General features: G+C 45.3%; 1 protein-coding gene across 1 annotated transcript; it reads right to left on the reverse strand.

The window, feature by feature from the left end:
* Window positions 1-17222: 17222 nt before the first annotated feature.
* On the reverse strand, window positions 17223-28858 carry LOC308153970 (mitoguardin 1-like; the record flags this gene model as incomplete). The annotated part of the gene is made up of 10 exons (XM_080527151.1): window positions 17223-17441; window positions 17696-17812; window positions 17900-17953; window positions 18086-18220; window positions 18771-18869; window positions 18989-19075; window positions 19295-19367; window positions 19580-19603; window positions 28235-28332; window positions 28853-28858. The coding sequence occupies 10 exons, from the start codon at window positions 28856-28858 to the stop codon at window positions 17223-17225; spliced, it is 912 nt and encodes a 303-aa protein (XP_080383277.1).
* Between the last annotated feature and the right edge of the window lie 43231 nt (window positions 28859-72089).

Genomic DNA, 72089 nt, shown 5'->3' on the forward strand with positions numbered 1-72089 from the left:
CAACGTCTAGGAGAGATTACTGTGATTTGCAATTGAATTTCCCCAATTAATTTAAATGTTCTTTGTGGTTTTATTTAAGGGCCAAGGAAAGGTCAGAAAGCTCTCTGAGGGAGGCGGAATTAACCAAAAGGAGGCGCACCATCCAGAGCTTGACAGTGACGAGGGGTACAAATGTTTTTACATCGTTTTGAGAATAAACTCAGAAATATGGCTGCATTATATGCAGCATGATGTAATTAGATCTGAATTGTTTAAACATGTGTGGGTTTAGGCACAATGGGTTGAGAGAGGACACACAGGACACATAAACTTCTCTGGTGGCAGACTTGTTAAAAAATCTGAATCGGGTCAGGTAAGATATTGACTTTTAGTTTTGTAATAGCTCCAAAGAGAGTCAAGTTAATTCCTACTTTTTCTTAACAGATTCCTGACGTTTCTGAATCCTGCTTCGAGTGCTCAAAGGCCGGTTCCTAATGTGAGTGTGGCTGTTTTTAGTTTTCTAAACTTGCAGTATATTTCACATCCCCTAATGTCTCATTCCTACATATTGGTGATTCATCATCCAAATCCAGGAAGTATACAGTTAGGTCCATATGTGATGGCAGCTGATGAAAGGTGCAACCAGTTGTCAACTGTGAAACCTTGGGAATCCTAAACATAGCTTTCTTTTGAACAAAATGTGATTTTAGTTTTTCATAATACGCAACTTGAAGTACCCACGCGATATAACAAGCAACTGTTTTACGATCACTAAATACGCTTCATTTGTCAGCAAAGTGAGCTTGTTTTTCTATCGGCTAACAGTAGGGTTTGGGGGTGGGGGGCATGTTTTGTTTTCAAGAAACCAAAGTGACAAAGGGGCGGGATAAACAAAAATGTCACAACAAGAAGTTCAGCCGCGAAGTTGTTGCACTGTTGTCCTATATCAGTGCAGACTGGCAGGGTAGGAGCACAGGTTGCATACAGGTTAGAGCACCGTTATTCTGTCATGGTCTGATAATGAAGCATTGTTATTGCTATTATTCGGCCGAATACATTCGGTGGCCGAACCTTCGGTGCATCCCTAGTATCGGCAGATATTGCTCATAGATGACTGTCTTCACTTTTCAGAAAGGCAAACTCAATGTAGAAAGATACCGCACGAGTGAGAGCCGCAGCAGCTCCGCGACACACGTGCTGCTGAGGTAGAGGTAGCCCTGCTGAGGTAGAGGTAGAGGTAGCCCTGCTGAGGTACAGGTAGCCCTGCTGAGGTACAGGTAGAGGTAGCCCTGCTGAGGTAGAGGTAGTCCTGCTGAGGTAGAGGTAGCTGCTGAGGTAGAGGTAGTCCTGCTGAGGTAGAGGTAGCGCTGCTGAGGTAGAGGTAGCGCTGCTGAGGTAGAGGTAGCCCTGCTGAGGTAGAGGTAGCCCTGCTGAGGTAGAGGTAGCCCTGCTGAGGTAGAGGTAGCGCTGCTGAGGTAGAGGTAGCGCTGCTGAGGTAGAGGTAGCGCTGCTGAGGTAGAGGTAGCCCTGCTGAGGTAGAGGTAGCCCTGCTGAGGTAGAGGTAGAGGTAGCCCTGCTAAGGTAGAGGTAGCCCTGCTGAGGTAGAGGTAGCCCTGCTGAGGTAGAGGTAGCGCTGCTGAGGTAGAGGTAGAGGTAGCCCTGCTGAGGTAGAGGTAGTGCTGCTGAGGTAGAGGTAGCGCTGCTGAGGTAGAGGTAGCGCTGCTGAGGTAGAGGTAGCCCTGCTGAGATAGAGGTAGCCCTGCTGAGGTAGAGGTAGCCAGTGTGGCCCTAGTGCAGCGGTTCCCAACCTTTTAGGACTCACGGCCCACTTTACAGATATGTCCAGTATTCGCGGCCCACTCAGCGATTTTTTTTCCGCGTGCACGCGCATGAAACGCGCACGAACGCTCAAAACAACGACGTAATTTGACCAAAAACTAGAGGGAGCGTGGCAAAAAAATTACAAATAAATAGCGGTTAACACTGGAGGCGCGACGTTTTTTTACCTACTAAAGCGCGACGAGGTGTGGAATCACACGACCACTAATCACAATGGGGGGGTGTGTACTGACCCACAAAAATCGCTGGATGGCGATGTCACGCAAGAAGCGTGAACACGCAACAGAAACACACCGCGGGGGACCATCAACCCTCTCCCCACTGCCCGCAGCGCAGAGCGCATGTCTTAGTTGTTATGCATGTTATATATATATATATATATAATAACGTATGCATGTATGTAACGTAAGTGGAGAGGAGATTGATCTAGGAGATTGATCGAGACTGCGGGAGTTTTCATTACTAACGAATGAAAGTTGATTAGCATTATTAAAAAATAACTGTAATATATATTGCAATGTTGTCCCTTTCACACATAGTTCCAAGTAATTTCCTTGGAATCTGAAGCTGTGTGGACCAGGTATCTGTATTTTCACACAATGACAAACATGTGATGCGTTTTATATTATATTCTTTGAACAACAGAACGGGACAGGCGCCAGAAACTACCATAATATACCATACATATATCTGCCATATATTGTACCTCCGTTTTATATTGAGAAATATGATGATAAATACATATAGGGCGGAGCTATGATATGTGGTGTGTGGCTAGATATTTTCATGTAGCACTGTGACTGTGCCTATCTGTGGATTATTATTTATAAATAGTGGTCTCCTGAGAGGAGCGACTTGAAGGAGGAGAAAATGGTTACAGAAACACACCGTTGGGACGTGGTGGAGCGGGGGAAACCCGATGTCTTTGTTCATTGATCGGAAACGATCGAGAGCTATCAACCCTCCCCCCATCAACATCAAGTGATTGTAACTCAGAAGTTTTGTAACTTAGAAACGAGTTGTCGAGCGGACATGCCACATATCATCCCCGTACCTCCATCCCACATGTATTCATCATCATATTTTTCAATATATGTTGTATTGTCTGAACGAACATTTATTTCACCATATTACGTGACTTATGCACCTTAGGTTTTTGTGAACGGGACGATCAGAAAGAGATTAGTTTACCACGAAACAAGGAATGCAAAATCAAAAAAACAACGCATTACATTGGCCGTCCTATTGAGATGATAACTGTTTACAGATTGAACTCATTATCACTATTAGGCTACCGAGTCTCGATCTCAAATGGCATTCAATTGTCAGGATTCATCTTTGATAAACAATGGCCTACTAATCAATCGTTGATGATTACATAATCAAATGTAGCCCGCAGCACAGAGCGCATGTCTTATTGAGTACACATTTCACGGCAAGAGAATTCCGATTTGTGGCAAACACCCAACAATTGTTCGTTCACTAAACATTATAACATGAACACAGTGAGGATTCAAACAAACAAAATAATTAATACACATCATTTCATTTATAATGTGCAGTAAACAAACAAAAATAATGTATACTCTCTGCAATTGGCTAATGGTGCCAAAATCAACTATCCAAATATGAATCTGCGTATATCTATGTACAACCTTGTTGTAGCCTATTATTATCATGGTCGACATGAGAATTGTTGGCTACTTCATATCACAACTGAACATTCATATATATAGCCTATTGCATTATTTGAAAATTGACAGCGCTGTACATAGTGTCATTCAATGCACAAGCACGTAATTTCAAACGATTTTGGTCGACAGCGAAATACATTATCAATATCTTATTATCAATTGTCAATATACTCTCTCCCTTCTTCTCCTTACTTTCCTGTCTGTCTTCACTATATCTGGGACTCTACCTCTACCCCACTCAGAAATATCCGTTCGTTATATCGTTGATTCTGGTGGGGGATGGTTTGAAGGGCTTGTTGGAGGCATCCTTTGTGTGGTGATCGGAAACGATCAGAAAGAGATCATTGAGAATAAGATGACCCTCCCCCATGCATCAACCATCAATTGTCAGGATTCATCTGTGATAAACAATTGCCTACTAAACCAAGTCTTGCATGGCATTGTTGCATCCTCTCAAATACAGTGCATAGGCCTGTAGTGACTTTCCATCTTCAGCCTTTATGCTTGGCCAGTTCAAGGCTTTTTCCATGTAGGCACTGGTTATCTTGATTTCATTTCCAAAGTTCTTTTCAAGTAGCTTCTTAGCTTCAGCATAGCCTCTGTCTGGTTGCATATGCATGCAGCTACGCACCAAGTCTCGTGACTGTCCAGTGGTGTACTGTTCCAGGAAATAAAGCCTGTCTGGATTGCTACTTGTCTTGTCCTACAATGTTCAAAAGCACGCATAAAGGGTAGGAAATTCATTGGGTCTCCATCAAATGTATTCATTTCCCTCACAGGAAGTAAAGCAAGTTTCTGCTGAGTAAGAAGGATATCAGCGATGTCATGTTTTTGCTCTACATTGGACATGGTGTCTTGATTGATAAGATTATCCATTGTTGACTGATTATTCATTGTTGACATTTGATCATGTTCTCTTTTACTGTGCAATGTGTTAGTAGGCTTTGGATGCTGCCTTTGAATAACAACCTTTTGAAGTGGGGTTTTAGGCACTGTTCCTATATTAGCATATTCAACCGGTGATTGTTCAAGATTCATAGACACAGATTGTCCCTTTTGCATATCATCATAATAGGCATTCGTGTCATCATGTTCTTTACACATTACATAACCAAGATTTATTTTGCAATCACAACAATGTCAACACAATCACAACAGAATCTTATTTAATCCAATCAGGTTGTATATATAATCTATATATTGGTTTCAATATACCTCCATAGCAGTCTACAGTCTAATTTAGCTATATCTATAATTACATTATGAGAACATCAGTATTTTTACGCCTTTGGTTGTATTGTCTGAACGAACATTGATTGGGAGACATACTGTACAGTTTATCATTTTCATAACTGTCTGCACATATACATATCTTATTTTGATTGTTATTGTAGCCTATATATAAACACAAATATCAGTCTTATGCACTGTGTCTCATTCAGCACTGAAGCCTGAATTTGAGCACAGTGTGTGCCCCCTTGCTACCTCTGCTGATATAAAAGAGAATTGCAGGCTTGGAGAAAAAGATAGCAGCCACAAATACACAGACACACACAGAAATACTGCTAAAACGCTTTATACTAACTCGATTTTGAAAATGTAAAAATGCTGGGTGGTAGAACGCACATATCTAGGAAAAGTCATGAAAGGAGGGTCCTGAAATGTGATCGAGTGCAATGGTAGAATTTTTTTTGTACTCACTGGTGCTGTTTAACACCTCACGGCTGATTAAGTGTTAAACCATTAAAGCCGAGCGGCGATGTTTTATATAGCAGGTGATCAAATACCAAGATCGTAAATGTTGTATGTGTTCAATATTTACGACCAAACATCCTTATGTGTGTGGGCAACTCCCGACTCCAGACTAGGGTTGCCAGGTGGGCTCTGTTTTTTTGGGTGGAATTAGCGGTTTTAGACTGTGGTTAGGGTGGAAAATGTCGATCCCATCTGACAACCCTGTTCGCGAGTCTGGGATGGAATGTAGCCAATCAAGAAGCGAGCTGACTTCTTCTTATCGGATGGAAATATCGGCGCACACCACACACAATACGATCAAGGCTGTTCAATCCAAGATTTTTTATCTTTTTAAAATTAAAACGTTTTTGTAACAAAAAAACGTCAATAAAACAATTTTTTTGCCCATGATTTGGCGGCCCGGCCCACAGGTTGGGAACCGCTGCCCTAGTGTAACTGTTAGCCTGTGCTGCGGTAGCAAAGTAGAATCTTTCACTACTGGCTTTTAATTAAAATTTGTTTTTCAGATTTTTATCCCTTTTTCACCCAATTTGGTAGCCAATTGAACCCAACCTAGCATCCAATTATCCCCTGCCTATTGCGAAGGATCCGCCGCACGACCCCGTGGCCGGCAGTCCCAGAAGAGGCCGCCAGGCAGACTAGCTGACTGGCTCCTCGAGCCCAGCACCTGTTATTCCGGCACCCCGGGGGCGCTGTTGCGCGACGGATCCTTGTCCGGAAATACTCCTATACCGCCCTCGGGAGCGGCCGCCCAATATGCCGCTCCCCGTGTGTGCCCCAGCCATATCCGGATCTGGCGAGCTGGGATACGATCCCATTCCCCGGTGGGCAGCTTGCACTAGTGGCCAGTGCTTAGACCGCTACACCACCGCGGGGCACCACTACTGGCTTTTGAGGACAACAAGATGATATTTCACCTGAGCATGAAAATAAGCCGAACCGTCCCGTACTGTGGATGTTTTGATGTTTAGACTGATCTTGAGGAAGAGAATGAAGAAGATGATGTTCATGGGATCTCTGGGGCTAAAGATGAAGAGGAGCTGGTTGGTGCAACCCAGCAGGCCGTAGATGAAACAGCAGGATGGTATGAATGCACGTTACACAACTGCTACTACTACCACCCCTAAGTAATTGTTAGATTTTAAATTCCAAATTGTTGGAGTATATAGCTAGAAGTATAGAGCTAAAAGAAGACAAAATACTTCCTCTTTCCAATACTTAATAATAATTTAAAAATGACACTGTATTCTATTGACGTGATGATGACCTGTTGTAATAGTCCAGATCTCTATGTTCTTGCAGTAACGGTGGATGTGAAACTGATGATCCTATTGAACAGCAGGGCACTGAACCAAGGTGTGCCAGTCCTTCTCTATCTGATGTTCTACTTCATGTCTGTCTTCAGCGTGAAGTCCATGTTACTGTTTGAAAAAATACAATTTTAAACATTTGATCGTACTTTATCATATTAAACGCCAAGGAAAGTGATTTGTACATTCTCTGTGTGGTTAACAATGTCGTTCAGTTGGTCATTGGTTTGAAAGGCTCCTATACTGTGTTGTACCTGTGTAAAGGCTCCTATACTGGGTTGTACCTCTCTAATGACAGTACTCCCAGTGACCCACCTGGAGCTCTTACACAGGAGGCTTTTGCTGAGCAGCCAACCATTGAGGACGAGCTAGCCTGTGCACGGTATGGTCATCCTGCCCTGTGCTGCTCTCTTTGGAGTCTTTTAATGCTGCGCTCACTAGAAATTGAAATACACATGTGCTGACAATTCATAACCGTGGCATTGGGCTATGGTGGGAGTTTCAGTGCGTTGAGAATCATACCAGTGACCCGAGCTGCCGCTGTGTCTCTGCAGGTTGTTGCAGTTGCTGAACCCGGACCCTCTGAACCCGGACCCTCTGCACCAAATTAATGCAGAGCATCTCTCTCTCTCTCTCTCTCTCTCTCTCTCTCTCTCTCTCTCTCTCTCTCTCTCTCTCTCTCTCTCTCTCTCTCTCCACACGCACACACACACACACACACACACACCCCTTACAAGACCAATTCAGCAGTGTCCCAAACTATGCAGCAGACACATAAAGAAAAGCCCCATAGCTACTCCATCAACACTCAAGTAGCAAGTCCCTCTCCCCAAACACACACACACACACACACACACACACACACACACAACAATGTGACCAAACATTAGTTACATATGGTAGTCTCTCTACCCCTCTATGTGGATGCAGCAGTCTCTCTACCCCTCTATGTGGATGCAGCAGTCTCTCTAACCCTCTATGTGGATGCAGCAGTCTCTCTAACCCTCTATGTGGATGCAGCAGTCTCACTAACACTCTGGATGCAGCAGTCTCACTAACACTCTGGATGCAGCAGTCTCACTAACACTCTGGATGCAGCAGTCTCACTAACACTCTGGATGCAGCAGTCTCACTACCCCTCTATGTGGATGCAGCAGTCTCACTACCCCTCTATGTGGAAGCAGCAGTCTCACTAACCCAGTCACGGCTTTTCACCGCCCAGGCACTCCGCTGGTGGAACGAGCTTTCACCTTTCACTCCCTGTCTTGCGCCGTACACTGAAGACCCGTCTCTTCAGGCTACACCTTAACTGTGCCTCCTGTGATCTCTCCATCCCCTCTACAATTTCTCTACTGTATATTAAAAATAAAATAAAATAAATAATAATAACTTCATTCTTCTTTGTTCTACAAATGCATACATAGGCGAGTGGCTGAATGTCAGAGAACAGAAGGGTGCGACGAGACTGACTGACAATCGCTAATTTAGTTGTTGAGTCGACAGGTGAGTTTCGACATCCTTTCATCAGCATTTACCGTTTGTACTTCGAAGGCGAGATGTTGTAATTAGCAGAATTATGTCATACGATTTTACATACAAGTATAGTTATGCAGCAATTATAGTTATATAATTATAGTCATGCAAGGGAAACGTCCAGGCTTTCTTTATTATTATTATTGTTTAAACAGACTACACCGATGGCCCATACGAAGCCGCTTGTGCCACAGACGTCTAGAATGAGCGTGCAAGGCTATTTTATCATTTATTTATCCAAAATGGTTAAGTTGGGTCGCATGAGGAGTGATAAGACCGCCCACGCTTTCAAGAAACCGTTGATGATAAATGGTCAACCAGTAAAAAAACATATATAATAATAATTATATATATATATATACAGTATATCAGGGAGACCACAGGGAGACCTGTTGAAACCCCACCACTGGGTCAAAGCCCTCCACTAGGCCATTCCCCCTGCCCTCACCCCCACCCCCGCCCTCACCCTCACCCCCACCCACAGGTGAAGGTGTGGTTACCTAGGAGATGAGCCTTGTCACATCTCAGTGTTATCCACTCATCCCCCCACACACTCATCTCCTCCTCCCTCGCTTTCTACCTCTGGAAGTGAGACGTCACTCACAACCTCACAACATGTCTGCACTCCCTCCCCCTCTCTGCTCTGGAGTAATTCCCCTGTCTCCTCTTCAACACAAACAACATGAGGTATTCATCACTACTACACTACTATCATCACTACTACACTACTACACTACTACACTACTATCATCACTACTACACTACTACACTACTACACTACTAGGAGATACTGGTGACCTTCTACCGCGGCGCAGTGGAGAGCATCCTCACCTACGGCATCTGCAACTGGTTCTCCAGCTGCACAACCGCGGAGAGAAATGCGCTACAGAGAGTCGTGAGAACAGCTCAGAAGATCACCGGCGCCCCCCTCCCCTCTCTGGAAGAGCTGTACAACACACGCTGTCTCAGGAAGGCCTCCAAGATCTCCAGGGACCCAACCCACCCTGGGTACGAACACTTTACCCGGCTGCCCTCGAAAAGGCGGTTCAGGACCATGGCCGCAAGGACAAACAGACTGAAGAACAGCTTCTACCACAGGGCCGTCCAGGCCCTGAACGCAGCAAAGACCTAGGTTCTGGGCCCTGGACAGTCTGGACGGATTGTATGGCAGCTGCTGGACTGAAAAAAAATCAGGTGTAGTGCTGAGGCACAAATATGTACATTTCAAGCCTGCAAACTGCGACACTTTAAATAAATGTGCAATAACACTATGTGCAATATGACAACCCTAGTCGTCTATCTGTACAGTATAGTATAGTGGATAGTGTACATAGCCTTTATTTATGTAAACCAGCTCCTTCCCTTCTTGTGTTTTTTTTTTTTTTTCCCTAACACCAGCGGAGCCACCCCTCCTAAATTTCGTTGTTTGGTACCTGTACTGTAGCAATGACAATAAAGACCATTCATTCATTCATTCATACTACACTACTACACTACTACACTACTACACTACTATCATCACTACTACACTACTACACTACTATCATCACTACTACACTACTACACTACTATCATCACTACTACACTACTACACTACTATCATCACTACTACACTACTATCATCACTACTACACTACTATCATCACTACTACACTACTACACTACTACACTACTATCATCACTACTACACTACTATCATCACTACTACACTACTACACTACTACACTACTATCATCACTACTACACTACTATCATCACTACTACACTACTATCATCACTACTACACTACTACACTACTATCATCACTACTCTTTCTTGTAAATGAACAGTTTGTTTTTAGTGAGGTAATAACACGTATGGTCATTCCAGCCCTGTATCTTCATGCTTTGTGGTCTAAAGCTCATGTTTATTAACTGTAGTCATTACCATGTAAATCATCTCAGTTTTAAAATGATATGCCTGTTGTTTTGCAATAAAACAAAATGAAAACTTCTGTTTTGGTAAGTCGAGGTGGCAGATAAATTGGGGAATGAAATTAAAAATCATGTATGTTTTTGTTTTACTATGGTATATTGAAAGCATAAAAATGCAGACCTCTTCTTTGACTGTCCAAATTTCCTGACTGAAAGTTCCGCTGTCCTGTCTTTGTCTCTCTCCAACTGTCTACACGGCTCCTGGTTATGCTATAGATATGTGCGTGCAATGACTTCAGTGGTCCAAACCAATTGAATATCCTTGTTTTAGACTTTGTTTTTATACTTCCCTCTTATTGATTATTGCCCTGACCTGTAGTGGTAGACAGATATTTCTTATGAGAAGACAGTTAGTACTGGCAAAACGTATGTGACAAATGCATTAACCGCAGTGTGGTGGCATCTCAGGGTACTTGCCTGGTTTGCTGACTTTGCAGAAGTAGTGTGCACTGTTTTTATAATGTGAGAAACTTCCTCCCTCACAGGCAAGTTTAGAAAAGCGGTAAGCAAGTCTTTTTTTAAACCAAAAATGTTCGTCAGTAAATGTGGCTGCAAAATGTTGCATACGTTTTTAGTGTATTTTTGCTGCTCTTTTTCAGGACAGGTAATGTGTTCTGCTGTATCGAATATTCATTGCATTCAAAAGTTTGTTTTCTCCCCCCATTACAAAGTGTTTGAAAGCAATCCCTAAAATGTATTACTTTGCTGGCCTTTATATAAAAAAAGAAAAACTTTTATACCATAAAAACGTGATTGGCAAAAGTCGTTTTTTTGCTCTGCCCATCATTTGTTAGCATTTATCCAGTATAAGAACATAGTGTAGCAACCCTGTTACTGTGTTGTGTGCCAATGCACCCCTGTGATTGGTGGAGGTGGGCGCATGCGTGTTGTGGTTGTTGTTGAGACCATGGAGAGAGGAAGAACTCCGGTGAATTGAGAAAGTTGGTATGCGAGTTAAACAATTAAACGATCAGTTACATGAGAGAAGCTATCTGTTGTTATTCCACCACTGTCCAAGTTGGGACGTTACAATTTGTAGGGCCGGGAGTGGCTAACCAGTCCTTCGTCCGTGAGTTGAGCCCTCCTATACTGTAAGTACAATACTGTAACTGAGAAACCAAGCAAGTTTCTGTTCCTCTGTCAATGTATTGCTTTGACCGATTGCAAAAAAACAAAACTGTAGTGTTTCTCTCAAATTGCAGCTTTTTCCTTTAAAACATTTGGGTAAGTATCCAAGTTCTGAAAAAGAGAAGCACTGTATTTCTCTGGAATAGTTTGTGATTTCTGAACTATAAACTTGCCGTTGACAATTTGGACTGTTACATTCTCCCCTTGTTTTGCCATGACCCCATAACTGCATTTAGATTGTTGAACCCTTCAGTACGTTAAACATTGCATTGTAGCTTGTTATTCTAGACTTTGTGTAGATAGGATCTTGATGCCAGTTGGACTGTTCTGCTTTGAACTCTGAACTGAGGGGTTGTGATATGCTAGAATTCTGTGTGAAACTCTAGTACATGCATTCTTGGTAGATGTTTTGTTACTGAAAGGCAGTTGTACTATACTGATGAGCTGAGTATCTTTGAACTGCGTATGTGCCATTTGCTTAGCTAGAATACAGTGATTTTATTGATTAATTGCTTTACACAAATGCCATTTATAGCCAGAAACAGTTGCCCGTAGTAAAATATGTTTTACTGCAGTAATACCGTGACTTAAGCACTGAAATGTGATCTTTTTGCACAGCATGTGAAGAGGTGTGTGCTGTTTATTGATGTCTATTATCATTAGCATGCGGATGTATCAGTAGTATGTTAAAGTGCTTCTGATTGGTTGAAAAGTGATGCAGAAATTGCCTTTCTTTAACCTCTGACATGCCATTCAAACGAGCACTGTTGTACCAAAGGCTGTTGAACTGAGTCAAATGAATCAAATGAGTCAAATGAATGAGTGAAGTGTTCACTGATGGCACACAGTGCAATTATCTTTGCAGTGTCATCCAAGACCTTGCACCTTAGGTTCTGCTGCAAAAACACAGGTACGCCAAACCTAAGGAAACCAGTGTTTGACCTGTGACCCAGATATGATCAACAATACACAATGCTCAGCTTACCTGATTTACAGCATCTATCTGTGTAGTTACCTGTTAATTGTAGCTGTGCTCAGAATTTCTCCAGTGATATCAACAGCTCGGCTTGTTTTAGATGTAATAATATGCTCATCGTAACTGACTTGAATGAATGGTCTTTATTGTCATTGCTACAGTACAGGTACCAAACAACGAAATGTAGGAGTTGGACTTGCATGGTTATGAGTTGTATGACTTAGGAGAAACGTTTGATTCTTTAGCCAATGCAATGTGTTTTTTTTAGCTTCCCATCTGACCTTTTAATAGTACAATTTGCAAAAGATTCTACTACATGTTGTTTAGTTTAATTTCTTCTGAGGTGATTTGTCATTCAAATGTGCTGCTTAGTATTTCCCACAAACAACTATTTATGCCTTCGGGTAAGTTGCAGTGTGACAATAAATGCATAGAGCTTTAGTCTTAATTTTAACCTGAGTTAAAAACGTACTGCATGCAGTGCAATCCTGTTGTCAGAAGTCAGCAACAATGTGCGTACTAATTGGTCTCAACAGAAGTGAAGTACATGCATATGATGCTCATGCTGTGACATTTGGTGTGAAACCTGTGAAAATGCCCCAATGCAGTGCTAATACCCTTTTCAAAAACTGCTGCCTTCACTTCTCACTCACAGTGTTGGAAGATGCTGCAAGCGTAGGTCATAGAATCAGGCCCTGTGGTAGTTTGTCCCATAAGGCGGAATCCTTTGTCTATCCCACTGCTGAACCTAGACCAACCGAGGGCTCCAGTGATAAGGTAACAAACAAAACAAAAAAAGCAATGCAATGAAATACAGTATATGTGATTGCAAAGTACATGCTGTTAGCTTAGGGGCATGTCTTTTGAGCTTAGGTTTCTCTTATTTCTAAAACCGTAACCTAGTCTGTTTGAACGTGCAATAGTTTTGCTTGTTGTCTGATGGCTTTTCCATATTTCATGATTCCCTGGAATGCCTTTGCCACTTACTGTTATGAATAGGGATTGTGCATAGTTGAACCAATGCTTTAGATAGTTGGATGAAGACCAGGAACTGTTGTATGTTGTGACTTTCGATGTCAGGCTCGTTCAACTCTTTTGGCAGTTAATTGGAGAGTATAGTGTTTTGTTCATAGAACCCAATTTGTCCCTGATAGTGAACTGTTGCATATTGTTTTAAGCTGCATATATTTCTCTATGCGTATGAGATGCTCTTTCCCTCTGGAGAGCCTTTTAAAGTTCAGTGTGTGTGTGTCCCAAAAAAGAAAGAGCTGTATACTGATTTGCATAGCATTTTGTTTGCTTGTGTTTTACCTGAATGAGTGGCGCTGTGATGTTGACGGGTCTGTTCTCTGCCCCCCCCAGCAAGCCAAAGACATGGTGATGGAACTGATCAGAGAACAGGGCTTTAGGGAGCAGAGGGGAGAGTATGGATCCAGAATGGGGGGAGGCGGAGGAGGTGGTGGTGGTGGTGGTGGTGGTGGTGGCGGTGGTGGTGGTGGTGGCGGCGGCGGTGGCGGCGGTGGAGGCGGCTGCAATGGCAATGGAGGAGAAAGCTTAGACGTAAGTCAACATTTGTTACATCATAGTTTGGGCTAGGAATCTTTCTGACGTTCAAAACCGTGGGCTCGATTAATCGATGTTTATATCCTGACCTTGCTCTTTAAACTCCTTCCTCAGGTCCCTGTCCCCAGGTTTGCAGTGGGAATTGTGATATGGAGAAATGATCAAGAAAATTCAAAGTGACACAGGTGTCAGGATCCAGTTTAAACCAGGTAGGTGTTCGTTATCCGTCGTTGCGTACACCGCAGGTAGTAATGATTGTTAACATATTCTGATGACCAAGTCTAGTTATATTGGTTTCTTCAGCTGCTTGTTAGAAGCACATGGACACATGCAGCTTATTAGGACTAAGATTTCTCACCGTGGTCATGTTTAACCCCTCCCCCCCATGTCTCTGAAGACGATGGCAGCACACCAGAGAGGATAGCCCAGATCATGGGTCCTCCTGACCAGTCCCAGCATGCAGCAGAGATCATCTCAGACCTGCTGAGGAGCGTCCAGGCGGGGGGACCACCTGGTCACGGAGGCGGCGGCGGCAGGGGCAGGGCCGCGGGCAGGGCAACTGGAACATGGGAGGCCCTCCTGGAGGCCTGCAAGAGTTCACCTTCACCGTCCCAACCATGAAGACCGGCCTCATCATTGGAAAAGGTGCAAGGCTTCAGATGACCTCTGACCCATGTTAAAGGCTTTACAACGCCATTTCTGCATCTTTCTCAGTTCTTTTCCAATCTTAGTGGTAAAAATACAGCCCATCTTATATTTCGCTCCTCACATCTTCCTCAGTGATGTAGAGCTGACAGTAAGTGTGTGTATACCTTTGGGATGATGGTGAATACTTATTGTCCTCCTCCAACCCCTACAGGTGGTGAGACCATTAAAGGTATAAGCCAACAGTCGGGGGCCAGGATCGAGCTCCAGAGGAACCCTCCACCCAACGCCGAACCCAACATCAAGATGTTCACCGTCCGGGGGTCCCACCAACAGATTGACTACGCCAGGCAGCTTGTTGAGGAGAAGATTGGGGTGAGGCACAGGGCTGTGTTGGTGTTAATGAGTGGGTGGTTGCTAGCCTTGTTACCCCAGATCTGCTTGACCGTAGGCCAATGACGATGACCGTAGAATTTTGCTAAACAACACAGACATGGGACAACAGGGCTAGGTGGTTTCCTAGTAAAGCTGTTTACCTAGCCTCATTGCTTTGTGCTCATGTGAATTTTTTAAATGTGTGTAGAATGATTAGACTTATCACAGCCTGGAGCTAAGTGTTTCAAGACAGAGTTCGTGGGGGTCTAGAAGACAAAAACAGAAGTGAGAAATTTGGAGCATGCCTTAGAGAGGTAAACAAAAAGGTTTCATGTGCAGTGTATATTATCGAATGTACTTTTTTGATTTGTTTGGAGATCAGTTTTTTGACTGTAATGCGTTGTCGCCATGTCCAAGAATAAAGTTGTTATACATTGATTGTCTCCTTTCTTTTTTGTACTCTTACAAATGCATCACAGTCAAAGAATCAGACTGAGGTTGAGGAAATGACAGATGGCAGAGGTCTCATCCTGATTATAGACTGGTTGTGTGTATGTAGTGCTGTCCTGTTAGTGGTCCAGTTGTTCTTTATTCAGGCAGATTGCATGCACAAGAAAACACACAATGTATCACCACTTTTTGACAGTCCCTTTTTTCGTTGTTGCTTATTGTGCGTAGACACCAGTGTACTGTAGAAATACTTTTCAGCTCTGTACACACATGGTGTAATGCAAGTATGTTTGCTAAAAGCACATGTCTGATGTCTGAATAAGACTACCATATATTGCTCATACAGTTCATAATATACAGTTACTGCTCATAGCATGTCACAGCCATACAATCAGAGTGTATGGTATTGGTCATGTTCACAGATCATGAAAGACAGCTACTGGGCAACACAAACCTGGAGGGAAACTAGGTTTTTACATTGACTGACTACAGATGTTGCTTGCACATTGTTGACAGTAAGGCTTTATATATTTATTAGTTCAATATGAAGAAAATGGTGCATCCACAACAGCCCAGCATGACTACAATGCCACTGTCGACTGACAGTATGTGGAGGTGTTACATAAGTGTTTGGTTCTTTCTAGGCCGAAGGTCAGATATCTGGAGAACTGCAATTCACTGTGACAGGAATATCATTAGGCTATTCAGTCTTACTCTGTTATAACAGTTGTATTGGAAACTTCATTCTGAGTCATTAGTGTTTGAATTGTTTCCATTTCTCAATGCATTGTAGACAGCTGCAGAATATGGTTCCATGGACCCTGCGGTTGGTACATTATTAAGTCGGCTGATACGAGAGTTCTCCAATACCATGTTAACTGATCCCCCGACCCCCCAACACGAGTTGCGCTTTGTGTTTGTTGTTTTAAGGTCAGTAGAGGGGATAACTTTGACAAGGCATGTTAGCAGCAAGGTGTATACAGTAGCCATAGACCAAAGGTGCTCCCGGTACTCCTTGACTTGTTGACTCAGGCGAGCTAGCGCTTGGCTAGAACACAGATGTGCAGCCTGAGGGAGGTCGAAAGACAGGAACTAGAATACACTGAACCAGAGCGATCGCTTATGGCAGATATTTTCAAACTCTGGTATTTCAGTCCAATTAAACCACAAACATCGCCTCGACCCATGATCTGACTACAGTATACTCCTTCTGTTGTACTTTCCCATCACTTGTAGAGGACACCTAGCAAGATAATCCACAATATGCAGTACAACAGTTGCAAACCATAACACTATTATGTAAAGGGAAAATGTATAACCTCAAAAAATATATATAGATGTCACATATACCTTTCCAGTACAATAAAATAAATACTAGGAGGATACAACAGTAGTGTTTTAACTGCTCTAAACGGCACTGAAACTAATCTTGTGTTGTGTGCATCGTCCTTTTCAAGTTCTATCTGTATTTACAATGCATACTTTTAGCCCCCTAAAAATATTTTGTCCAAACATCACTGCAAAGGTACATAACTTAATCTCATATGGTGGTGAAAAAAGAACATCCATATAAACGTGCACTGACACGGCACCGTGGTAATAAGGGAATAATGTGAAGATGAATGAAACATCTCCTCTGAGTAGCAGGAAGGTCTTCAGCAGAGCAGCTAGTCACCCTCAGAGCAGGACAGGGCTTCATAAGAGTCAACTAGTCTTTCCAAATGGAAGAACGGATTAGTCTGGACTGGAGTCCATGAAGAGGTCTAGGAGTATCGGGGGAGTCATGATGGGTGTCCATGGGAGGAGTCCTAGTATGTGGTGGGGCTTTCAGAGGGTGAGTGGGACTTCGAATGAAGTTTGGGAGTCACCAATATGCTCTGGATAGTAGTTATGATGACTGTCCTGGTGGGAGTCCCGAGAGGAGTCCCAAATAGAGGGTGAGTAGGACTGCCAATGAATGAAATGAGTGGGTTTGAGGCGGTCAGTCAGGTTCTAGTCTCTCCTACTGCACCCGGGCCTCCAGGAGGGCGTTGGGCACCAGGTGCACCTGCGTGGTGACACAGCCGTTGAGGTGGCGGAGGGAGTCGACGCCCAGGTAGGCTAGCAGGAGCTCAGAGCGCCGGTGGAGCAGGTGAAGCATGTCCTCAGCCAGGGTCTCCCCCGTGGAGTACCTCACCTTCTCCAGGTCAAAGATGTCCTTCAGGAAGAACAACACCTGGTCCTGGGGGGGCGGGTTGAGATTAGGAGACACAATCACACTTATTACATGAAAATAAGGAACATTCAGTGAAAGTCTTTGTGGCGGATAATAACACAGAGATCCTTATATAATTCTATTTTGAATCGGTTTTTGACCCACTGAAACAGATTTCAAGAGAGAGACATTAGAAATACCCATAAACAAAAAAACACACAAAACATCTTCTCCTCCCCCCTGCCCCCATCTAAAGTACATTAGTGAGAGTTGCTTATTACCTTGAAGAAGCAGCAGAAGTCATGCAGGGTGCTCTTAGGTCCCAGGAAGCCCCAGGCGAGGACAGGACTGATCTGCTCACACACCGCGTAGAAGTGGGCAATGAAACCGTCAGACACCTGTGGCCAACGGAGGACAGAGGTGAATAACAGGCCTATGTATGAAAGAGTTCTGTTAAGGGATAGATGACATTAACAGCACTGTACCTTCATGTGCTGCCTCTTCTGCTTCAGCACAGACCAACAACTTGACGCGACCGCCTGTGAATCCAAAACAGACCTGTCATCAAACATGGAGCCACTAACCAAATCAGATATGACATCGTCAGAGTTAAGTGAACACTTGTTGGGGGCTAGTGTAGGACAGACAGGAGGGTCTACTCATAAGCTCACCGTCTCCTTGAAGGAGCTGTTGAGCCAGCGGTTGTTCACCATGTTCTGGATGGAGACGGGAGGGTTCTCCAGGTCCTCAAAGGAGTCCATGAGGATAAAGTCCAATACAATGTCATAGAAGTTCAAATGCTTGACCTGGGTCGAGAGGAACATTCGAGATACGCATGTTAGGAAAACAGCAGTCGTGTCTTTGAGTGACGATGTACTGTAGGATGACATACTTTCAGCTCCATTGAATCTTTGCAAGTGTCATGGATGTATGGTTGTTCTTGAAAGGCAGCGTGTCAGTTAACAATTTGGTGCAGACAGTATAACTATGTTCTCCATTATGTTTGTATATGTAGATAGGTAGGTAGGTAGTGTGGTAACCTTTAAACGTAATAAAGCCACATGACGCTTGATGTCCTTTCGGTTTGTACTTTATATAGAACGGGAGCATGGAGTCATACATACATGTCTGTGCGTCTTACACTGCGCACCTATAATGCTATACCTGAATACCGGATACGGAAACACATCCTGCCTACATCTCTGTAGTCCTAGAAATAATATCCCTTAACCCATAACTCCCCCTGGTGGGAAAACATAGATATTGCATCTCAATATAAATCCTAGGTATAATGCTCACATTATAACAGGTAGGTAGGTAGGTAGGCAGGTAGGTAGGTAGGTGAGTGAGTCTCACCCCTCGCGTGGCCAGCTCCACCTCCGTGTTCTCCCAGTGCTCCGTATGCTCCATGAAGGAGATCATCTCTTCAAACACTTCCTCAAATCTCTTTGGGCTCTGTACAACCAATCCCAAATCTCAGTGTTATATCAACAGATCAAACTAGTCAACCAGTCAGTCAGTCAGTCAGTCAGAAACCATAATTCCTTCACAATCAACCAAACGTCTCGTCTCACCTTACGTGCTTTTACAATTATGGAAGACAAGATCTTCTTTCCTGTGTCGGCCAGAAACGTCCTTGTTGCCCTTTCACACAGAATGAGCTGTAGGGGGAACACATCAATCATGACTTCAGAAGACCATGGCATTAAAGCATTAAATAATCTATCTTATAATCAACCTTTATTTTGTATTTTTATCTATTTTATTTTAGCCTATTATCCAATTGTCACTTTATATTGTTGTTGTTGTTTTGTGGTCTGAGCTGCCGTAACGTGTGAATTTCCCCTCGGGGATCAATAAAGTACTGTATCGCCACATACCTGGCACGCCTGCCGTACACAATGCAACTTGGCTAGGAAGTCTGTATCCCCCAGACATTCAAGCATCTCAGTCCTGATAAAAAATAAATAAATAAAAATAACCAGGAAATTCAATGATTAAAATCTTAACAAAGACAAGCTGAAAGACAAGACCTCTGTTTTCAACACCATCGAATCTAGACAGTATGTCCCTCCTCAGGTATACAACAGCCTGCTTGTAGGGTTATCTGTGCTTGTAGGGTTATCTGTGAAGCCTGTTGAGGCACAGCAGGGAGTCCTTCTCACCGGAGCACCCTGCAGGAGATCTTTCTGTTGTGCCTCCTAATCTGACACGCCCCCGTGAGCCTCGTTCTGGCGCCCCCTCCCGGCCGGATTGAGTGGGCCGGATCTCTGGCTCTGTTTGCAGCAGGTGTGGGCTATTACCTTTCAGCCCAGCTGTCCCAATCACCACCTGGACAGCCGCCTACTTAACCCTGCTACAGACGGAGATCCAACGCTTGAACATAACTTTCTGTATGGAGCCCCTCTGACTACTCTCTTCTGGATTTCCCTCCCTGGCTCGACCGCTGGACTCCCCTCTGGACTACTCTCTCATGGATCACTCTCCCTGGCCCGAAAAGGATCTCGGACTTTGCTCACTAGGGTAGTATCGCAGCACATAATACAACACCCCTGACCTCATACACGCACACACACATAGTATAATTACACACCCCATAACTATCGCCTGCATCACACCTTATGTTTGTTTTTCCACTAGTTAGTGTAGGGCCTATTTCTTTGTATATATCATCCTTAATAAATCATTGTATATTCTCCTGGCCTCTGTCTCTGTTTCTCTGGGGTTCCACCACATTTGGCTTTTCCAGTTTCAAGGTGTGCATAACAGTATGTTCAAGCCATTATGAGCCAAGGTGGAACTCCAGAGAACAAGGGTGGTTCCCCGGGTATTGGGGTTCTCCCATTAGTCGTAGATTTACGCAGAGAGGTAAATAGCCATGCTACGCAACTTACCAGTCTGCAGGCCGAGCTCCAGAAGGCCTTCCCCACGGTCCAAGGCCAGATAGCCGTACTGGAGAATACCACCCGTGCCACCGTCGGGGCTGTAAATAGTCTCGAGACGAAGATGGACGCCCTGTCCGGGTCTCTCGCCTCCATCCAGCGTTCTCTGGACCTCATCGCCGCTGGCAGCAGACCACCCCCTGACACGAGTTCCATATCTGGGCAGATGACTAATCCCCCGGTCGATCCTGTGAACCCCGTTTCGCTCTATCCTCCTGTCGCTCACTGGGAACCCAGGTTAGTCAGCCCCGCTCCATTCCATGGTGACTTTGATTGTTGTCGGGGTTTCCTGACCCAGTGCGAATTAGTATTTACGCACCAGCCTTCCAAGTACTCCTCCGACGGGGCCAAGGTAGCGTTTATCATGTCTCTACTCGCTGACAAAGCGCTCAAATGGGCCATAGCCGCTGTCGGGAGCAGTTCAAGATACTCCACGGATTACCCCCTGTTTAAAGCGGAGTTCCGGTTCGTGTTCGACCACCCCCAGGACGGGCAGGATGTAACCGGCCGCTTGTTAGCCATCTCCCAGGGTTCCCGCTCTGTAGCCGAGTACATGGTCGAGTTCCGTACTCTAGCCACGGAGACAGGCTGGAATGACGGAGCCCTCCTCAACCTTTTCCACAAGGGGTTACATGATTCCATCAAGGACCTGTTGGTGCGCGACGATCCCGGCACCCTTAATGAGCTGATTACCCTGGCCCTTAGGATGGATGCACGCCTCCAGGTACGACGCACCGACCGCGTCCAGCGAGCTGTCACGCGCCCCACTACCTATCGCGCCGGAACGACCCCGCCCCCTTCTCTGCCCATGCTGCCTCCTCTCGTGGCTACTTCCGGGGCTGGGGAGCCCATGGAGATCGGCCGCTCTCGGCTCTCGCGAGAGGAGCGAGAACGGAGGCTTCTCAACAAGCAGTGCCTGTACTGCGGCAAGGAGGGGCACATCATCCGGGCGTGTCCTGTCCGGCCAAAAGACCCAGCTCACCAGTAGGGGGCATACTGGTGAGCAACACCTCTCTCTCTCAGCCCCAGGTCACCCCCAGTCGCCTATTCCCTGCCACTCTCACCTGGGGGAAGGACACCCTGTCTGTCAGCGCCCTCATCGACTCCGGGGCTGATGGTTGTCTAATCGATGAAAACTTAGTCCACCAGGCGGGCATCCCCCTAGTCCTTCTAGACCGCCCCATCATGCCTAGGGCCATTGATGGCCGTTCCCTAGGAACTATCACCCACACCACTGGGCTTATATCTCTTACGATCTCCGGGAATCATACCGAGGAGATCCGGTTCTTTGTCCTTCAGACCCCCACGTCTCCCCTGGTGCTGGGTAGACCCTGGCTCGAGAGACATGAACCTCACATCTCCTGGGCTTCGGGCCAGATCCTAGGCTGGAGAGGTACGTGTTACGCCTCCTGCCTTCGCTCCGCCCTGTCTCCCTCTAGCGACCCCAAGTCTAAGATCACTCCGCCTGACCTCACCGGGGTTCCTCCCATCTACCACGACCTAGCCCAGGTGTTCAGCAAGGACGAGGCACTCTCCCTTCCACCCCATCGCCCGTATGACTGTCCTATAGACCTCCTGCCTGGTGCCACCCTTCCTAAAGGTAGACTTTACAGCCTCTCACTCCCTGAAAAGGAGGCGATGCGTAACTACATTACGGAGTCCATCAACTCTGGTATCATCCAGCCCTCCTCCTCTCCCCTCGCGGCTGGATTCTTCTTCGTATCCAAGAAGGACGGTGGGCTCAGACCTTGCATTGATTTTCGGGCTCTGAATGACATTTCTGTAAAGAACCGTTATCCCCTTCCCCTCATTAGCTCCACCTTCGAACCCCTCACCCATGCCAAGGTATTCACCAAGCTGGACCTACGTAACGCCTACCATCTAGTCCGCATCAGGGAGGGGGACGAGTGGAAGACCGGGTTTAACACCCACCTCGGCCATTTTGAATACCGCGTCATGCCTTTTGGTCTATCTAATGCCCCTGCTATTTTCCAGGCCCTGGTCAACGATGTCCTTCGGGACATGTTAAACATTTTTGTTGTTGTGTACCTTGACGACATTCTTATTTTTTCTCAGTCCGTGGAGGAGCACCACCAGCACGTCCGGCTAGTCCTGCAGAGACTCCTGGAGAACCGCTTATTCGTGAAGGGGGAGAAGTGCGTTTTCCACACCAGCTCGGTCACCTACCTGGGTAATGTGGTGGAGGACGGACAGATGCGGGCGGACCCTGCCAAGGTCAAGGCCGTCGTGGAGTGGCCTCAGCCCACGGACCGGACCCAACTTAGACGCTTCCTGGGGTTCGCGGGATTTGTGAGGCGGTTCATTAAAGGGTTCAGCCAGGTCGCAGCGCCGCTCACTGCGCTTACCTCCACCTCACGGCCCTTCTGCTGGACCGCCGCTGCTGAGACCGCTTTCGGCACACTAAAACACCTGTTCTCCTCCGCGCCAGTGCTGATCCACCCCGACCCCGAGAGACAGTTCATCGTAGAGGTAGATGCTTCGGACACGGGGATCGGGGGGGTCCTCTCTCAACGGTCGGGGGAGGACCAGAAGATACACCCTTGCGCCTACTTCTCCCGGCGCTACGAACCCGCGGCCCAAAATTACGACGTGGGCAACAAGGAGCTGCTGGCGGTTCACGAGGCCCTGAGGGAGTGGAGACACTGGCTGGAGGGAGCCAAACTACCGTTCCTGGTGTGGTCTGACCATAGGAACCTCACTTACCTTGGGTCCGCCAAGAGGCTCAACTCTCGACAAGCCCGCTGGGCTCTTTTTTTTAGTCGTTTCGACTTCACCCTTACCTACCGTCCTGGCTCCAAGAACGTCAAAGCTGATGCTCTCTCCCGCCAGTTCCCCAAGGCGGATTCGGGTGTCGCTGAGGGGGGAGATACCATCCTGTCCCCGTCCCGGGTGGTGGGGTTCGTAACCTGGCCCGTCGAGGCTTTGGTGAGACAGGCTCAGCGGGCCGAACCAGACCCTAGGACCGGACCCCCTAACCGTTTGTTTGTGCCTACAGCTGTCCGAGCCAGGGTGTTGGAGTGGGGCCACTCCAGCTGCTTCGCTTGCCACCCCGGCGAGCGGCGGACGGCGGCATTCATCGGGAGGAGGTTCTGGTGGCCCAATCTCAGGGGGGACACCAGGGAGTTTGTGGCCGCCTGTACGGTGTGCGCCCGTAGTAAGGCCTCCCATCGGCCTCCTGCGGGTCTCCTGCAGCCTCTCCCGGTGCCCAGCCGACCGTGGTCGCACATCGCCGTGGACTTTGTTACTGGGCTCCCTGTCTCCCAGGGGTGCGACACCATTCTCACCATCGTGGACCGGTTCTCCAAGGCGGTCCACTTCGTTCCCCTCCCGAAACTGCCCACAGCGGCCGAGACGGCGGACCTCCTAACTCTCCACGTCGTACGCCTCCACGGGATCCCCTCGGATGTGGTTTCTGACCGGGGCCCCCAGTTCGTCTCCAAGGTCTGGCGGGCCTTCTGCAGAGGCATTGGGGCCACCACCAGTCTCACCTCCGGGTACCACCCTCAGTCCAATGGGCAGGCCGAGCGTGCCAACCAGGCTCTGGAAGCCGCTCTCCGATGTGTCTCCGCCCACAATCCCTCCTCCTGGGCGAAATACCTGCCGTGGGTGGAGTACTCCCTCAACACTATGGAGAGCGCCGCCACTGGTATGTCCCCATTCGAATGTTCCCTGGGTTACCAACCCCCTCTGTTTCCCCAACAGGAGCTGGAGGTGGCGGTCCCAACCACCAGGGCCCATCTCCGCCGGTGTCGCAACGTGTGGAGGACCGCCAGGGCGGCGTTGCTCCGCGCCACCGAGCGCGCCCGGCGGAGCGCGAACCGGCGGAGGGTGCCGGCCCCTGACTACCAGCCAGGTCAGAGGGTTTGGCTGTTGGCCCGGGACCTGCCCCTCCAGACCTCCCAAACCTCCACCCGGAAACTCAACCCCCGGTACGTTGGTCCCTATCCCGTGGACCGTATCGTCAACCCCACGGCGGTACGTTTGACCCTTCCTCCCTCCCTCAAAATACACCCGGTGTTCCATGTCTCCCAGCTTAAACCTGTGGCCGCCAGCCCTTTGTCTTCCCCCAGCCCGGCTCCGCCGCCGCCCCGTGTCCTGGATGATGGGGACCCGGTATGGACGGTAAACAAACTACTGGAGGTCCGCCGCCGGGGTCGCGGGTTTCAATACCTAGTGGACTGGGTTGGCTACGGGCCCGAGGACCGGACTTGGGTGCCTGCGTCCTATCTCGCCGACCCGTCCTTATTGGAGGATTTCTACCGAGCCAACCCCGGGGCCCTGGGTCCGTCGTCCGGTGCCTCCCCTGAGGAGGGGGGTACTGTTGTGCCTCCTAATCTGACACGCCCCCGTGAGCCTCGTTCTGGCGCCCCCTCCCGGCCGGATTGAGTGGGCCGGATCTCTGGCTCTGTTTGCAGCAGGTGTGGGCTATTACCTTTCAGCCCAGCTGTCCCAATCACCACCTGGACAGCCGCCTACTTAACCCTGCTACAGACGGAGATCCAACGCTTGAACATAACTTTCTGTATCGACCCCCTCTGACTACTCTCTTCTGGATTTCCCTCCCTGGCTCGACCCCTGGACTCCCCTCTGGACTACTCTCTCATGGATCACTCTCCCTGGCCCGAAAAGGATCTCGGACTTTGCTCACTAGGGTAGTATCGCAGCACATAATACAACACCCCTGACCTCATACACGCACACACACATAGTATAATTACACACCCCATAACTATCGCCTGCATCACACGTTATGTTTGTTTTTCCACTAGTTAGTGTAGGGCCTATTTCTTTGTATATATCATCCTTAATAAATCAAACTTTGAGCTAGCTGGGTCTACCCTGAGCAGGAAGCATGGCCTCGCCACGTTTGTCCAACAAAGGTTGAGCTGGACTCTCGCTGACCAATCCCCGGCTGACTCGGAGATTGAGTGGCTGTGCGTGGACGTTGCCGGTCTAAAAATCATCAACGTCTACAAACCTCCACCCTCGCGAATCACACCAGTGTGTCTACCAGTGTTCCCCCACCCCTGTATCTATGCTGGTGACTTCAATTGCCAGCATGAAGACTGGGGCTACCGCACCAACTCACCCGACGGAGAGAACCTGGCTGTCTGGGCAGCTAATAACAGCCTGGCCCTGTTGTACGACCCCAAGGGCGCAGCCAGCTTCCGCTCCGGTCGCTGGAACACTGGGACGAACCCTGACCTGGCATTCGCGAGTGCCAGCGCTGACAACCGGCTCCCCGATAGACGTGTGCTAGGAAAGTTCCCGAGGTCTCAACATCGACCCTCACTGATAACAACGGCCAAACTCGTGAACCTTGTTCCGAGTGAGCCAGTGAAACGGTGGAACTTCCGAAAGGCCGACTGGAAACGCTTCCGCCTCCTTACCAACAAATCCACAAGGCACCTCCCATCGCCTAACTCTACCAACGTGGATGAGGCGTACCGGGACTTCTGCGGCATGTTGGTGAAAGCGGCAAAAAAATCCATCCCACGCGGACGTCGCATTAGCTACAAACCGTGTTGGGATGAGGAGTGTGAGAAGCTCCACTGTGCCTTCCTCCAGGCCCCTGCAGGAGCTGAGTCGGACAGGCTCGCAACAGCCTTGCTGTCAAGACTCAGCCGTAAAAGACAGGAGCGCTGGGAGGAGGCCATTGACTCCATCGACTTCTCGCACTCCAGCCGTAAGGCATGGAGTATCATGAACAATCTCACTGGTAGGTCCAGACACTCCCCCCGTCACTGCCCCATCTCTGCAAATAAAATCGCATCACAATTTGTGAAAAGTGGGTCATACGAGGGCAAAGACCGCGAGTCGTCTCGACTTGTGGCAAAAGAAGTGTCAGACCTCTGGAGGGCCCCAACACCTAGCAGTGACTACATCTCCGGTGAATTCACCCCGGAGGAGTTCGCTGCTGCCCTCCAGCATCTAAAGCCAGGGAAAGCTCCGGGGCCTGATTCCATCTGCCCGGAGCTTATTCTCCATGCCGCACCCGCCTTGAAGTCCTGGCTGAGAGCGTTCCTCACTTCCTGTTTGCGCCAACTCAAGATCCCCAAAATCTGGCGAAGAGCCCTAGTTGTTGCGATCCCTAAACCGAATAAGCCTGAAGGGGACCCTAAGAGTTACCGTCCCATCTCTCTGTTATGCATCCCCTTCAAGATCCTCGAGCGTCTCATCTATGCCCGCATCGAACCAATTGTCGACCCGCTGCTCCCACGTGAGCAGGCCGGGTTCCGACGCGGGAGGTCGACCGTAGATCAAGTCACCCTTATGACTCAAGACATCGAGGATTGCTTTTCGGCAAAAAAGAAGGCCGGGGCCGTCTTTATAGACCTGACGGCTGCCTACGATACCGTATGGCATCGCGGCCTCTCCTGCAAGCTGCTCCGCCTGCTGCCGGACAGGCACATGGTCAGAATGATCATGGAGCTCATCCGTAACCGCAGCTTTACCCTCACCACCGGTCGCGGACAGCTAAGCAGGCTTCGACGCCTTAAGAACGGCGTCCCTCAGGGATCGGTCCTGGCCCCCCTCCTCTATAATATCTACACCTATGACCTGCCCAACACACTCTCGCGGAAGTACGCCTACGCAGACGACCTCGCAGTGGTGTAGTCTGCTGGAAATTGGCAGTCTGTGGAGGGGATTCTGAGCCAGGACATGCAGACACTAGTGGCATACTTCCGGAAATGGAGATTGAAGCTTAGCGAGGCAAAGACGGTGTCGGCTGCCTTCCACCTTAACAACAGGGAGGCTAAACGTGAGCTTAGAGTACACCTAGATGGAACTCCCCTGCCATGTTCCGCTGAGCCAATCTATCTCGGCGTGACATTGGACAGGACGCTCATGTTTCGCCGACACCTCGAGTCACTGCGCAAGAAGTTAACAGCTCGTGTGGCGTTGATGAGGCGACTGGTTGGCTCGGGCTGGGGCGCCGGCGCAAGGACCTTGCGCACGGCAGCCCTAGCCCTCGTTTATTCAACTAGTGAATACTGCGCCCCAGTATGGTGTCGCAGTGCCCACACCCGCCTCATCGACTCGCCTATAAACGAAGCCTTGCGCATTGTGACAGGATGCCTGCGTCCTACCCCCGTGGACAACCTTCCCATCCTAGCAGGCATCCAGCCCGCAGGCCTCCGCCGCATGGGAGCCACAGCACGTCTCGCCTGCCGGGCCGTGGAGCTTAATAACCATCTGCTCCATGATAGGCTCACTATAACAGCGGAGCCCTCCCGGCGTCTCAAGTCGAGACACCCATTTGTGCCTGCCGCACAGGATCTCAGGCAGCAATGCAGAGATCTCAACATCAGTGCGGCAGGATGGGCGGATTATATGTGGCGCGCGGAGTGGGAGGCTAACACCTCCAAACTCCGCGACCACATCCCAGTCGCCGGCGCTGAGCCCCTCGGGATGGACTTGCCAAGGCTATCCTGGGTGAGGCTCAATCGTCTCCGGACCGGCGTCGGGCGTTTCCGCTCATCAATGCACAGATGGGGCTTGGCCCCAAATGCGTCGTGCGAGTGTGGCGCAGAGGACCAAACCGCAGACCATATTATCCTGGATTGCCCGGTGTACCACCCACCCAACGGGATGCATGGTCTGTCGGTATTAGATGACGAGACGATGACGTGGCTTCTGGAGGGGTGTCCAGAAATATAGCCCGGGTGAGCCCCTCAACCAGGTCTCGGGGTGGTAAAAGGGTAGCCCCTCGGCCCCGAGCCTGGTGGAGTGGAGAGGAAAAACAACTACCCATACGCCGAAGAATAAATCATTGTATATTCTCCTGGCCTCTGTCTCTGTTTCTCTGGGGTTCCACCACATTTGGCTTTTCCAGTTTCAAGGTGTGCATAACACTTTCCGTCTTCGGCCATCTGCAGAGCGTCCTCGTAGAAGGGGTAATGGCACAGCGTCCCCAGGGCGTAGGCACTCCTCAGCTCCCTGTGCTCAGACAGCTGAGAGAGAGAGAGAGAGAGAGAGAGAGAGAGAGAGAGAGAGAGAGAGAGAGAGAGAGAGAGAGAGAGAGAGAGAGAGAGAGAGAGAGAGAGAGAGAGAGAGAATGAGAATAACCCAATGCAACAGTAATAAAGAGACGGGGGAGGTATCAACAATTGCAGTTGGCTATTATTACGGTTCCATATGTTTAGTACGCCCCGTCTAGACTTGAGATGTCATCTCATTCACTTGTGATTTATTTTTATTATACTAGAGGGGGCGTACTAAACATTTTGTAAACAGCTGAGGCATGGGTTTAATCCTGAACTTGACACACTAATGACACTCAACCAGTTGAGCGGAGGGTCCCCTTGGCCTGGCTACTGGCTCAACCGGAGGGCTGAGAATGGAGCTCACAAGCTTGACTTTTAACAGGCAAGTCAGGTTGCCTCAAACACACAGTCACACCATTTTTGCTTCAAGAAAAGTTTCTCCTGCTAGTCCTAGTGCAGGGAAAGGTTTCAACAGAAACAGCTGTACTCCCATGGGTAATAGTACACAAGCTGTATATTCAGAGCACGGATGTGAGAACGTTTAATGCTATTTATAGCGACTTTATACACAGCAGTGACCCACTTTTACTGTTGGAGTTCTGACAGACTTGATGTGATTATTTGTGGCAAGCAGACTTACTGATCTGGTTATAAGGTAGGCAGCACTTTACCTGACCCCAGGTCAGGAGGAGAAAGGGATTTCTGATAAGGTTGGAGTATACATAGTGTATACTGCTTAATTGCAGCCAAAAATAAAGATTCTCTATAATGATTTTCTACTAAACTTGAATCCCATTCAGTGAGTGAATTTCAGTCTGCTCACGTCCAACAGAGCCGGATCTCTGGATCAACCTCCTCCTGTGTCTTAATACGGATATGAGATAAGGAAGACACCGTGACAGCTTATCTACCGTCTATTTAAATCACACTCCCTGCAGTTGAGAGCAACGGTTTTGCCACAGGGATTAAATCCCCCTGAGATTATGTGGGCACCACAGTTCTGTCCAGGCACGACAGTGCTACAGGGCTCATAGAGTTCATATAGAGTTCTAGAGTTCTTATAGAGTTCATATAGAGTTCTAGAGTTCTTATAGAGTTCATATAGAGTTATAATGTTCTTATAGAGTTCATATAGAGTTATAGAGTTCATATAGTTATAGAGCTCATATAGTTATATAGAGTTCATATAGACTTACATAGAGTTCTTATAGAGTTCATATAGAGTTAGTGTTTTGTTGGATCAAATACATTTCACCCCAACCTCCACCTCCACCTCTACCTCCTCAGCAGAGAACTAGTACCACAACTATTATCATATCCACTAGACTAGCATCACTCGGTGCATTTTAACACAATACACACATACTGTATATGGATGTTTGGAGAATAGACTGCACAGTAGCTACTGTGTTATAGTGTGTACTGTAGGCTACTGTGCTAGCCTATAGTGTGTGGTCAGTTTAGAGCGCTGTAATGTAGGCTACTGTGCTAGTGTGTAATGTAGGCCACTGTGCTGTAGTGTGTAATGTAGGCTACTGTGCTGTAGTGTGTAATGTAGGCTACTGTGCTAGTGTGTAATGTAGGCTACTGTGCTAGTGTGTAATGTAGGCTACTGTGCTGTAGTGTGTAATGTAGGCCACTGTGCTGTAGTGTGTAATGTAGGCCACTGTGCTATAGTGTGTAATGTAGGCTACTGTGCTGTAGTGTGTAATGTAGGCTACTGTGCTAGTGTGTAATGTAAGCTACTGTGCTAGTGTGTAATGTAGACTACTGTGCTGTAGTGTGTAATGTAGGCCACTGTGCTAGTGTGTAATGTAGGCTACTGTGCTGTAGTGTGTAATGTAGGCTACTGTGCTATAGTGTGTAATGTAAGCTACTGTGCTCTACTGCTCTCTACTGCACTACTACACTCTACTGCCCCCTGCTGTTCTCTCTGTAGCGCATTTCTCTCTGCGGTTGTGCAGCTGGAGAACCAGTTGCAGATGCCGTAGGTGAGGATGCTCTCTCCACCAGTGGCGGCTGGTGCTAAACATTTTGGTTGGGGCACAGGTTATGGGGGCATGCTCCACGGGGAAGAATATCAACTTTAAAATCTGGATTTACAGTCGATTTTAGCATGAGAATATACTGTATATAGTACTGTCCAGACAGTTGTCTTGTTTAGCCATTCAACTAGGCATTATTTATTCAAATGGAGAAAGACATGGAACACAATGCAATTGTGATAATAAATGTGTTCTTTGTTACTTCTTTAATTAAATTAAAGTGTACCTTTCTATTATCATACAATATTTCCTTGAACATGTAAACTCTATAATCATACAGTTGTCTTTCTATTAGTTGTCTCTGTCATACTGAACTGTTTGTTATCACCTCAGTTCTGTCTCTATTGCTCTCCTCTCCTGTTGTCGTTTCCGGGTCCAAAGTTGGCTGAGGCGCTGTCTTCGAAATGCCGCAATAATAATAATAATTAATTATATTTATATAGCGCTTTTCCGAGGCTCAAATACCCTGACAATATGGGGACAACGTGAAAGTGCTGCTGTGTCCCTTGTTGTATGAATAGATCAGAGTCTTAAAAACGATTGAACTGTCATTCTACCGCTGTAGTACACTGGTACTCTGGTGCGGAGAATTTCTGGTTTGGAGCCGGAAATTGCAAAACGTCACGTTTGACGTCAGATTTAACAACCGGATATTCAGGGATATTCAGGGCATTTTTTAATTTTTACTACCCCTAGTGGTAGTGGCCCTAGGCTGCAGCCTAGGTAAGCCTATAATCTGCGCATGCTCCGGGCTTTTGCGCCTCGGCCGAGAAATAGGAGACAGCCAATTGGAGCGCTGCTACAGCTCACGTGTAAGCCAAAAGTATTTGCAGTGCCATAGACTTGCATTCGGCCGGCGCCCCGACTCCTCCCCTATGTATTTTAACATTGAATTTTACACACACACAGATAAAAGGTTTATTGTATTGGAGGATTTTTAATGAATGCTGATAGGCGGCGACAGAATATCAGCCGCATTTTGTGAATAAACAATGTTTATTTTAAAAAAAACTTTTACAAGTCGCAACTAGGAAGTGAAGGTGGGGGCGGCGCCCCAGCGCCCTCTATTGGCCAGCCGCCACTGCTCTCCACTGCGCCGCGGTAGAAGGTTATGACTTCTAACTTCTCTGAAAGATAAATAGGCTGTACTGAAATTCATATTAGAATAAAACGTGCATTATAACGTTTACGTTAGCCCAATATTGCTAGCTTATAGCAAGGAGTCTGGCTAATTAGATGGTAGACTCGCCAGCCAATGAGGGGGCTCTTCACGAGTGCTTCGCCAACCAATCAGGTAGCGGTATTGCCCTGCCTTCCCCTACCATCCTAGGTTCGGCCAATGCCTGGCAATCGAGAATTAGGCCTCTAGTACTACCATGGACTTTGCATTGGCCCATTCATTGTCTATGGTAGTGCTAGAGATCCCGTTCACTTGCATTGGGCCAATTCATTGTCTATGGTAGTTCTAAGAGGGTGTCATATATTTTCGGCCACCGGATGGTTTTGTGGCGCATTGAGCATTGACGTCACGTCACAACTGAAATCGCCGACAGCTTCGACTCGACTGCAGTATCTTCTTCATCTTCCCAAAGCCAAAGACATCGTACCGTATTTCTCTCGTTCTACAAGTTTACTTTCTTCGTTTGGTTAATAGGTAAGTCACAAACATTATCTGTAATAATCTATAATAAGTAGACATACAAGAGGGGCTGCAGAAAGCGGACAGTTTTCAGTTTACTGTACATTTACTGTACCACTATACTTGACTCGTTATCGGACGTGTCTACGGCAGGCACGTGCCGTGAGCTTTTAGATTGGGTAAGCATAAGATATAGAAATACACATAATTACACATACACGCTATCAGTGAACGCAGTTTCAAGGAAATGCAATTTTGATGCCCTAGAACCCGCTAATCAATCTTTGTGATCAGATTACCAAAAACAAAAAAAACAGTTGCCAGTTTCGACTATATCAGGGGTGCTCATTGTTCAATCTTTTTTGAACCAAGATCTTTTCAAGTAGCCAGCCTGCTGAAATCTACAAGTCCAGTTTCAACATCGCAAACGCACACATGCACAACACAGACACACACCGTTTCCATCCTCCATAGTAAACTCACAACACACTTTCTTTTCACACTTTGTCACACAGGCACTTGACATCACATCACAAACCCTCCCTCTCAAAGTACTCAAACCATATAAACAAGCACAGATCGCCACCAGCCTCGCGAATCATATAAATCATATAAACCGCTCATACCAGGCTTGCTGTAGCCCCTAGCGACTCTCCCTTTCTGGGTGTGAAGATCGGTGAGCAGTGGCTCCAGTCCAGTCCAGTCTTCGAAATCCCTTTAGGTCGCTGACAGTAATGTCCATATTCACAAAATCAAGCAAGTTATCTTTATTGATTATTATTATTTAGATCGTTTGAGCTAGCGAGCATAAGCTATTCTGCCGGGCGAGAGGTGAAATGATAAGTGAACTTGAAAGTGATAAGAGCCAATCAGTAGCTCTTATCGGAATGAAATAACTACTGATTGGCTGTAAGCATGCTTACCCTGGCCACATTAAACAGCGGGCTGAGGCATCGCAAATCCCACACACTGGGTAAAAAATACATTTTCACGCATTCGAATGTATGCGAGGGAAAGCAGAGAGAGAAGTGCTTATAATGCAACGCAATGCAAGCAGAGTAGGAAGTGCTTACTCCTGCAGGTGGCGCTAAAAATGCAACGTCAAAATGAATGACTCCTGCTGCCCTGGGACCTAAAATACGACTATTTTAATGAAAACAAACAAACGTTTACATGCACTTTTATTTTAATATTTTCACTGTCCTTTTTTATTTTTTCGTTGGGTAAGCACTGCTTACTATGCTTATATGGACGGCACGTCCTTGGTCTACGGTAACATATATGTATATATATATACAGTATATATATAGGTAACATATATGTATATATATATAGGTTACATATTCAAAGCTATTTCGATATTGATTTGCCAAGCTACTGTACGGCTACACATCGGACAAGTCTGCTGTCTCAATACTTTGTTCAACAGTTGTTAAATTAACAATGTTAATAACAGTGTGTGGGTTTTGCGAACCGTCTTGCGAGTTGTTCATAGTGTTATATTATTCATGGTTATTATGCAATGTTTTAGATACTACTGCAATGCTAGTCTACACAGTTTTGCACAATGATAGCCTGGCCATACTATACAGCATTAGGCTACTGTACATAATATGTACACCAGTATTGTACATCCTAATGTGCAAATGATATGACTGCTGCCTAGCAGTGCCCACAATGTTGTCATTTAGTAAATCCCCCAGTGTTACACTGTGATATTAACTTTCAAATAGGCCTAAATCAAATCAAATCAAATCAATCAAGTGTAATTTATTTTATAGGACAATTAAAGTGTAAATGTATACAGTTTATTTATTTACAATGTATTTATATTCCATATTGTGTGTTTCTTTTTTTCCCATCTATTAGTGTTTCACTTATCTAATCAGCATGAACAAGACCAACTTCTTCCCGGGAAGAATTCCTGTTTCTTTCCGTAAAAACGACTTTGGTTATTTACGTCAGGACCCCTCTGACTTGGCCAAGAGGATCAAAGACAATCCCGCCCTGCAAGACAAATCTGCTCCTCAGAGTGAGGGGGTTGTGAAGGCCAATGCCCACAAAACTGTCTGTCAAAGATGGGTCGGACAGGCAGGAGGTGTTAGGTGAATACGTCCTCCAGTTTGGAAAATATAAGGGCAAGTCTTTCCGGTGGCTTCTGGGAAGTGATGTGGGATACACCCTGTACCTCCACAAGAAGGTGGAACAGGAGGAAACTATGGGACAGTTTAACCCAGTGGGCAACAGTAAGGACAGCCTATTGTCCATCCTGTCCTTTTCAAGGATGTTTAAGGAGATCATGGATCTCCTTCAGTATCAGACTATGAAGTCGGCTGCGATGGAACGGGAGGAGGACAACCGTGTTGGCTTTGGGACCCGGCACAAAAGCACCTGGAGGGAGGTTTGGGAGAGTAGGGCTGATGGTTATGCTGCCTTCATCCTCTCAAAGAAGCCTGTGCCAGGCACTAAAATGCACCAACTTCAGCAGTACCTGTTGAAGCAGCAAAGCCAGGTAACAGCTGCCCCTGCTCCACCCTCAACATTACCTGACATGGCAGCTTCAACACCAGCAGCAACCTCTGCCCCTGCCTCTGATCTTCCAGGTCAGTTAATAACAAACATATTCATAATTATTGGTTTACTTGAATAGAACATGCTATTTGTAATGACACCTTTGTTTCATTTCACAGTAATGGAGGAAGACGAGGATTTGGAAAAGGCGATGCAGAGTCTGTCTCCATCTAAGTACATGACCCAGCTGAGTGAGTGTACTGATACATCTTTGAACTCATGTCGACATGTCCAGATCAGTAATTTATTAAACTGTACTTCATGCAATGATAAAATACACATTTCCTGTGCTTCTAGGTCCACCAGCAGCAGCAGCAGCAGCAGCAGCCATTGGAGCCCCGTCCACAGCTAGAGGTTTCTTCTCCATACGTCTGGGAGGATAATTCTGTGACCCACATTATTATTCTGCCATAATATCGTTTATTATTTTGGCTGTGTTCTGGCCTGTTTTGATGTATGTGTTCTTCTGTCCTACTAACCACTATTATAAGGAATTAACATGTCAGCGATGTGGGTAAGTATCATGAATTTTATGATTATATTATCATGAATATGAATTAAATTTTTGCATGCTGTGCATGTTGTGCATGTTGGTATTGTCACTGATGTGTTACCTGTTTTTTTAAAAGTCAACATTGAACTAAATATTAATTCATAACAAGTGTAAACCGTAGTAATTCTCATCAGATGAGACATATTGAGACACATAGATCTTATTCATGTTCAAATCAGCTTGACAGACAATAACAGGTAATGACAGAATGTGTCTAACCCATTTATAAGCATGATTAATAATTACTAATGAAGCCAGGCGTTAGTGAGGGAGAGAATAACACTTTATTTTCCTTTACAGTGAGGAGAAAACTGACTGCTTCAGCTACACACTCGAGACCAGCTGAGGATGATGAATCCGATATGACTGCGTCTCCTTTGCAAGGTAAATACAGTACTGTGTCCCCCATCTTTATTCACTGTCAAAAGTGATTTCCAGTTGTGTGAAGTTTCATGTTACCTGCTCCTTCAGCTCCAGTGAAGGTCCTGCTGCCCATACCTCCTCAGCTGCTTGCCTTGATCCCATCCTTAGGCCTACAGCCTAGCTCAAGACAGCAGGAACCTGCCGTGTGGGAACATAGTATGTAATTTCATTTTATTTATATTGCACACATGTACTATAACTTATAACATAACAATATAATAGTATTTACCTAATTCTAAGGAATCAATTTAAGCCAAGTCTGTTATTTTGATTTAAAGTCATGAGTGAATTGCTGTGGATATTTAACCATTGACACTTCTTTTACATCGTATTACCTTAGATCCTCCATTACACATGAGGCACCCTGCCCCTACCAGAGTAGAGCAGGATACAGTGCTGCCTCAAGGTATGTACAGTATATCTCAAAAGTGAGTACACCCTTTAGATTTTTGCAAATATTCTGTCATATCTTTTCAGGGGATCTTTTCAGGGGATAACACTAAGTAGTCAGTGTGCTGCTTGAATAACAGTATAGATTTATTGTCCATTGAAAATTACTCAGTACACAGCTGTTAATGTCTAAACAGCTGGCAACAAAAGTGAGTACACCCCATAGTGAATATGTCTAAATTGGTGGGACACATAATGACAGAACGGACATTGTAGGAGGTAACTGCCTCCAGCAGAGGGCAGTAATGCAGCATCAAGGACGCACGCTGCCGTTAAAACCAAAAGAAGAAGAAGAAGACGACGACGACGTGGTCTATTCCCGCGATACCAGGGAACGAGAAGTCGATCTAAGATGGCGGAGTCAGTAAACACACACCGTGCTGAAGACCTTACGAGTGATTATTAAGTTTACAACTGTGACAGAGGGCAAACATTAGTAAAATCTAGTTAAATCGATAGATAGTTAAATCTCTGTATTTGGTTTCCTTTACTGCGTATGAAAACATCTCAACAGTCAACAAGGAGAACGGGAGACTCTGAGTGTCGGAGGTCAGTAGAATGAATGAATGAATGAATGAAACCTTTATTGTCCCCAATGGGGAAATGTTGTTGTCAAACAGCTTAGTAGGGCAGACAGAAAACATTCAATAAATAAATAAATAAAACAGTGCAGGCTCAATAAGTAAATAGTGCAAGATAAAGTGCTCAAGTGCATGTATAGTCCAAGTAGCAGTCTTAACGGCCTCTCAGCTCCAGGTCTCCCCCACCCTGCAGGGCCTGGTTGTAGAGTCGGAGTGCAGCTGGAATAAAGGACTGTCCAAATCTTTTTGTACTTTGACGGGGGAGAACAAATCTGTGGCTGAACTTGCTCCTCATCCCCGCCAGCTCGCAGTACATCGGGTGGGAGGGATTGGCCAGCATGGCCGCCAGTTTTTTCCCCATCCTCTGTTCTGCCACCACCTCTAGGCTGTCCAGCCCGGTCCCCACCACAGAGCTGGCCTTCTTCACCAGTTTGTACAGCTTCGCAGCCAGTGGCGTAGCGCAAAATCCCGGGGCCCCCCCGCAAGGTGGCGGCGGGGGCCCTTTCGCAACGGAGTAAAAAAAAAAAAAAAAAAAAAGTGCGTTTTTTAGAGGCCGATGCGTTATTGACGTTGCGAAATTTCGCAATATGCACTCTACATTCTAAATGCTTGACTTAGCAAAAGGTACAAACAAGTGAGAGCAATAGCCTATAACTAAAACCAAATGGTAGACTACACTATATCAGTAGAATGTATTATAAGTAGAATAGTACAAGCTTTATTTATTTTAACAAAGTGTGGTGTGCACAGCAGTGTGATATCTGTAAACATAATCTGTAGACTCTCCGCTAAGGGTTGCCAGATGGGATTGAGAATTTCCAACCTAATCAATCTAAAAACTTCTAAATCCACCAAAAACCAGCCAATCTGGCAACCCTGTCTCCGCTGCATCAGAGTCTACTTGTTGCGTAAAATTGGCCAGGGTTAGTCTAATCCTTTGTTGGACATCTCGTTTCTTAAGTCCTGGTATATTGTGGCATTTCTTTACTGTTTGCCATCTGGTCTAGGAATACCCAGGGAGACGCAGACAGCAGAAGTAGAATAGAATAGTAGAATAGAAAAAGAAACAGCTATATATAGCCTAACCATGCTGAATTATGTACCTGTATGATGCACTGACAGCCTGTGACTGTGAACCTGGCCGGACCCTGCCTTTCTGCCTGAGTTTGAGTATGATGCTGCCCAAATAAATGTTATTGTTTAGTGCTGTACGCTTTCGTGGTATTATATTGTGTGAATTATCATCTGTATGTTGTTTTTCTTTCACTCGACTAACCGCCGAGATAATACTTGAGACATGTACTTCCGTAAACATACATTTTTTATTGGATTTTTTTACAATATCGGACCGACAGTCCCACATATAGCGGCTATAATGTCCGAATAGAGAATCTATCACCACCTAAAGAATGCTTATTGTACTTTGTATTGTATTTTCGCTTGCTCATTTTCCTTGTGTCTCGCTGCCTACGTGTGACGTCAAAGTCATGTTGCTATTGGATACGGCTAACCATGTATATATTTTTTAATATAGGCCTATATATTAAAATTAAGGTTGACACAATGAAGGGCCACTTATTTTCTTTGTTTTATATATTTTTAAATTATTAAAAAAAAATAAAAAAATAAAAAAAGTGGATCCAATGTTAGGGGGCCCCCTAGTGGCTGGGGCCCCCCCGCGGTGCGTCGCTTGCGGGCCCGTCCGCTACGCCACTGTTCGCAGCATCCCTGGCACAGATGTTTCCACCCCAGCAGGCCAAGGCGAAGAACAGAACGCTGGCGACCACCGACTGGTAAAACATTCGCAGCAGCTTGTTGCAGACGCCGAAAGACCTCAGCCTTCTCAGGAAAAACAGTCTGCTCTGCCCTTTCCTGAGAAGAGCCTCGGTGTTGTCGGTCTAGTCCAGTTTGTTATTAATTTGTACTCCCAGGTACCTGTAGGAGTCCACCCTCTCGACTTCCACCCCCTTGATGGTGATGGGGGCTGGGGTCCTTCTCTTCCTCCTAAAATCCACCACCAACTCCTTTGTTTTGCTGGTGTTAAGCAAAAGGTAGTTGGTGTCGCACCACTGCACAAAGCTCTCCACCAGGGCCCTGTACTCCTCATCCCTGTCGTCTGTGATGTAACGATAGAGGAGTCATCAGAAAACTTCTGCAGGTGGCACTGGTCGGAGCTAAACTGGAAGTCGGAGGTATAGAGGGTGAAGAGAAAGGGTGACAGAACAGTTCCCTGGGGGGCGCCGGTGTTGCACACCACCACCTCAGACTGACAGCCCTGCAGTCTCACATACTGACGTCTGTCTGTGAGGTAGTTGTGGATCCAAGCCGTCAGGGAGTCCTCCACACACATCACTGCTAGTTTGTCAGCCAGCAGTGATGGCTTGATGGTGTTAAATGCACTGGAGAAGTCGAAGAACATGGTCCTCACCATGCTCTGTGGCCTCTCCAGGTGTGTGTAGGCCCTGTGCAGCATGTAAATGATGGCATCCTCCACCCCAATACTCTCCTGGTATGCAAACTGCCGGGGGTCCAGGAAGTCCTTCACCTGGGGCTTAAGGTGTTGCAGCACTAGAAGAAGCCTTTGTCTCAGCTCGCTGCCTCACTGTCTAACATGTTACTACTGACCACTTCTGTCTGCAGAGATAGGCTATTCTGTCACTATACAATGTTGTTATTTGTATATATATACTATACAATGTTGTTATATATATAACAATGTTGTTATATATATAACACTATAGAATGTTGTTATGGGTCATTGACGGATAAGACTTTTGAACAGGCCAATTTTTAAATACTAAAAATAAGGATATATTTGGCCATTGTTCAAACATTTGGAATGTAGTGTACATATACATTTATGCAAAAACTCAAAATTAAGAGATTTTAGTGTTTTTAAAGTTGAATTAATAGGACACAGCCTTAAAAAAAAGTCATTTGGGGCGACCGTAATTTATCTAAAAATTAATATATTTCCTCAACATTACTAATATTTTAACCAGTATCAGTAATTAAATAAACAGTTTAAGAAAGACAGGCTTGTGTGCCCTTTCATTTTTTGTGAACCACGATTTGACAAGTTTATTCTATAATGGCAGTGTCTCCCTTGTAATGCAGTTACAATACCAATTTTCGCTCTAAAGCCCATAAAACTGATTTTAAATGTGTACAGATAATATCCACTTAAGCATGGTATACAGTTGATTAATATTTGAGCCAAAACTGATGGATATTCTATTTTGAACGTAGTACAGTTATTGCCAATCGTTGGTTACCCCACATGACAGATGGTCGCCCCAAATGATGAGAAAACTGCAGGCAGTTAAAAGTCTATTTGAAATGTACACAATACAGTTCAGACGAAAGAAAACTGAACAAAGTTTTTATTACAATCTTTTCAAGTGGTCAAGTCAAAAATATTATTCAATTCATTCAAATATCACAGAACTAAAAAGTTTTAAAACGTGAAACGCATGGTATGTTACAAGCTTCGTCAGGAACATTCAAATATCACAAATGTTAAAAACATTAAACATTTAAAAAGTTAAAGTGCAATGGACATTACATGCTTCAGGAACTTCTTCAAGAACAAACATTTCACAAATGTCAATTTTCATGTCCTTGTCATCTCATCTTTGGTTTTGTCAATCTATGAGAGAGAGAAGGAGGGTTAAGTAGCATCACTTTTGTGGACCCTGGTAGTCACATTGAACAGGGATTAACAATTTCAGTCAATAAAAAGTAAACAGTTGTATGTATGTATGGAATAAAAATGAAACACCAACACTGTTCTATAGAGTCAATAAACAATAAACACCAACATAGTTGCATGGATGAAATCAACGCTAAACAACTACAACACAGTTGTATCAGTTCCCCATATATGACCTACAACACAGGCTGGTTGGAGCAGTGGATCATTTGTTACATTAAAACAATGTTTAGGAACATCAGCATTTAACAAACTAGGCTATTTCCATTTCATTGTTACTGTAATTTCATTGTCTTTGCTATTGTCATTTCATTCTCATTTGTCACCTCCATTTTCTTTTCGTTCCTTTATTTCCCCATTTTATTGCCATTTCATTTTCCTTACTCATTGCATTGTGACCAATGACCATGTAATCATTGTGACCAGACTCATGGTAAACTGCAGGCATTTCTTTAACACCAGGGGCCTCATTTATAGAATATGGATAAAATGTGATCTTACCCTTGGCGTACGTAGAAAACCATGTAAAAATAGTGAATCATAACATTTCAACGTGAGTCAATTTGACAGTGGAAACGATCGTAGCTCTACGTCAGGTCTTGACTTGACGTACGCACATTACCTACTAGTTATGCAAAGTTATTACAGGCATGTGAGCCGCACTCGAACACGTTAATGCCTACTTAACTGTAATTCATGCGAAGTGAAAGTGGCTCGTAATACAATTAACAATGTTGTTATCAGCCGAGAAAATTTGTTTAATTCAAGATTTAAAGGGAACTGATGTTTATGATTGTATTTCAGTCTTCCTTTATATGCCATTAGGCTATTGTATGGTGTAATCATTCTAAATTGAGGCGTGATAAAGGCAGTCGGGTATATCCCAGCCCTACTTCTGCCGCATCCTGCCTGATGTGATCGGGGGAATTCGGGGGCGTGCGTTTGCGACCGCGCGTCTATTTCTGATAAGACAGTCGATCTCCTCCTCAGTAAAGTTTCTCTTCTTTTGTTTGTCTACCATCGTGTGAACTCGTCAAAGGTGCTGCTCAACACCTCAATCAAGCCTATTTATTAGGGATGCACGATATTATCGGCACCGATATTTATCGGCCCGATAATGGGAAATTAATGTTTATCGGTTTTTATCGGTTTTATAAAAATGTTGCCGATAATATGAAGCCGAAAATATTTCTGCTTCCGGTTGTCGCGTTCATGCTGCCGCGCCTGCTTACAGCCACGCAGTGTATAGACGAGAGCGAAACATGAGAGCTTCCCCGGTGTGACATTCTGCACAGTTTCTGAGGCAGATAGTGCGTTTGCAATTTGCAACACATGTTCGACAAAAGTTCGGAGAGGAGGGCAAAGGTCTACGAGTTACAACACAACGACACATCTTGTAGCGGGTAGATAGTAATATCCCTCCCCTGGCCCCTCTGTTTTCCCTTGATAGCTGACAAGCTAACGGGTGAAGTAGCGAGGCCTGCTAGCAGCTAGCCTACAACCCCTAGCCAGCAATGGCTAACGTTGAGGCTAGCGGACCTAGCACAGCTAGCGGACCTAGCACAGCTAGCGGACCTAGCACAGCCGAGACGTCAATGGCTAGCTGGGACACCCACTCTAAGTGCGCAGCGTGTCTAGCGGACCTAGCACAGCTAGCGGACCTAGCACAGCTAGCGGACCTAGCACAGCCGAGACGTCAATGGCTAGCTGGGACACCCACTCTAAGTGCGCAGCGTGTTTAGCGGACCTAGCACAGCTAGCGGACCTAGCACAGCTAGCGGACCTAGCACAGCCGAGACGTCAATGGCTAGCTGGGACACCCACTTTAAGTGCGCAGCGTGTCTGGGATTAATCCACGCCCAGGCCGCTGTTATCTCTACCGATGAGTGTATCCACTGTGCAGTGTTCCCCAAGAAACTTCTCCGCTGACGGCTAAGTCGCATGGCTAGCCTGTCGGGAGAAGATCCGCTTCTGTGGGGCAGCCGAAACGCTGCCATCACAGTCTAACGCGGACATGTCTCCAGGTTTACCGACACCATGCTGGGCGGACTTAGTGCCACATAGCCCTGACATCGGTTTCCCGGTACTGGGTGACAAGGGAATTGACAGCTTTACCGCTGCTCGCTATGACCCTAGGAGAGACTCGGACAATGATGAGGGAGGGTCGCACAACGCATCTAATTACTCTTAGGTGAGCCTTTTTTGTTTTCATAAAAGGAGGCCAGATCTTGGCTAAAAAAAGCATTGTGCACTGTCTATAACAGATTCTGTTTGTTAGAGGAAATAATAAATGAACATTTGAAGAGTCAGAAGTGTTCTCTTTGTTGTGTTAACAATAGTGATGCAAGTTAGATTTGGTGAGATCACTATGGAATATTAAATCATCAATCTTTGCTCACTACATAGCCTTTCTTACCTTCAGCTGTGCATGAACTACAGGTTATCAACTGTGAAATTATATCTGAATGGTCTTTATTGTCATTGATATAGTACAGGTACCAAACAACGAAATTTGGGAGGGGGGGCTCCCCTGGTGCTAGGAAAAAAATCAAAAAAATCGGTTATCATATCGGTTATCGGACACGAGAAGCGGGTAAATATCGGTATCGGTATCGGTTGGAAAAAATGCATATCGTGCATCCCTACTATTTATAGCACTTGGCTTAATTCAGCCTCTATTATTGAGCCGCTATCACAGGGAGTAAATACAAAGCTCATTCACCTGCGTTCAATTTCAAGTATATTTGTTATTTATAGACGGAAGTACGTACGACAGACGTACGCAATTTTAAACTAACACAGCCCGTTTTATAAATGATGCTTACGTACATTTAGAAAGATGTGCTTACGTGCAAGTTAAAGATGACGTTCAAGTACATTTTTATAAATGAGCCCCCAGGCATTTCTGAACTTTACCCAGTCTTGGCAAGTCAGCTTCGAGACGCGAGAAGCATTCTGGCGGCCTAAATTACATACAAACTTAAGTTCAAGATATTACAGAAAAGGTCATTCCTAATCCTACTAACATGACAGTTTCAAATACACCAGAGAAAGATAGCATGTTACCTATAGTTTTTTACCTTTCTTTTTTCCTGGCAAGATAGTCGGCTCTTGCTGCAGGGTCTGCGTTGACCCGCTGCCTGTATCGAGCAGTCTTCTGTTTGCTTGTTTGTGGTGCCATCTAGAAGATAGGTTAAACTAGTTAAACATAACTAATACATCTACAATTACCTAAATGGAATGTCATGCTATACAATTTTTACATTTCTTTCATAAGATTGCACAATAATCAAAAAGAAACGTTAATTCCTAAATAGGAATGGAAAATGACTGAAATTTAGACAAATATGTGTTAAAGTATACAAAGAGTTATGCTAAAATAAAGAACTGTATGTATATAAATCATTAATAAAATATAAATATGTGACGCGATCTGGTGGAATGATCAAGGAGGGGGCAAAGTCATTTGTCTGTTTTTTACATATGCTTAAACTACAGATTGTAAGCTTTCAAATGATGCGTCATACATAGACATCGGGAAAAAATGTAAGACGACATGAGTATTTGAAACTTGTTAACCCTGAAAACTAAATCCTGAGGAAACGGCCTTCCAAGATTGGGACTTTTTCACACCTTCACACCGGCAGGTAATGGGCGGTAACAATAGCTGGTCAACCCCACCCCCAACCACTCCCCCTCTAGATTGACAGCTATCAGCTGTCAATAGTGGTCACTGGGTCAGACAGCTATAGTTATACAGCTATAACATTATTACCTAGCAAGGTATTACCTAAGCTAATTACCCAGCTTATTATTATTTATGGTTGTTGTAACTGTTATTGTTAGTCTTTTAATGATACAAAAAAGTCTTCAATCAGAATCAGAATTTATTTTACAGTACACAAGAATACAAATATTTCGCTTTGGTTCTTCAACAAGGTACATAGTCACAATTAGGGGTGTAACGGATCACGGAAATTCCGTGATCCGTTCGGATCGCCCTCCACGGTTCGGAACGCATGTGTACCGCGGATCAATTGCAAAATGTTAACAAGTAATAATATTACTTAATATCTTACTTAATATCTCTTGTAAAGCACAATGTCGAGTTTCCATGAAAAGATAGACTCGACAGTTGCGGGTTTGTTTTACTCTAAAGCGCAATGATAGGTTGATAATGCGAAAGAAAAAGAATCCGTTGTTTGCTCACTACACGTGAAGCTGGGAACCCACAACAACAAGGCTGCGTTCGTAAATCCGCGTTCGTAAATCCGCTCTGGAATCTGAGCACTGAGCGCTCTTGTCCAATCAAATTACTTGGTCCCTTTATGACGTCGGACCCAGTGTGCGCTCCGGCGCTCTCAAAGCGAATTTACGAACGCGGCCCAAGTGTGTCATGTTACGTTGTTCGGCAGAGAAGAACTCGAATTGCCTCCCTCGTCATTTAAATCCCATGTACTGGAGCACTTTGGCTTCTCTGTCAACTATGACGGGAGGCACGAAAAAGGTAGCTCGACAACTTCTGATAATGTAGGCATTTTTTTCATACCATGTTCAAAATAAGGGTTCACTTTATTATTTAGTTAAAAGTGGCATAAAACATGTTTATTCATCTGCTTTAAAGAGCCCAGTGATTCACTGCTGCAACCAGGCGCCTCCTCCCTCTCTCCTATCATTTAAATTGAGTGTATTTCAGTATAATTATGTAATGTTTGAGTGTAGAATATGTTATATATATATATATATTACCAGTTTTGACATCTTGAATGTTGTTGGTTTTTGTCACATAGTAAAAGTGGTGTTTTTACAGAATTCAAGGAAAAAGCAGTTTTTATAAAAACAAAAATGTTTTGTGTTGATCCGAAAAATGATCCGATCCGTGACTCAAAAACCGTGACACGATCCGATCCGTGAGTTAGGTGATCCGTTACACCCCTAGTCACAATAATAAGTAATAAAGTGATAAGTATAAGTGATGGTAGTCGCACTACAGCAGAACAATAGTGCGACAAGCTGTGCAAAGTACAATCAGTGTGCAAACATTAGTGTTAGTCACTGGGTCAGATAGACTTTTCAAAGATAACTTTACAGTACTTAGCTAGATATTGCTAACATTATCACCTAGCAATGTTATTACTGTAGCTAATTAGCCAGCTTATTATTATGGAGGCATTAAGAGTAATTTGCTGATGTCTTGTGCTGGAAATAGTGTAGTGCTCAGTAGTCAATGTCCAGCCTTATAGTTCAGTTTCAAGTTTCAAGTATAGTTGGAACTGAGAACATACAACAGACTATACACAGGTAAGCATGCAAGGTCTGTGAATTGACTATCAATAGATAATAAATCATGACACAGTTCAAAATGCTGTATCTATGCCCAACTGTTCTTGTTATTCAACAAAATATTGCCAGTGAGTTGTTGAGCTGCTGTGTCTGGTGGGGCGGGGGGCATCAAAGCTGCAACAGAAAGAAGATAGTACATTAAAATATTGCCTACAGTTACTGGCACTCCATATTCATAAAATACTACCATACCATGTTCATAAAATAGCTAGCCTAATACATGACAATGATAATTACCTAAAGTGCTCAGAGTAGTGTGTTTGGCGTTAGCCAACTAGCGGCTAGCTCGTTCATAACAAACAAAGGAACACATGTTTTTAAACTTTTAACATTTCTGTAATCTATTACACTTGACATGTTACAGTATTCCAGTATTACACACTGAACATGAGTCTTACACACAACTTTTACAACGTAGACATACTAACCGTACTTACAACTTAGACCAGGGGTGCTCACACTTTTTGGAACCAAGATCTACTTTTCAAGTAGCCAGTCTGCCAAGATCTACCAGTCTAGTTTCAACATCGCAAACGTACATGCACGTACTACAAACACACACACACACACACACACACACACACACACACACACACACACACACACACACAGTTCCCAGCCTGCATAGTAAACTCACAATACACTTTCCCTCTCTCTGTCGCACAGCCACAGTAGTCAGGTTCACTATGTTTCAATTTAAACTTTCGTGGTAATTTTTGGGGGATTTGCTAATCTATACATTTTTGGAAAGGGCATTGTATGAGGAATCAGAAAATATATGTTTCCATTTGCACAGATGTCTGAAAGGCGGCCATCTTGGCATTTAAGAAATGGCCGCCATAATACACACGTTTTGTAATATCTTGGCTTCTAAATAAGCTAAAACATTTTAACTGCTAAACCTACATTTTCAGGGTCAAGGAATCCAATGGTTGTAGTTACAAAGCTATTTTTTGTATTCTTTTTTTTTTTATATCATCACATAAAAATGTGTAACTTATACTTTAAGAAATTGTTGTTTTTCTATTACTTCCATACGTGAGTCCACAGACCATAGTATGATCACGACAACCTCCTGCATTAGATAGTCTCGATGTTATGATTTAAACTTTTGTTGGCTTTTTGGGGGGATTTGCTAATCTATACATTTTTGGATGTTATGGCAACAGCCAGCAACCAGTAAGGCAATACAGAGGCAGGTAAATCTTTAGCCTAATGGCATATTTAATGATCTTCTTTCGGCGTATGGGTAGTTGTTTTCCTCTCCACTCCACCATGCTCGGGGCCGAGGGGCTACCCTTTTACCACCCCGAGACCTGGTTGAGGGGCTCACCCGGGCTATATTTCTGGACACCCCTCCAGAAGCCACGTCATCGTCTCGTCATCTAGTACCGACAGAACATGCATCCCGTTGGGTGGGTGGTACACCGGGCAATCCAGGATAACATGGTCTGCGGTTTGGTCCTCTGCGCCACACTCGCACGACGCATTTGGGGCCAAGCCCCATCTGTGCATTGATGAGCGGAAACGCCCGATGCCGGTCCGGAGACGATTGAGCCTCACCCAGGATAGCCTTGGCAAGTCCATCCCGAGGGGCTCAGGGCCGGCGACTGGGATATGGTCGCGGAGTTTGGAGGTGTTTGCCTCCCACTCCGCGCGCCACATATAATCCGCCCATCCTGCCGCACTGATGTTAAGATCTCTGCATTGCTGCCTGAGATCCTGTGAGGCAGGCACAAATGGGTGTCTCGACTTGAGACGCCGGGAGGGCTCCGCTGTTATAGTGAGCCTATCGTGGAGCAGATGGTTATTAAGCTCCACGGCCCGGCAGGCGAGACGTGCTGTGGCTCCCATGCGGCGGAGGCCTGCGGGCTGGATGCCTGCTAGGATGGGAAGGTTGTCCACGGGGGTAGGACGCAGGCATCCTGTCACATCCTGTCGTTTATAGGCGAGTCGATGAGGCGGGTGTGGGCACTGCGACACCATACTGGGGCGCAGTATTCACTAGTTGAATAAAGGAGGGCTAGGGCTGCCGTGTGCAAGGTCTTTGCGCCGGCGCCCCAGCCTGAGCCAACCAGTCGCCTCATCAACGCCACACGAGCTGTTAACTTCTTGCGCAGTGACTCGAGGTGCCGGCGAAACGTGAGCGTCCTGTCCAATGTCACGCCGAGATAGATTGGCTCAGCGGAACATGGCAGGGGAGTTCCATCTAGGTATACTCTAAGCTCACATTTAGCCTCCCTGTTGTTAAGGTGGAAGGCAGCCGACACCGTCTTTGCCTCGCTAAGCTTCAATCTCCATTTCCGGAAGTATGCCACTAGTGTCTGCATGTCCTGGCTCAGAATCCCCTCCACAGACTGCCAATTTCCAGCAGAGTACACCACTGCGAGGTCGTCTGCGTAGGCGTACTTCCGCGAGAGTGTGTTGGGCAGGTCATAGGTGTAGATATTATAGAGGAGGGGGGCCAGGACCGATCCCTGAGGGACGCCGTTCTTAAGGCGTCGAAGCCTGCTTAGCTGTCCGCAACCGGTGGTAAGGGTAAAGCTGCGGTTACGGATGAGCTCCATGATCATTCTGACCATGTGCCTGTCCGGCAGCAGGCGGAGCAGCTTGCAGGTGAGGCCGCGATGCCATACGGTATCGTAGGCAGCCGTCAGGTCTATAAAGACGGCCCCGTCTCGAGGATCTTGAAGGGGATGCATAACAGAGAGATGGGACGGTAACTCTTAGGGTCCCCTTCAGGCTTATTCGGTTTAGGGATCGCAACAACTAGGGCTCTTCGCCAGATTTTGGGGATCTTGAGTTGGCGCAAACAGGAAGTGAGGAACGCTCTCAGGCAAGACTTCAAGGCGGGTGAGGCATGGAGAATAAGCTCCGTATATCATATTTAATTATAAAAATAGGGAATGAAACAAAATAAATGAATGGGAGGAATGTGGGGAGTGTATGGTGTGCTGGTTGTTCTGTTTGTGGGATGTGTATTTACTCTATGTGTAATGACAGGCGGGTTGTGTCTCTTGACTATGTATAAGCGTTTATGCTATGTGTGATGTGATATGTGAATGGCGAGTCCAATGCGTGCCAATGTGAGCTGGGCTGTTAGATTAGTTCATCATCATCACTTTCGTGCGTCACAGCTTGGGAATCGTCATCGTTCTGGCACTGGCTGCTGCACATGTCGGTACAGGCTAAGTTCTTAGCTCTGCATGAACCAGGGTTTCCGTTAACCGGTAATTACCGGTCTTTGTCCGGTAAAATGTGTTGAAGTCCGACAAATTGAAAACTCGTCGGACATAATGTCCAGTGAAAATAATTCCCTCTAAGCACAATTTGGCTTCGGGCCACCATTTTCAGCTGAGCACCAAACACACACGCACTCATACACGCACAACACTGCCCGAGAGAGAAGGACCCGCCCCCTTTAGTTAGCCTGCCCGAGAGAGAAGGACCCGCCCCCTTTAGTTAGCCTGCCCGAGAGAGAAGGACCCGCCCCCTTTAGTTAGCCTGCCCGAGAGAGAAGGACCCGCCCCCTTTAGTTAGCCTATAGCCTAACTAAAGGGGGCGGGTCCTTCTCTCTCGGGCAGTGTTGTGTGTGTGTGTTTGGTGCTCAGCTGAAAATGGTGTCCCGAAGCGGAGCGGATAACAAACGAAACGGACAACATTTACACTATGGAGACAAACTTCAGCGATATGATCTAACAGCCGGTCTTCAGGACGACATACAAAAACAGTTATGTTCTCCTCATTGTCATACTCCCGAGTCCGATTAAGTATGATTTGACAGGCAGCTAAACGAAATGCCTTCCCAACCAGCGAGACCTGGTTATAGAAATGACGTTGTTTTATTGATAAAAAAAAAAGGGTAAAACTGGAAAGAGAAAATAGAAAACTCACATTAATCCCAAACAATTTAACAAACTTCAGTTAACGTAATGTGGAGTCCGTTCATTGATCGATGCTGTCTGTTCAGTTCCCAGTGAGGCGCCCGTTCAGCGCTGGACATAATGGCATAGCGTGCATGCGAATCATGTTATATTATTTGATTGATTGATTGAAAACTTTATTAGAAGATTTGCAGAAGTAGGTACATGAAAGTACATATTACATACAAGGTCAACTAAAAGGATAAAAACCCAAGAAAGCCACTGGCTTATTTCAATTGGGGTCCTTGAACTATTATATATTATATAGCTCGCATCTAATCGTATCGGATGAGAAATAGACATTAAATGGCATATATAGGCCGCTACACAACAGTAATCACCGCGACAAACAGCTATATTAGATTTGGAGAAAAAAAATATGATTTTGAAAAAAAAAAAAAATATTATATTTTAATATGATGACCGGAATATATCACGTTTGTCCGGTAATTCGAAATCTTCCCGGACACGATGTCCGGCGGCAAATTTTTCTAACGGAAACCCTGGCATGAACATCTGCCAGAAGAACAGTCAGTTTTGCATTTGCAATGTACCATCTCAATGATGGACTTTGGGGCTGGGAGGACGTCTGTGGTTGTTGGTTTAAGCATGCCATCCTCATGTTTGGAGTACCAATTTTGCAGGGGATCCAATTAGCCTATGGATCCTGCAGAGCAATGGCTGCCTGTGCCCATATACTTTTTTTTTTTAAGAGGAAGAATACAAAAAATTGCTTTGTAACTCCAACCATTGGATTCATTGACCCTGAAAATGTAGGTTTAGCAGTTAAAATCAATGTTCTAGCTTATTTAGAAGCCAAGATATTACAAAACGTGTGTATTATGGTGGCCATTTTGTAAATGCCAAGATGGCCGCCTTTCAGACATCTGTGCAAATGGAAACATATATTTTCTGATTCCTCATACAATGCCCTTTCCAAAAATGTATAGATTAGCAAATCCCCAAAAAATTCCCACGAAAGTTTAAATTGAAACATAGTGAACCTGACTAATAGCACAAACCCTCCCTCTCTCTCCCCCTCTCTCCCCCTCTCTCTCCCTCTCTCTCTCTCACTCTCTTACACATGCACACACACACACACACACACACACACACACACACACACACACACACTCACTTTCTCTCACTCACACACTGACAGCCAGTCTGCAGTACCATAGCCAACTACTGATCCAACAAACAGAAAAGTAAACCAGATACAAAACAGGTAGTTCCCTAGTTTGAAAGGAGGAAATAAATGCATTTCTCTACCTTAGTGGGAGACCTGGCACTGGGAGGAGGCAGCTAGTTTCTAATAGTCAGGGCTGTAGGAGCTGGTTGCAAGGTGTCATCAGCCACTGTGGATCTGTCATCGAAAAGGCAATCTGCAGCCTCGAGAAACTTTTTTCACAATTTCGCCATCTTTGAATGACTTCTTGTGTTTAACAAGAACGTGACTGATGCGATAAGAAGCTATCGTTGCAGCCGTACGTTTTCGCTCTTTTGCCACATTTCCCTTCTTCGAAACAGCCATCGTAGATTTGCTGATCAGACAGACGCATTTCCAATATCACATCGTGTAAAAAAGTCCTCCTCCCATTCTGGATGGAAGTTATACGTTATTGGTTTCTTACTTGGTCCAGCTTCCCCACTCATTTGTATAGCCTTTATTTAGTATTATATAGTAAATAGTAGAAATTGGAAGGCTAACTAGGTAATTAGTCTCGCCGGTATTTTGTATTTTGTAGTTGGTGCTGTTGACTGCGCATGCGTGGTGAACCGCGTGTTAGGTGTAGGTGAAAAGATCAGATCGCAGACTGGCTTACCTGTACATCAATCAAGTGGCAAAAGCCATAGTGAGGATGGATGATAGGCAAACTTTTTTTTTTCTTTTTCGTTTTATTTAAAAATTATTTTATTTTTATTTTTCGTTTTGTTCAATGCCATGCGATCTACCCATACTACCTTTGCGATCGACCTGACTTAGACAGACATTTCCGAGCTACAATGCTAGAATGCTAACAACAATGGTGGCCAGCAGACTGAACAATGTGCTTTCAGTTAGTTGCTAGTGGGTAATAATAAAGAAATGTCTAAATACACGAACACACTGGTTTCAACTAGTAACTAACTTAACTAACAAATTCGCTATGTACATAAATAGATCTGGCTCATAATAGATCTTACCTTACGAGTCTTAGTGGAGTGAACAAACAAGCACTCAATCGATCGACCAATGAGAAACAACCTGGAACCAGTTCCTCCCCTCCCACAAGGGAGGATTTCTCAGGAGGATTCCTGCGAAAAATAAGCTTATTTTGTTGACTAAGTACACGTATTTAACTATCGTAAAACTGCTCGAAAAAATAACGAGTGGGTAGTTCAAAACCTTAACTTGTGTCTGGTGACAAAAAAACGAAATCAGATTTTTTTGGTCTAAAAAACTTAGCAAATTTGAAGCCTTTGCACTTTGCGCCCACATCGCAGTTCGATGACGTTGCGTCACATATACAGAAACTACAAATACAGGACGTACATCTATCATGTAAGACACTCAGCAGTGGTCGCCCCACATGATACTAGGTCACCCCAGATGATGTTTTCAAGTTCAGTCAAATATTACAGGCTAACAGTTAGCTACAGAAACCAAACTAGCTACTTCTTACCACATGTCACTATCAAATTTATCATCAAAATATAGATTTGCAGATAAAACTTATTATTCACAGTTTTGGGGGGGTCGTCCCACATGATATCCAAAAGTGGCAAGTACATGACAGCAGTTAAAAAAGAGATTTATTTGCAAATATGAGAGAGACTTACTAACCTGCCAGTTGTTTCTCTGGGTCCCTCACATGTGGCTGGCGGATGCAACATCTGTCCTTGAGGTGGTTTCAAAATAAAAGTCCCACAATTGTGTTTTCTTGATAGTCGCCCGAGATGATATTTCATAAAATGAACATATTCGGACAACATTCGTTTGTATATTATGATGGAAATATATGTGCAAATGCTTCATAGTTTTGTCAATAAATGTAAAACATGTTTGAAATTATGCCAAATAGGGCGAGGGATATATTTAAATTGATTTTAAGTGATTTTAAACCGGTTGTCCAAATATAAGTCAAGGCTGGACGGTCGCCCCAGATGATGTTTTGACACTTCAGATAGCTGAAAAATTACCAATAACTAAAATGTTTGGAGAAGTTAGAGTGGGTATGTATATGGGGAAGGTATTAGACATACATTTGATCTTTTTATGTATTTTGATGCTTTTTTAAGGTAAAAAATTCAGTTGGACAGAAAAAGTAGGCGTCACGTCATTGACCCTTATATATATAACACTATATAATGTTCAGTGTTTCCTCTATATGCATTTATTGGTGGCGGGCCGCCACGAATGAATTTCCTCCGCCACAAATTGATTCAGTCCACAAAAAAAAGAAAAAAAGAAATCCACCTCTGAACATTTTAGCTGATTAAAATATATCTGATCCTAGATCAGCGCTATAATGGATGTTGACTATAAGTGCACCTAAATCCACGCCCATCTCTCTCTAACCGCTGATCCAAAATCAGATGAATGACATTAAACATTCAGTTGACGACGTGACACAAGGGCTACTCCTGATTGGTCTAAATGTGAACCGGCATGAGAACCGTGCAGACTCAACCATCCCTGCTGAAAAACTGTCGCAAATTGAAGAACTCGCGCAAGTTGGAAACACTGGGAAACTTTCGCCAAGTTGGACATACTTTTCCAGTTGTGTTTGAGACGGAGCCAAGACTGCTCGTTTGGAAGGACATTGGATCCGTGAGTAACGTAAACCTTCAGAGCTGATGGATGGAAACCGGTATCACAAGTTTATATTCTGTATATTATTTTTTTTGTTTTTGCCATCCCCTCTAGTTTTGGTTGAAATTAGGTCGTTGTTTTGAGCGCGCGTGCCTGGAGGAAACACTGCATCTGCGCTCCCTGTCTAACGTTATATATATATCTAACATTACATGTTATAAGGCTGATCTGTGCATGATACTGCTGCATTCTGACATATTTCTTGTCGCATCTCCCCCGTTGATAGCACATGACGCTATAGTCAGTCCCAATGGTCCAAAAGTCAAGTGCTTCGTAACACAGACGGGGTGAATTTCATGAATGAAAGTGAAAGTTCTGTCACTAAACGGCGTTACGTATCCTCACACATGTTTAAGTGGGTATTGCGTGGGTAAAGTGAAATTACGTCTTTGTTTTGAGCGGCAGTGCGCGTTTTATGCGCGTGCACGCGGAAAAAAAGTCGTGCACGCGGAAAAAAAGTCGTGCGCGCTGCGCGCGCGAAAGAGGAACCCCCCGCCACTAATGTAAAAAATCCTGGAGGAAACACTGATGTTGTTATATATATATAACACTATAGAATGTTGTTATATATATATATATATAACACTATAGAATGTTATTATATATATATAACCCTATACAATGTTGTTATATACATAACACTATATAATGTTGTTATATATATACTGTATATAACACTATATAATGTTGGCGGAACTTGTTATCAGTTTATGTCCGTGTCGCCTGGTGTGGACGAGCACACGGAGGTACTGATGGCGCTTCTCCACTATGGAAGGCCATCAACGCAAATAACGTCTAGAAATCCTGTGTCCACACGTAGCGCCATTGTAGTAGATTTTGGCACACATGCACACATAAACCGTATAAACTGTATAGTTTGCCTTTTGCTATAAGGACCCTCCTGACTATGGGGGCTAGGGGAGGGGAGGGTAGGGTTTACGACCCTCCTGAGCAGGGGCGGCGCTAGGGGGTGGCTACTTGGGCTCAAGCCCCGGATGTTTTCTGAAAAGCCCCGAATGTTTTACTTAAAAAAAATAAAAAATAAAAAAATAAATAAAACTCTCGTGAGTAACGTGCAGTACCGGAGTCCAACAGACTCGAGGCAGCAGCTGCGCGACATTAGCCTGCGTACTGCGTAGCCTGCCCTGCCCTGAAGAAGAAGTGATCTCAATCAGTGCCTGACTTGCAAAATTGTAAGGATGGATATCCCAAAGTTGTTTTCAACAAAACAAGCGCCAAGAACTGTTTCAGCAGCAGTTTCAGCAGCTGACAACAATGACATCACCAGCAGTGATGACATAGATGATGTTTCAGGTTTGTGAATCTTATTAGAAAGGTGACTGACTCACTGACACTACTTTTCCGGTTTGCTAATGCTAGCTGGCTATCATAACATAACGTTATGTTATAATGAAAATGAAACATAGCAAGGTACTGTTACGGTACATGGTAAGAAATCAAACAAAGGATAATACTTGTACAAATAAAGTGAATAACAGGCTGATAGTCTTTGATATCTGCACTCTGGTTGACTGAGTAACAAGTGAAAAAGAATGATGTAACGTTAATGTTACAGCTAGTAAACATGGAGTTTTCGGCCCAAAAAAAAAGCTAATTTTTCCGCGCACATTATATTCTCCCTCTGGGCTAAGCCCCGGATCTCCTACAATCCTAAATCCGCCTCTGCTCCTGACTATGGGGGCTAGGGGAGGGGAGGGTAGGGTTTATGACCCTTTGTTAAAGCCATGTGGTCATCTCAAAATGGCTTCTTGTGTTCTGAGCCCTACCCCCTGACCTATAACCTGAAGTGACATCATGTGACCTATAACCTGAAATGACATCATGTGACCTATAACCTAATGACATCATGTGGATCATCCTAGTTTTCGCACCTTGGGCTTTTCTACAGTAAAGGTGATGGGATATTATTTGAAACTGTATTTACACATCATTGTTTACAAACAGGGGAGTGGAGCCAGGGGGTGAGGCTCTCTTCACCTCAGCCAGCCCCTCACCACCAGCAGCAGCTGTTCTTGTAACTGTTCCTTTGTTTGATAAATAGTCTGAGAACTCAGAGGTTCTACTGGTGATCTGTTCCAAACAAGTTAACAAGGTAACAACACCATAAAGGAAATAAAGTGAACCTGGTTTGTCTTGATTCGCAAGGCGAACATGTCATCATTGTGTAACGTCCTGTCTGATAACATGTCATCATTGTGTAACGTCCTGTCTGATAACATGTCATCATTGTGTAACGTCCTGTCTGATAACATGTCATCAAATTGCTCCAGACTGCTTGTTATCCCGGATGACATTGGCTGACTGCCAGTTTAGGACAGAATGCTTCAAAGCATAACAATCATATTATTATGACGTCATGTTGTTTGTTATATTTAAATATATGGGTTAGGGTTAGAGAGGTTTTAGGTTTTATTTCATTTCGAACATTTCCCCATGCCAGTTATCCGGTATGACATGTTGTGAGTAAAGAGTCTAATAGCTCTTGACCTTTGTAAGGCAATGCTACACCCTCAAAACATTTTCATATCATTTAATAAACAGAGATTAATAGATTAAATAAATGTTTTTTTTTGTGTCCTTATTTTCACTTCATAAAGGGGTTTGGACATCACGTCACGTCATTGGGCCAGTTGCTTTTGGTCCCTTGAAAAGGAGGGTGCCACGTATTAAAGAGCTGTAACATCTAAACCCTTCCTCCAACTTGGATCTGGATACCCTCAAATTAAAGAGGGTGTTTGACAGTCTGCACTTTAAGGCCATATTCACTCTATGACTATAACTTGAATATGTTTTGGTAAACAACTAAAATAACAACAGTTCTGTCAAAGAGTCCAAATGGACCTAACTGTAGCTTGGCTTCTGTTTTCCAATTCTGGAAAAAGAAATGTTCAATGTTTTGATTACATTTCGTCACTGTTTTAATATTGTGATCATCTGTGTTGGTAGGATTCCCTGCACTGTGAACTGTCCATCTGGGCAGAGAGATGGAGGCTTCTGCTTACTCAGTGTCAGAGAGCCAGAGGACACACCTTGGGTCCCCTGATGCAGAGGCAGAAGGACAGAACCACCGGAAGGACAATCTTATTAGGCTCCAGCCACCACCACTACCACCACCTCCCACCCACAGGGACCATCACTCTCCCAACATTAAAGAAGAGTACGACACACCGTGGGACAGGTTTCTACGGGACTTTATCAAAAACCAAAAGGCCAAAGATGAGATGCTCAGCAGAGATACGTCAGGGCGTCACCTCTCTGAAGCAGCGAATGACATGGATAGTGACAGTAATGACATGGATAGTGACAGTAACGGCAGTTCAGAGGTCAAGACTGGAGGTCAGGAGGTCAAGATCGAAGAGTGCTATGGTAGGAATTCCTCTCAGCAAAGGACAACCACAGGCCGCGCTAGAGCTGACCAATCACATCCTGAGTCAGGTGGTCACAAGAGCAGCTCAGTGATTGGATTACAGGAGCAGCAGAGAAGGACAGCGGCAGGGCAAACCTCTGAGCAAAGGAAACATAGTTGTGGTCATGAGGACATGCGCCAGTGCTACGTCCAGTGTGGGAAGAAACTAAACACGGAGGATATTGTGAAAATACAGCAGCGAATTAGAAGACCAGACCAACACCGTTGTGCTACAACTGATCAGTAAGTCACACATGCTGCTAACGCTAACACGTGCTGCTAACCCCTAACTCATGCTGCTAACCCTAACACATGCTGCTAACCCCTAACACATGCTGCTAACCCCTAACACATGCTGCTAACCCCTAACACATGCTCCTAACACATGCTGCTAACGCTAACATGTGCTGCTAACCCCTAACACATGCTCCTAACCCCTAACACATTCTGCTAACGCTAAGACATGCTGCTAACGCTAACACATGCTGTGGATCCTGTCCACAAGTATCCTGTTCAATAATTCACCATAGGGTGCCAGGTGTACAGTATTTTAATGGTGGTCATTGAATTGATATGATGAGTCATACTGCAGGTGCATGACTATAATCATACTGCAGGTGCATAAGTCCATTTGTAATTGTATTAGCTCAGTATTTACACATTTCAACAGCAGCTTAACAGTTATTAAAGGGCAGTTGGTAATTAAACAGTTGGTAGTTAAAGGGCAGTAGGTAATTAAACAGTTGGTAATTAAACGGTTGGTAATTAAACAGTTGGTAATTAAACAGTTGGTAGTTAAAGGGCAGTAGGTAATTAAACAGTAGGTAATTAAAGGGCAGTTAGTAATTAAACAGTTGGTAGTTAAAGGGCAGAACTATAAGCACGTCTAACAGATGAATGTCATGTATGATAAGGCAGCAAGCTGGCTTGGAAGGGAGCTGCCAGTCAAGCGTGCAAAGGCCACGCCCACACAGCCTCAGAACTGTCTGACCAGGAAGTAGAGCCTAACTAGAAGATTATTTTCATAGTTTATTATGTGTTAAAACATTTCCCTGGACACAAAATACATTTGGAACAATTTAATGTTTACTTTCCAGACCCTTTAATTACAGCAAATGCAATCAGTAATATTATTATTGCATTTGCAGGATGTGTCCTGTCAGTCTAGATGGGAGTTCAGTGAACTGTTTGTCTGTCATGTCTAATCGACCTGCGTTGTTTCTGCCTCCAGTGTTTCCAGCCGCAGGTCCTCTTCAGCTCATGTAACCATGGTAACCATGTATGGACCAGAATGCACCGAGTCCCCTGGATCTGGCTGTGGTTCTCCAGCCCTGAAAAGCCCACAGTGGGGTCCAGAGATGGTGGCAGTGAAGCTGGAGGAAGAGGATGTAGAGGAGAATGGTGTGATGGTGAAAGAAGAGGATGGAGGAGACCAAAGGAGGGAGGAGGGAGTGATGGTGAATCAAGAGGACAGAGGAAGAGTGGAGATGAAAGACAGTGAGATGGATGGTAAGTCTTTGTTATTGGTGAGTGTCATTGTACTGTTGTAAAACCAATGCTGCCAGTGCAGTGTGAGTCAGTCAGTACCTGCATCGTCTGACAGTCCTGCTCTCTCCCGCTGTGTGGGGTTGATATATCAGGGCTAGTTCCCCAATCTAACCCAGTCCTGGACTACAGGACAGCCACATGTAAACACTTTTATCCAAAGTGACTTACTACATTTGTCTAAAGTAAGTGAATCAGTTTTAAAAATTGGGGAATAAAACATAATAAAAACAGACGAGAGAAATATGATAGAAAATCCATTTTAGAAATAGCAACTGCACTCTACTGCTCTCTACTGCACTCTACTGCCCTCTACTGCTCTCTACTGCCCTCTACTGCTCTCTACTGCTCTCTACTGCCCCCTACTGCTCTCTACTGCCCTCTACTGCCCTCTACTGCTCTCTACTGCCCTCTACTGCCCTCTACTGCCCTCTACTGCCCTCTACTGCTCTCTACTGCTCTCTACTGCTCTCTACTGCCCTCTACTGCCCTCTACTGCTCTCTCCTCTCCTCTACTGCTCTCTACTGCTCTCTACTGCTCTCTACTGCTCTCTACTGCCCTCTACTGCCCTCTACTGCTCTCTCCTCTACCGCTCTCTACATCTCTCTACTGCTCTCTACTGCTCTCTACTGCCCTCTACTGCCCTCTACTGCCCTCTACTGCCCTCTACTGCCCTCTACTGCCCTCTACTGCCCTCTACTGCTCTACTGTCCTCTACTGCACTCTACTGCTCTCTCCTCTCCTCTACTGCTCTCTACTGCTCTCTACTGCCCTCTACTGCCCCCTACTGCCCCCTACTGCCCTCTACTGCTCTCTACTGCACTACTACACTCTACTGCCTTCTACTGCTCTCTACTGCCCTCTACTGCTCTCTACTGCCCTCTACTGCCCTCTACTGCTCTCTACTGCTCTCTACTGCCCTCTACTGCTCTCTACTGCCCCCTACTGCCCTCTACTGTCCTCTACTGCTCTCTACTACACTCTACTGCCCGCTGCTGTTCTCTACTGCCCTCTACTGCTCTATACTGCCTTCTACTGCTCTATACTTTCCTCTACTGCCCTCTACTGCTCTCTACTGCTCTCTACTGCCCTCTACTGCCCTCTACTGCCTTCTACTGCTCTCTACTGCTCTCTACTGCCCTCTACTGCTCTCTACTGCTCTCTACTGCCTTCTAATGCTCTCTACTGACCACTGCTGTCCTCTGCTGCTCTCTACTACTCTCTACTGCCCTCTACTGCTCTCTACTGCCCCCTACTGCCCTCTACTGCTCTCTACTGCCCCCTACTGCCCCCTACTGCCCTCTACTGCTCTCTACTGCACTCTACTGCACTCTACTGTCACACAATTATTCAGAGCTTTGAACGAGATTATTAACACCCGAACAGCCATGGGTGGGGTCATTAACACTAGAACAGCCATGGGTGGGGTCATTAACACTAGAACAGCCACGGGTGGGGTCATTAACACCAGAACAGCCATGGGTTGGGTCATTAACACTAGAACAGCCATGGGTGGGGTCATTAACACTAGAACAGCCATGGCAGGGCTCTACAGTGCGACCATTTCACTCGCATTTGCGACTAAAAATACATCTGTGCGACTAGAGAAATAAATTCACGAGCACACGTGCGAGTACAGATATTTTTTTATTTTATTTATTTATTTATTTTTTTTAAATTCTAAAAATAAATCTGCGCGAACCGTGTGGCCACATTTTAAGCCGTCAGCCAGCCCGCTACGACCACGGGAAGTCATGTTAAAAGTGAAGTTACTTCTGTTAAACTGGCGCTAAGCTAACATCGCTAATCGCTAACTCCCTTTTGGGCCTTAAAGAGACAAGCGCCCTTTTCTCATCTCAAGCTTCATTAGCTTCATTAGCTCACCACATCTACAGATTTGGTCCCACACACTCCAGATTTGAACCCAAGGTTACAACCAGGGTTAACTACCCAGGGTAGAAAGTAGAAAGCTCTCAGACCTTCAGAACCCATTGAAAGTAGTGGAGGTACTCCAGAAGTCCAAATGCATCTCTAATCCTAGGAAACCCTAGGAAGCAAGTTGCCTAATGGCATGAAAATGCAACATGTTGTACTTGAGTGTGGCAGAGAGGTGGGACCCCCGGGGATGGTGGTGTGCTAACAGCTAGCCGCCGCAGAGGCACCGTGCTGGGCTGGCCACCTCCACATGTCACCACCCCGGGCAGCATGGGGCTGGGGACTGGTCATCTGGATGTGGGGTAGTTTAATACCCCTAGATGTGGAGTTGTCTGGCCACCGTGTGTGACTGATGTAGCCTGACCCAGCAGCAGGGAGGTGGGCAGCATGGAGACAGACCTCTGCATGGCCTGGCTGGGCTGCTAGCTGACAGACCTAGCCCTAAAGCCTGGCTGGGCTGCTAGCTGCTAGCTGACAGGCATGACATGGATGAATGAATGAACATGCTGCTAACCAGGAGAACTTGACACAGCTAGTTACCATAATACAATGCCATCAACTCTGCGTCTAGTAGGGCTGTAGGCATGGGCCAATGTGTGATTTTGGTGCAAAAATTGCAAAATCACTAATAAAAATGTGTTATAATTACATTTTTCACTGTGCTCCTAAATTTCTTTGTGTGCCCCTAACATTTTTCATTTAGGAGCACATGTGCTCCTAGTGAAAAAGGTTAGCGTAGAGCCCTGCATGGGTGGGGTCATTAACACTAGAACAGCCATGGGTGGGGTCATTAACACTAGAACTGTCATTTGACCTAGTGAGTAAAAATAAATTCTACCTTTGAAGTCGATCAAATTTCAGGACCCTCCTTTCATGACTTTTCCGAGATAAGTGCGTTCTACCACCCAGTATCCTGACATGTTCTAAATCTACCTCGTATAAAGCTATTTCTATAACAGGGTTTACCCCAGTTACATACGCAGTAGTGATAGGATATTATATGTCTATGTACAGACAGTTATGAATGATAAACTGTACAGTAGGTCTCGCTATAGCTATCGCAGCAAAGTACTTGCAGTAGCCTACATTTGATTATGTCTGTCATCCTCAACGGATTTTCATGGAACAACATGGAACAAATACAATTGTATTTATGATACAGTATATAATGTGTATAGAGTGTATTTATGATACAGTATATAATGTATATACATTTTCAAATGTTGGCATATTATTATTATTATTTTTAATAATGATAATCAACCTCTTCTGCATCATCCGTGCAGCCACTCCCCGTGATAATCTGACCTTAATCCTGTATGGTGGTACAATGCTTGTAGGAGGTGCAGAGGTTTATCTCTCTGAGAGACATACTTAGATAGATAAACAAATGTTGATATTTAATTTCTCTATATATTAGCCCTGAAAAGCCCACAGTGGGGTCCAGAGATGGTGGCAGTGAAGCTGGAGGAAGAGGATGTAGAGGAGAATGGTGTGATGGTGAAAGAAGAGGATGGAGGAGACCAAAGGAGGGAGGAGGGAGTGATGGTGAATCAAGAGGACAGAGGAAGAGTGGAGATGAAAGACAGTGAGATGGATGGTAAGTCTTTGTTATTGGTGAGTGTCATTGCACTGTTGTAAAACCAATGCTGCCAGTGCAGTGTGGGTCAGTCAGTACCTGCATCGTCTGACAGTCCTGCTCTCTCCCGCTGTGTGGGGTTGATATATCAGGGCTAGTTCCCCAATCTAACCCAGTCCTGGACTACAGGACAGCCACATGTAAACACTTTTATCCAAAGTGACTTACTACATTTGTCTAAAGTAAGTGAATCAGTTTTAAAAATTGGGGAATAAAACATAATAAAAACAGACAAGAGAGAAATATGATAGAAAATCCATTTTAGAAATAGCAACTGCACTCTACTGCTCTCTACTGCACTCTACTGCCCTCTACTGCTCTCTACTGCCCTCTACTGCTCTCTACTGCTCTCTACTGCCCCCTACTGCTCTCTACTGCCCTCTACTGCCCTCTACTGTCCTCTACTGCTCTCTACTGCCCTCTACTGCCCTCTACTGCTCTCTACTGCCCTCTACTGCCCTCTACTGCCCTCTACTGCCCTCTACTGCTCTCTACTGCTCTCTACTGCTCTCTCCTCTCCTCCACTGCTCTCTACTGCTCTCTACTGCTCTCTTCTGCCCTCTACTGCCCTCTACTGCTCTCTCCTCTACCGCTCTCTCCATCTCTCTACTGCTCTCTACTGCCCTCTACTGCCCTCTACTGCCCTCTACTGCCCTCTACTGCTCTCTACTGCCCTCTACTGTCCTCTACTGCACTCTACTGCTCTCTCCTCTCCTCTACTGCTCTCTACTGCCCTCTACTGCCCTCTACTGCTCTCTACTGCCCCCTACTGTCCTCTACTGCTCTCTACTGCACTACTACACTCTACTGCCCCCTGCTGTTCTCTACTGCCCTCTACTGCTCTCTACTGCCTTCTACTGCTCTCTACTGCCTTCTACTGCCCTCTACTGCCCTCTACTGCCCTCTACTGCCCTCTACTGCTCTCTACTGCCCTCTACTGCCCTCTACTGCTCTCTACTGCCCTCTACTGCTCTCTACTGCCCCCTACTGCCCTCTACTGTCCTCTACTGCTCTCTACTGCACTACTACACTCTACTGCCCCCTGCTGTTCTCTACTGCCCTCTACTGCTCTATACTGCCTTCTACTGCTCTCTACTGCCCTCTACTGCCCTCTACTGCTCTCTACTGCTCTCTACTGCCCTCTACTGCCCTCTACTGCTCTCTACTGCTCTCTACTGCCTTCTACTGCCTTCTACTGCTCTCTACTGCTCTCTACTGCCCTCTACTGCTCTCTACTGCTCTCTACTGCCCTCTACTGCTCTCTACTGCCTTCTACTGCTCTCTACTGACCACTGCTGTCCTCTACTGCTGTCTACTGCTCTCTACTGCCCCCTACTGCCCCCTACTGCCCTCTACTGCTCTCTACTGCACTCTACTGCACTCTACTGTCACACAATTATTCAGAGCTTTGAACGAGATTATTAACACCCGAACAGCCATAGGTGGGGTCATTAACACTAGAACAGCCATGGGTGGGGTCATTAACACTAGAACAGCCACGGGTGGGGTCATTAACACCAGAACAGCCATGGGTTGGGTCATTAACACTAGAACAGCCATGGGTGGGGTCATTAACACTAGAACAGCCATGGGTGGGGTCATTAACACTAGAACTGTCATTTGACCTAGTGAGTAAAAATAAATTCTACCTTTGAAGTCGATCAAATTTCAGGACCCTCCTTTCATGACTTTTCCGAGATAAGTGCGTTCTACCACCCAGTATCCTGACATGTTCTAAATCTACCTCGTATAAAGCTATTTCTATAACAGGGTTTACCCCAGTTACATACGCAGTAGTGATAGGATATTATATGTCTATGTACAGACAGTTATGAATGATAAACTGTACAGTAGGTCTCGCTATAGCTATCGCAGCAAAGTACTTGCAGTAGCCTACATTTGATTATGTCTGTCATCCTCAACGGATTTTCATGGAACAACATGGAACAAATACAATTTTATTTATGATACAGTATATAATGTGTATACATTTTCAAATGTTGGCATATTATTATTATTATTTTTAATAATGATAATCAACCTCTTCTGCATCATCCGTGCAGCCACTCCCCGTGATAATCTGACCTTAATCCTGTATGGTGGTACAATGCTTGTAGGAGGTGCAGAGGTTTATCTCTCTGAGAGACATACTTAGATAGATAAACAAATGTTGATATTTAATTTCTCTATATATTAGCCCTGAAAAGCCCACAGTGGGGTCCAGAGATGGTGGCAGTGAAGCTGGAGGAAGAGGATGTAGAGGAGAATGGTGTGATGGTGAAAGAAGAGGATGGAGGAGACCAAAGGAGGGAGGAGGGAGTGATGGTGAATCAAGAGGACAGAGGAAGAGTGGAGATGAAAGACAGTGAGATGGATGGTAAGTCTTTGTTATTGGTGAGTGTCATTGCACTGTTGTAAAACCAATGCTGCCAGTGCAGTGTGGGTCAGTCAGTACCTGCATCGTCTGACAGTCCTGCTCTCTCCCGCTGTGTGGGGTTGATATATCAGGGCTAGTTCCCCAATCTAACCCAGTCCTGGACTACAGGACAGCCACATGTAAACACTTTTATCCAAAGTGACTTACTACATTTGTCTAAAGTAAGTGAATCAGTTTTAAAAATTGGGGAATAAAACATAATAAAAACAGACAAGAGAGAAATATGATAGAAAATCCATTTTAGAAATAGCAACTGCACTCTACTGCTCTCTACTGCACTCTACTGCCCTCTACTGCTCTCTACTGCCCTCTACTGCTCTCTACTGCTCTCTACTGCCCCCTACTGCTCTCTACTGCCCTCTACTGCCCTCTACTGTCCTCTACTGCTCTCTACTGCCCTCTACTGCCCTCTACTGCTCTCTACTGCCCTCTACTGCCCTCTACTGCCCTCTACTGCCCTCTACTGCTCTCTACTGCTCTCTACTGCTCTCTCCTCTCCTCCACTGCTCTCTACTGCTCTCTACTGCTCTCTACTGCCCTCTACTGCCCTCTACTGCTCTCTCCTCTACCGCTCTCTCCATCTCTCTACTGCTCTCTACTGCTCTCTACTGCCCTCTACTGCCCTCTACTGCCCTCTACTGCCCTCTACTGCCCTCTACTGTCCTCTACTGCACTCTACTGCTCTCTCCTCTCCTCTACTGCTCTCTACTGCCCTCTACTGCCCTCTACTGCTCTCTACTGCCCCCTACTGTCCTCTACTGCTCTCTACTGCACTACTACACTCTACTGCCCCCTGCTGTTCTCTACTGCCCTCTACTGCTCTCTACTGCCTTCTACTGCTCTCTACTGCCTTCTACTGCCCTCTACTGCCCTCTACTGCCCTCTACTGCTCTCTACTGCCCTCTACTGCCCTCTACTGCTCTCTACTCCCCTCTACTGCTCTCTACTGCCCCCTACTGCCCTCTACTGTCCTCTACTGCTCTCTACTGCACTACTACACTCTACTGCCCCCTGCTGTTCTCTACTGCCCTCTACTGCTCTATACTGCCTTCTACTGCTCTCTACTGCCCTCTACTGCCCTCTACTGCTCTCTACTGCTCTCTACTGCTCTCTACTGCCCTCTACTGCCCTCTACTGCTCTCTACTGCTCTCTACTGCCTTCTACTGCCTTCTACTGCTCTCTACTGCTCTCTACTGCTCTCTACTGCCCTCTACTGCTCTCTACTGCTCTCTACTGCCCTCTACTGCTCTCTACTGCCTTCTACTGCTCTCTACTGACCACTGCTGTCCTCTACTGCTGTCTACTGCTCTCTACTGCCCCCTACTGCCCCCTACTGCCCTCTACTGCTCTCTACTGCTCTCTACTGCACTCTACTGCACTCTACTGTCACACAATTATTCAGAGCTTTGAACGAGATTATTAACACCCGAACAGCCATAGGTGGGGTCATTAACACTAGAACAGCCATGGGTGGGGTCATTAACACTAGAACAGCCACGGGTGGGGTCATTAACACCAGAACAGCCATGGGTTGGGTCATTAACACTAGAACAGCCATGGGTGGGGTCATTAACACTAGAACAGCCATGGGTGGGGTCATTAACACTAGAACTGTCATTTGACCTAGTGAGTAAAAATAAATTCTACCTTTGAAGTCGATCAAATTTCAGGACCCTCCTTTCATGACTTTTCCGAGATAAGTGCGTTCTACCACCCAGTATCCTGACATGTTCTAAATCTACCTCGTATAAAGCTATTTCTATAACAGGGTTTACCCCAGTTACATACGCAGTAGTGATAGGATATTATATGTCTATGTACAGACAGTTATGAATGATAAACTGTACAGTAGGTCTCGCTATAGCTATCGCAGCAAAGTACTTGCAGTAGCCTACATTTGATTATGTCTGTCATCCTCAACGGATTTTCATGGAACAACATGGAACAAATACAATTTTATTTATGATACAGTATATAATGTATATACATTTTCAAATGTTGGCATATTATTTTAATTTTTTTTATAATGATAATCAACCTCTTCTGCATCATCCGTGCAGCCACTCCCCGTGATAATCTGACCGTAATCCTGTATGGTGGTACGATGCTTGTAGGAGGTGCAGAGGTTTATCTCTCTGAGAGACATACTTAGATAGATAAACAAATGTTGATATTTAATTTCTCTATATATTAGCCCTGAAAAGCCCACAGTGGGGTCCAGAGATGGTGGCAGTGAAGCTGGAGGAAGAGGATGTAGAGGAGAATGGTGTGATGGTGAAAGAAGAGGATGGAGGAGACCAAAGGAGGGAGGAGGGAGTGATGGTGAATCAAGAGGACAGAGGAAGAGTGGAGATGAAAGACAGTGAGATGGATGGTAAGTCTTTGTTATTGGTGAGTGTCATTGCACTGTTGTAACACCAATGCTGCCAGTGCAGTGTGAGTCAGTCAGTACCTGCATCGTCTGACAGTCCTGCTCTCTCCCGCTGTGTGGGGTTGATATATCAGGGCTAGTTCCCCAATCTAACCCAGTCCTGGACTACAGGACAGCCACATGTAAACACTTTTATCCAAAGTGACTTACTACATTTGTCTAAAGTAAGTGAATCAGTTTTAAAAATTGGGGAATAAAACATAATAAAAACAGACAAGAGAGAAATATGATAGAAAATCCATTTTAGAAATAGCAACTGCACTCTACTGCTCTCTACTGCCCTCTACTGCTCTCTACTGCCCTCTACTGCTCTCTACTGCTCTCTACTGCCCCCTACTGCTCTCTACTGCCCTCTACTGCCCTCTACTGCCCTCTACTGCTCTCTACTGCCCTCTACTGCCCTCTACTGCCCTCTACTGCCCTCTTCTGCTCTCTCCTCTCCTCTACTGCTCTCTACTGCTCTCTACTGCCCTCTACTGCCCTCTACTGCTCTCTCCTCTACCGCTCTCTACTGCTCTCTACTGCTCTCTACTGCCCTCTACTGCCCTCTACTGCCCTCTACTGCTCTCTACTGCCCCCTACTGTCCTCTACTGCTCTCTACTGCACTACTACACTCTACTGCCCCCTGCTGTTCTCTACTGCCCTCTACTGCTCTCTACTGCCTTCTACTGCTCTCTACTGCCCTCTACTGCCCTCTACTGCTCTCTACTGCTCTCTACTGCCCTCTACTGTCCTCTACTGCTCTCTACTGCACTACTACACTCTACTGCCCCCTGCTGTTCTCTACTGCCCTCTACTGCTCTATACTGCCTTCTACTGCTCTCTACTGCCCTCTACTGCCCTCTACTGCTCTCTACTGCTCTCTACTGCTCTCTACTGCCCTCTACTGCTCTCTACTGCCTTCTACTGCCTTCTACTGCTCTCTACTGCCCCCTACTGCCCTCTACTGCTCTCTACTGCCCCCTACTGCTCTCTACTGCCTTCTACTGCTCTCTACTGACCACTGCTGTCCTCTACTGCTCTCTACTGCTCTCTACTGCCCTCTACTGCCCCCTACTGCTCTCTACTGCCCTCTACTGCTCTCTACTGCACTCTACTGTCACACAATTATTCAGAGCTTTGAACGAGATTATTAACACCCGAACAGCCATGGGTGGGGTCATTAACACTAGAACAGCCATGGGTGGGGTCATTAACACTAGAACAGCCACGGGTGGGGTCATTAACACCAGAACAGCCATGGGTTGGGTCATTAACACTAGAACAGCCATGGGTGGGGTCATTAACACTAGAACAGCCATGGGTGGGGTCATTAACACTAGAACAGCCATGGGTGGGGTCATTAACACTAGAACTGTAATTTGACCTAGTGAGTAAAAAGAAATTCTACCTTTGAAGTCGATCAAATTTCAGGACCCTCCTTTCATGACTTTTCCGAGATAAGTGCGTTCTACCACCCAGTATCCTGACATGTTCTAAATCTACCTCGTATAAAGCTATTTCTATAACAGGGTTTACCCCAGTTACATACGCAGTAGTGATAGGATATTATATGTCTATGTACAGACAGTTATGAATGATAAACTGTACAGTAGGTCTCGCTATAGCTATCGCAGCAAAGTACTTGCAGTAGCCTACATTTGATTATGTCTGTCATCCTCAACGGATTTTCATGGAACAACATGGAACAAATACAATTTTATTTATGATACAGTATATAATGTGTATAGAGTGTATTTATGATACAGTATATAATGTATATACATTTTCAAATGTTGGCATATTATTATTATTTTTTTTAATAATGATAATCAACCTCTTCTGCATCATCCGTGCAGCCACTCCCCGTGATAATCTGACCTTAATCCTGTATGGTGGTACGATGCTTGTAGGAGGTGCAGAGGTTTATCTCTCTGAGAGACATACTTAGATAGATAAACAAATGTTGATATTTAATTTCTCTATATATTAGCCCTGAAAAGCCCACAGTGGGGTCCAGAGATGGTGGCAGTGAAGCTGGAGGAAGATGATGTAGAGGAGAATTGTGTGATGGTGAAAGAAGAGGATGGAGGAGACCAAAGGAGGGAGGAGGGAGTGATGGTGAATCAAGAGGACAGAGGAAGAGTGGAGATGAAAGACAGTGAGATGGATGGTAAGTCTTTGTTATTGGTGAGTGTCATTGCACTGTTGTAAAACCAATGCTGCCAGTGCAGTGTGAGTCAGTCAGTACCTGCATCGTCTGACAGTCCTGCTCTCTCCCGCTGTGTGGGGTTGATATATCAGGGCTAGTTCCCCAATCTAACCCAGTCCTGGACTACAGGACAGCCACATGTAAACACGTTTATCCAAAGTGACTTACTACATTTGTCTAAAGTAAGTGAATCAGTTTTAAAAATTGGGGAATAAAACATAATAAAAACAGACAAGAGAGAAATATGATAGAAAATCCATTTTAGAAATAGCAACTGCACTCTACTGCCCTCTACTGCTCTCTACTGCCCTCTACTGCTCTCTACTGCTCTCTACTGCCCCCTACTGCTCTCTACTGCTCTCTACTGCCCTCTACTGCCCTCTACTGCCCTCTACTGCTCTCTACTGCTCTCTACTGCCCTCTACTGCTCTCTACTGCCCTCTACTGCTCTCTACTGCTCTCTACTGCTCTCTACTGCCCTCTACTGCCCTCTACTGCTCTCTCCTCTCCTCTACTGCTCTCTACTGCCCTCTACTGCCCTCTACTGCCCTCTACTGCTCTCTACTGCTCTCTCCTCTACCGCTCTCTACATCTCTCTACTGCTCTCTACTGCCCTCTACATCTCTCTACTGCTCTCTACTGCCCTCTACTGTCCTCTACTGCACTCTACTGCTCTCTCCTCTCCTCTACTGCTCTCTACTGCTCTCTACTGCCCTCTACTGCCCTCTACTGCTCTCTACTGCCCTCTACTGCTCTCTACTGCGCTCTACTGCACTACTACACTCTACTGCCCCCTGCTGTTCTCTACTGCCCTCTACTGCTCTCTACTGCCTTCTACTGCTCTCTACTGCCCTCTACTGCCCTCTACTGCTCTCTACTGCTCTCTACTGCTCTCTACTGCCCTCTACTGTCCTCTACTGCTCTCTACTGCTCTCTACTGCCTTCTACTGCTCTCTACTGCCCTCTACTGCCCCCTACTGCCCTCTACTGTCCTCTACTGCTCTCTACTGCACTACTACACTCTACTGCCCTCTACTGCTCTATACTGCCTTCTACTGCTCTCTACTGCCCTCTACTGCTCTCTACTGCCCTCTACTGCTCTCTACTGGCTTCTACTGCTCTCTACTGCCCTCTACTGCTCTCTACTGCTCTCTACTGCTCTCTACTGCCCTCTACTGCTCTCTACTGCCCCCTACTGCTCTCTACTGCTCTCTACTGCTCTCTACTGCTCTCTACTGCCCTCTACTGCTCTCTACTGCCCTCTACTGCCCTCTACTGCTCTCTACTGGCTTCTACTGCTCTCTACTGCCCTCTACTGCTCTCTACTGCTCTCTACTGCTCTCTACTGCTCTCTACTGCCTTCTACTGCTCTCTACTGCCTTCTACTGCTCTCTACTGACCACTGCTGTCCTCTACTGCTCTCTACTGCTCTCTACAGCCTTCTACTGCTCTCTACTGCCCTCTACTGCCCTCTACTGCCCTCTACTGCTCTCTACTGCCCCCTACTGCCCTCTACTGCCTTCTACTGCCCTCTACTGCTCTCTACTGCACTCTACTGTCACACAATTATTCAGAGCTTTGAACGAGATTATTAACACCCGAACAGCCATGGGTGGGGTCATTAACACTAGAACAGCCATGGGTGGGGTCATTAACACTAGAACAGCCACGGGTGGGGTCATTAACACCAGAACAGCCATGAGTTGGGTCATTAACACTAGAACAGCCATGGGTGGGGTCATTAACACTAGAACAGCCATGGGTGGGGTCATTAACACTAGAACAGCCATGGGTGGGGTCATTAACACTAGAACTGTCATTTGACCTAGTGAGTAAAAATAAATTCTACCTTTGAAGTCGATCACATTTCAGGACCCTCCTTTCATGACTTTTCCGAGATAAGTGCGTTCTACCACCCAGTATCCTGACATGTTCTAAATCTACCTCGTATAAAGCTATTTCTATAACAGGGTTTACCCCAGTTACATACGCAGTAGTGATAGGATATTATATGTCTATGTACAGACAGTTATGAATGATAAACTGTACAGTAGGTCTCGCTATAGCTATCGCAGCAAAGTACTTGCAGTAGCCTACATTTGATTATGTCTGTCATCAACGGATTTTCATGGAACAACATGGAACAAATACAATTTTATTTATGATACAGTATATAATGTGTATAGAGTGTATTTATGATACAGTATATAATGTATATACATTTTCAAATGTTGGCATATTTTTTATTTTATTTTTTTATAATGATAATCAACCTCTTCTGCATCATCCGTGCAGCCACTCCCCGTGATAATCTGACCTTAATCCTGTATGGTGGTACGATGCTTGTAGGAGGTGCAGAGGTTTATCTCTCTGAGAGACATACTTGATATTTAATTTCTCTATATATATTTTTTTCTTAATATCCTAATTAGGGATGCACGATATGCATTTTTTTCCTACCGATACCGATGTTTACCCACTTCTCGTGGCAGATAACCGATATGATAACCGATATGGGAACATATATATTTTCACAGTTGATAACCTGTAGTTCATGCACACCTGAAGGTAAGAAAGGCTATGTAGTGAGCAAAGATTGATGATTTAATATTCCATAGTGATCTCACCAAATCTAACTTACATCACTATTGTTAACACAACAAAGAGTCTTCAACTCTTCAAATGTTTATTATTTCCTCTAACAAACAGAATCTGTTATAGACACAGTGCACAATGCTTTTTTTTTGCCAAGATCTGGCCTCCTTTTATGAAAACAAAAAAGGCTCACCTAAGAGTAATTAGATCAAGTATGCTTAATAAAGCAACTGAAAAGGGCTGGGCTATGCTACTTTTAGTGCATGAGGATGAGGTAGGTTGTGATAAAGCCCATCAAACGTTTTGCATAAGAATTCAAAATAAATTGCACTGACATGGAAAAACAAAAAGTGCATGTTTTCCTTGTAAACAACTTGTCTTGTATAGCCTACATTCACATTCTCACCTAAATAATAGACACGTTT

The sequence above is a fragment of the Nansenia antarctica genome (genome assembly GCF_963989245.1).
Source record: "Nansenia antarctica genome assembly, chromosome: 1".
Classification (NCBI taxonomy): domain Eukaryota; kingdom Metazoa; phylum Chordata; class Actinopteri; order Argentiniformes; family Microstomatidae; genus Nansenia; species Nansenia antarctica.